This window comes from Sprattus sprattus (assembly GCF_963457725.1).
Source record: "Sprattus sprattus genome assembly, chromosome: 2".
NCBI classification, from domain to species: Eukaryota; Metazoa; Chordata; class Actinopteri; order Clupeiformes; family Clupeidae; genus Sprattus; species Sprattus sprattus.
This window is the reverse complement of record NC_137921.1, coordinates 51774464-51845717: the sequence shown is the minus strand read 5'-3', so window position 1 is coordinate 51845717 and position 71254 is coordinate 51774464. Positions and strand designations below refer to the sequence as shown.

Genomic DNA, 71254 nt, shown 5'->3' with positions numbered 1-71254 from the left:
GAAGTAACTTCTCGCTAGAAGGCTTTTTTACCTGCTGTTGTTGCTTTTTTTCTGAACTTATTTAGCTTTGTAGGAGGTGTGAACTTTTTTGACGGAGGTGTGTGTGTGTGGGAGGGGTGGGGGGTGAGGGTCACTGTGAGAGGAGGCGGCTGGTGGGGTTTTGATGTGCGTGTATGTGTGTGAGGGGAGTCCGCTTGAAAGGAACGAGGAACCAATAATAATTCCATAGGACAGGGTGCAATGATAAGTGTCAGGACCCCGTTTACAAATGCTGTCATTTAATGCCAAACTAAGTTGGAGGGAAAGTTGACACCGAGTACTTGCCATTCGGTTGATTTGGATTATTTTAAAAGAGAGGGGATCTGTCCGGCTGGTGTTGTTTATTTCAGTCTTTCCCAAAAGTCTGTATTTAGGTCAGGAATGCTGAAGTTTTTTTGGTTAAATGCAGAATGGGTCATTGTGTCGCATAATTGTGTTCTATCGTTTGCTTGTGACTCGGGAATCAGTGGTCTGGTGTGGTTTTTTTTCCTGCGGAGCTTGGCCCTGTTTGATGGCTGGTCTGTACTTTTAATACCTGGCATCCTGCTAGCAACACACTGTAGTGTATAATTCAGCCCTGAGTGCTTACGTTGAAGCAGGCTTGGAGATGTGGGGGTGGCAAAGGAGAGAGAGCTGGGACTCGTAGTTTACCCAGGAGGGCTGGCAAGCAGGTCAGATAGTGCTCAAGGACTCCACATCCCAGAGTGCCTTGCCCTTGGCCATGCAGGAACGGGAACAGCCGCCAGCCTATCCCGATGGGGAGGTGTGGTGAGTGAGCAGCTGTCAGGCCAATCACGTGGCAGGAAGCGAAGCCACAGCAGTGGGCTGAAAATAGAGGGGGGTGGTAGGTGTCTGCCTGCCTGTGTGGGATCAGGCAAGGGCTTGCCTGTATAACTAGGGCCACTCGGAAGTTTCCTGTCTGCAATTGCTCTAGCACTGAGGCAGGGCCCTGCCCAGACACGGAGGCAGGCAAAGCAGGCAGGGGAGACCGAGTTGGCTGGAGGAGGGAAGCACACTTCTGGGCAGCTGGTAAGAGAAACTAAACACATACACACACACACACACACACACACACACACACACACTGCACTCTGTTGTACTGACAGCCTGGCATAGGACAGGCTGAGATAGAGAGGAGCTCGCTGGATCTTTGTAAGGGCGGAGGGGGGGGGGGGCAGGGGGAGGACAGGGCTTCATTTGAGTTCCCAGCTCTTGACCCACTTGCAGATGAGGTGGATAGGGGAAAATGGAGAAGTGCTCGGATGTAGCAGGTACTTTTAAAAAACCGACGTTGTCGATGTTGAGTCTGCCTTACTTTTGGGACATGCTCAGGTGTGTGTGTGTGCATGTGTGTGTGTGGGTGCTGAATACAGGCTAAGAAGCAGATGTATCCCAAAAATGCTTAGGCTGTTCCTTTACTTCTTCTCTGTTTGTAAAGTAGAGTTGAGCTAAGTATAATGTCCGTGATCACGACAGCCTCGATGACATCTGGCTCGTGTTATGTGCCGTGTGGGTTTTGCCCAGGGACAGTGCCATAGGTTCTTGTGGTTTTGATACAGAGCTGGTATGAGGCAAGAGAATGTGTGGTACCTCTAGTGAACAGTTTCACTTCCTTTCGCCAGTCTCGGCCGCGGCGCTGATGCCACCTTGGACTTTGAGAGCGTCAGGCGGTTTGTCCTTGCTGTGCCTCATGTCTCTCCCTGACCACTCCTCGCCCCTTCCCCTATTGCTGTCGCCTCCCAAGACTCCCACTTCCCTTCCCTGCCCTTACAAACAGTCCTCATCAGCACTGTCTTATGACTTGTCAAGTGCATATCACAAGTGTGTGTGTGTGTGTGGGTTTGTGAAGACGTGTGTGTTGGGGGGGGGGGACTGTGTACATGTGTGTGTGTTTCTGAAGACGTGTGTGTTTTGGGGGCGACTGTGTACATGTGTGTGTGTGTGTGTGTTTGTGAAGAAGTGTGTGAGTTTTGGGGGGGACTGTGTACGTGTGGCTGTGTGTGTGTGTGTGTGTTTGTGAAGACGTGTCTGTGTTGGGGGGACTGCATACATGTGTGTGTGTGTGTATGTTTGTGTAGACGTGCGGTGTTTGGGGGGATTGTGTACATGTGTGTGTCTGTGTTTGTGAAGACATATGTGTGATGGGGGGACTGTACATGTGTGTGTGTGTTTGTGAAGACGTGTGTGTGTGGAGGGGGACTGTGTACGTGTGTGTGTGTGTGTGTGTGTGTGTGTTTGTGAATACATGTGTGTGTTGGGGGGGACTGTTTACGTGTGTGTGTGTGTGTGTGTGTGTGTGTGTGTGTGTGTGTCTGTGTGTGTTTGTGAGTTTGTGGCATATGTGACAATAGCGTGTCTGTTGCAGCAAGAAACTGGAATGATTTTTTTTTGTACTGTGATTGTAATGTATTTTAAGGACGTATGATTTTTTTTCCTTCTTGCACCTCGTACTTGTAGAACCCGTTTGTTGGGGAGTGCGGGTTCAGAGAAAGTGAGGCAGGGAGCTAGACTGGGGAGTTTCTAAGTTGTTATTGTTATACAGCCTGACGTCTGTGGCCCTGGGTAAATGCATGCACTGCCCTCATGGGCTTGTCAGTGGCGAAGCCTGTCTTTATCTCCAGAATGTAAAGCATAACCACACACACATGGCAAGTTAATGGCAGCATGAGGTCAACTTGGGTCGTGGCACCTACGGAAGAATGCAGTGAGGCAGTTTGAGAAAGTATTCAGCATGGCGAGGTGGAAAGCAGCCTCTTTACTTTTTTTTTAAACACGAAAGCAAGAATCAAAAGTCTCTGAATCTGTCTTTTTCCTCAGTCATTCTGAATTACGAGATATTTGGGGAATTTCATTCATTGCAAGGAAGTGGAATTTGCTGACAGTGTTGTAGTTGGGCGGGTGTTACTCGTTTGTCATACAAAAATATTGAGTTCCCCCTGAAAAAGCACATGAATTTTTGACTTTCCACAAGAAGTCATACATTTAGACCACATGGCCAAACTGCCGAAGTGACTTGGGGAATTTCTGAAGTGGCTGTGACTGGGACTGGCCCAGTGAGGAAGTGGAGTAGTATTCGAAAGGGAGGACATGGCGCTGATGGTTCTGCTGATGGTGGTGGGTGGTGAACTGCTCACACATATAGGATGAGAGGGCAGTGAAGTCGGGATCCGTGCCCCACAGTTACACCGTCAGCTGCCGCAGGCCAGACTGAAGTCCTGCCGGCCAACTAAGAATGGGCTCCACTTGTCAGCAATAAAATAATCTTGTAACTCCCTCACCAGACAGACAGGCAGCTTTTCTGTGTGTTGAGATGTGTGATGGGTTGTTTTTTTTCTCTTTCAGCCATGTTTCATTTTGGGCCAGTGATCTGGGTGGGCTCCCGGACTCTTTAAAAAAAAATAAAAATTTAAGATGCGACTTGATCATATTAGATTTTTCGCGAAGCCCCGCAACGCTCTGTCCTTGTGCGGTTTATCCGCCGGTAATCAGAGAGTGCCCCTTATTATATGCTCCCGTTGCATATTTAAAGGGCTTTCTTGTCGGAGACTCCATTATCTCTGGGGGGGAGACGGCTTCACTCATTATTTTCCCACACCGTGCCCTTGAATCAGATAAATAGTTTGTTTGTTTGTTTGTTTTTGAATGTTGTCAGTGAATGCTGTTTGTCATTCTTGTCCCTCTCAAACCAGGCCATGATTTTTTACATGGTCATGAGTCGAGTGACAGACTGAACGGTGGATATGTGGCAAGTGATATGTGTGCGTGTGTGTGTGTGTGTGTGTGTGTGTGTGTGTGTGTGTGTGTGTGTGTTTGGGCGGGTTAAGAGTGGTAGATTGTGCATGGTGGGGGTGTGTGTCTGTGGGGGGGTGTTGCGTTTGAGCATCCTCAGCAAGTCGTGTGAAGGGGGAAGTGGAAGCTGAGGTGGGTCGGCCGGTCGGTTGCATGGGCTGGGCGGAGGGCAGGGCACTGCAGCGTCTGGGCGAGCTGGTCATCTGATAACAGAGCGGGTTCTGTTACACCACAGGAAGTGCTCTTCGGTTGGGGGTTCTGTGTCTGTGGGTTTGTCTTGTCAATGTGTTTGTGTGTGTGTGTGTGTGTGTAGCGTGGCACTTGCGTTTCAATGGGTAGGGGGCTGATTGGACAGGCCAGCATAGCAGACTTCTCCTTTACTTTTCACACTCATATTCTCAGGGGGGTCAACACTGTGGTGAGATTAATAAAAGGGGGTTAGGGACTGTGTGTGTGAGTGTGAGTTTGAGTGAGTGTGAATGTGACTGTGAGTGTGAGTGTGTGTGTGTGTGTGTGTGTGTGTGTGTGTGTGTGTGTGTGTGTGTGTGTGTGTGTGTGTGTGTGTGTGTGTGTGTGTGTGTGTGTGTGTGTGTGTGTGTGAGTGTGAGAGAGAGTGAGAGAGAGAGAGTGTGTGTATGCATGTGAGTGTGAGTGTGAGTGTGTGTGTGTGTGTGTGTGTGTGTGTGTGTGTGAGAGAGAGTGTGTGTGTGTGATTTGTTGGCCCCCTCAGTTGTCCTTTGCTAGGTGAGGGGACTGTGCGGGTTCTGTACCTGTCCAGACTAAGCCAATCAGGAAGAAGTGTCTCAAGTGCAAAAGGTTTAGAAATTGTATTCAAGAATGTCCTATACTGTATATAATATAACATCAAATATATAAACTGTTGGTTATTGTTAGCAAACATATACATTATTGTATGTTTGGCTTAGTTGGTTTGTCCAGTCTACAATCATCTATTTATATCTTCTGATATGCAATATGTCTGCAGAAAACCATAGATTAAAGCAGTCATAACAGCTCTCAACTTCCACTCTTAACAATTTTGCCACAGAACTTGGAAAAGCTTTGGGAACACGTGTTAAAAGAGTATAATTTGACTTTTGGGATCAGTTCATCAAGTGTTACTTTAAAACAACATTTTATATTGAAATATTCCATAGGGTTGCAAACATGTAATGTGTTTTACAGAGTTAAAGAAACACAGTTTATTAATTGCGAAGATTGTTCCCTGTTTTTCCGATAGCTAGCCTGCTGCTGTTGCCTCTAGGGGCTGTGCCTCTCATTATATCTCCAGTTCTTGGCAAGCAGTGTATCTGGCATGTGTGGTGATCGAACTTTGACCTTTGAATTTCCATAATAAAGGCAACTTCTTCAACTCACTAAACTTTTATTGTCCAGTGTGACATAAGAAATTGAAATTATAAGGATTTTCTTTTCTCGAGTCTGTCCAGGGTTGTGTGGGGTTGAGGGTGGTTTTATTAAGTCTCAGAGCATTTTATTTTTTCGGGCGCCCGCCGTGGAGCGAGGGCTTGGGATGGGCTGAAGTGGTGGTGTGAGTTTGTTTAAAACAGCCTCGCCCACTACCTTTCAGGGCATTGTGCAGAGAAGTCTTGATTTTTGGCAGCCTGCTGACATCCCTCCAGTTTGGCAGCCCAGCCCCACAACTCCAGTTTTATCAGTTGCTCGCCCTACTTCCTGCCTAGGCTCTGTATGGCCAGTCAGGCTTCCTACCAGCGCTGGCAGTAGTGACTCACTCACATCCACACACCCCCTCCCACACACACACACACACACCACACACACACACATGTACACAGGGCCTTGCTTGAAATCCTGTTCTTCTTGGAACTCGCCACACCCCCCTCCTCCCCTCTCCCACCCCCTCCTTCTCCTCCTCCTCCTCCTCCACCCCCTTTTCTCCATAGCGTTTCCGATTATCCTGTAATATCCGCTGGGCCTTGACCTTGAACCCTGCTGACCCCTGGCCAGTGATCCCCCTCCCCCTGGCCCCCACTCTCTCCCTGTGGGCCATGGCGGCTGCTAATCGCAGGCACGCTCTCAGGATTCCCAGCTGGGGAACACCCCCCGCTGCTCACCGTAGCCTCCCGCTGTGGCGCGTTTCAGGGCTTTGCCAAGGCTTGGTGTTCTGAGAGCCACCACCTACAGTAGGCATACAGTGAGCTTTCTAATCCTCCTGCTCTCTCTCTCTCTCTCTCTCTCTCTCTCTCTCTCTCTCTCTCTCTCTGTCTCTCTGTCTGTCTCTGTTCATCATCTCCGCTAGAAACTGTAAAGAAAAAAACTAGACAGCTACGCTAAAACGCAGCAAGAACCACACAAGAGCAAACAAGCAAACAAACAAATAACAGTTCTGACAGAAGCAGGCTCCTCTTACAGTGCTGCTGGCTGTGAGGCACCTTGGGTTGTTTTTGTTGATGTCATGAGCCGGCGCGCTCTAGGAATGCAGCGAGGTCCTGACTGGAATGCTACATTCTTAGATATCCCTTTTTTTTCTCTGTTTGTTTTTATGTAGCGTCTGATAAAACCCAACAGTTGCCTTTCCCAACCAAATCATGTCCAGCTGAACTACACCACCTTATATCACTCTAAAGGAATACATGTTTACATGCTTGGGGTCATGTCTTTGTTTATTTTTTTTATAAAACTCCCTTGCAGTTTTTTTTGTCTGGAGCAGCTTGATGTTCGTTTTGGGTGAACAGAGCAGATCATCCTTGAAATCTAATCTGAGTACCTGCTCTTGACGTTTGCTGGCGGGGTTGGGGGCTGAGGTGGAGGGGGGGGGGGGGGGGGGGGGGGGGTTGTTAGGGGGGCGGGTCGGTGAAGATGGAGGGCTGGGGTAAGATCTGCACCGGCTTGTGGTTTTGACTTGCAAAGCAGTGGCCTGGCCTGCATGAGCGGACAGGCTCAGTGGATAGCAGCCCCAGATAGCGCCGTGCTGTGCTGTATGTGCTGGGCTGGGCTGGGCTGGGCTGTGAGAGTGTGAGTGTGAGTGTGAGAGGCCTTGAAACGAGACGTTGGGGACACGCCATGGCCCCCGTCACCCGCAGCCATGAATAAGTAATAGGGAATGTTGGGAGGCATGAGGAGGTGTTAGGATCAGGTTTGTTTGCGGTGTTTCCTCTTTCTCTCTTGCGCTCGCAGGGGTTATTCTGGGACAGGCTTGCGTGACGCTCTGATCCCACACCCTCACCTGTGACGCTGATGACTGACAGCGATTATTTGTCTGTCTTCCTCAGACTCGAGGAAGAAACAGAAAAAGTAAAAGGTTCAGGTTGGCCAGGTTGGCCTCATCTGGTGGGAATGGAGTGTTTAGGTAAAGCATTCTTACAGCAGGCTGCAGCCATGAGGGAATGCTACACAGATGAGCCTCTCTCGAGATCTTAGTGACTTTGCCCTCAGTGACCTCCTCTCTCTATCTCTATCTCTTTCTCTCTCTCTATCTCTTCTCTCTCTCTCTCTCTCTCTCTCTCTCTCTCTCTCTCTCTCTTTTTTTTTAACACAACAAGGACTTGTCCGTTAGCCCCCTGCCTCATAGATAGTCAAATGAGAATGAATAGTGAAATTAGGCCCTGAGTCTGGTGACTTTATCAGGGCCCCTGTGTGTGTGTGTGTGTGTGTGTGTGTGTGTGTGTGTGTGTGTGTGTGTGTGATAGTAAATCTGCATAGAGATCAGGTGCACATTAAGATGGCACAGGCTTGAGGGACACTGACATGCCTGTTCAACACTAGCAAACAGACGTTTCAGCCCACACATACACATATCCTAATGGCTTGTTCATTCAGGCGAGTACTTGTGAAATAGCCTGATACAGGTGAAGTATAGCCAGAATGTGCTGTCTCAGCCATAACAGCATTCTTTCTTTCGGATACAAAAAATAGAACATATTCAGTTAGATATAATGCTGCTACACTACTAGAACTGGTACAGTTTCTGTTGTGCAGTTAGTTTAGTTGCTACTAAACAGTTGCCTGCAAACTGCAATCACCAGTTAGACAACTACTGTGGTAATGGAGGGCCCAACCTAACCAGTATTCTTTTCATTGTTTTACCTAACCATGACCTCTGGTGTGTGCTGAAACGGTGCCAACTCTGGAGGTGTGGGAAGCTGGTTGACATTTTCCGGCAAAAGGTGTGGGGTTCCTAGGTTCAGCAGGTCTAGCGTACATACCAAGGGGCTTGATCTGAAGGAATGTCATTTGAATGCATTGCTCTTATAGAGCATAATCCCCCAGGCCTCTACCCCCTGCTGGGTCTCCCTGGCAGATGGGAGCCTGGGGGGTGGGGGCGAAGCTGTTTGCCTTCCGTGTTTGAGTGTGTGTGTGCTTGTGTGTGCATGCACGCCTGTGTGTGTGTGTGTGTGTGCATGTGTGTGTGTGACTGAATGGACAAATCGGGGAGGGTTTGCTTCCCAGAGCCCCCCTCCCCCTTGCTCAGGCTGCAGTCGATCATTTTAATCTCCCCCCCACACGTGAGCAAGGGGACAGCCTTTCCTGAAACTTGGCACAGGGCGCAGGGTGGGGTAACCGGCTCAGACCGGATTGACAACCTCCCTTTTAATACTGTTCCCTCGCAGCCTGCGCGTGTCCTCCTCCTCCTCCTCCAGTGGGTTTTTTCCACTATAGTCCCTCGCGCAGGCAGCCCCCCTCGCCCTCAGCCACCCCTCCCCAAACTCCCTCCCCCCCTCCCCCCCTCCCCTCCCCAGCAGTCAACTGACACGACACAGAGTGCACATGCTGCACGGCCCCACACCCAGTGCTCCCTCCACTGCATTTCACTCCAGTCCTCTCCACTCTCCCCCTGGTCTGTTGCGCCGCGCTGCCCCTCCCAGTCAAGGGCTAACGCTAATGCTAACCCTCCTGCAGTTTCCCCTCATTGCCTCCCCTTCCACTCCTCACCAGTGCCCAGCACACACCACACAGTCAGCCAGGTGACAGAAAGTCCTTGTGCTAAAGGAAGGCCCAACCCAAAAAATGTAATATTAAAAAGTTTGAAAATGTCTTGTGCGTATGTTATGAAACATGACATTAGAAAAATAATGTGGTTTAAATAATGTCACTACATAGCAATAATGTCATTACAATGACTCTATGTGAAGTGATTTGCTAAGTCACTGTGAGCCCCAGGGGTTTGCTGAGGAAGACTTTTGTGTTTGGGAATATCCTACTGCTTCTGTAACCCTTCAGGTCCTATCTGTTAGTACAGGCTGGGTCACAGTGAAAGTTTTCTCAGTCCTTTTTGCTATCAGCAGCCATTGACTGGTTTCTATTGACCTGAGACGATAAAATAAACAGTAGTAATATTATTCTTCCTTAACATTATTCAACTTGTCTTCTGATATGATATGTTTCAGTCAGTTTTGCAGACTCTCCCCCCAAGAGATGGACACATAATACAATTCATGCCCTGACCAGAATACTTGCCACAACAAAGAAACCCCAGACTAAACTGAAATACCACAAGTTAGGAGATTAACACACTCTCTCATACTGCACTTGCTGGCCTGACCCAAACCTGAACTTAAAAGCGGCTGCGCCTATAATAGCTTATCCTTCACCATGAATTAGCAGCCCAGCACTCTACTGTCCTACTAGTTTTCCAGTGCATTCACTGGGCAGTTTTGTAATCTAACCAGCCCATGCTGGCATCACCTCCTAAATTTTACTACTACTTCATGCATGTGTGTTAGTGTATGGGTTATATTCATACATACATACAGACACATATACAGTATGTGTGTGTATGTGGTTGTGTGTGTGTGTGTGTATGTGTTTGTGTGTGTGTGTGTGTGTGTGTGTGTGTGTGTGTGTGTGTGTGTGTGTGTGTGTGTGTGTGTGTGGGTATACATCTATACACACATATACCCACACACAAAATGTAGGCCCTGGAAGTAGGAGCTGTTTATCTGTCCAGATTATTTTTACATTCAGTGTAGATACATACAAGGAAGCTGTCATTCATAAGGCCACAACATTTACCGGTGATTGATTGGTTTTTTCCACTGCCAGTGGAATTGGATTTGACAGCCAGCACAGCGGCTCAGGTGAAGCCCATACTGTTAGGATGACATCATGCATCATCTAAATATGAATGTAAAACACATTTTCCTCCTAGCTTCCCGTAGCTTTCTCTCAATGTGAGGATATTTTGTTTTGCTGCTCTGAATGTAATTATCTAACATCATCTTTTCCTCTCTCTCTCTCTCTCTGTAGTAATGTTTTATGTGTATATTTTATTTTACTGTTTAATACGTTTTTGTGAATATGTTGTGTGTGAATATATTTCTCACATGGCGCCTCTTGTCTTCTCTCTCTCTCTCTCTCTTTCTCTCTCTCTCTCTCTCTTTTTCCCCTCCATTCCTCATTCAGTCAGGCAGACGGACAGACGGCAGGACGGACACGCGAGTGGGGCCTGTGATTGGCGGCTCGGCGGCAGGCTGGTGGAAGATGTCGTCGGGGGCCGGCGGACGGGGGGGTCGTCACGTGCGGTCGCGCGTCGGCTGCAGTGTCGGCTCCAGGGACGTGGAGGAGGGGCCGGTGGGCATCCCATTCCCCGAGCATAGCGCCGACGTCCTGGGCAGCCTGAACGAGCAGCGGCTGAGCGGCCTGCTGTGCGACGTGCTGCTGGTCGTGCAGGAGCGCGAGTTCCACGCGCACCGCTCCGTCCTGGCCTCTTGCAGCTCCTACTTCCACAAGCTCTTCACCTCCGGTCTCGCTGCCAACCACCAGAGCGTTTACGCTATCGACTTCGTCCGGGCTGAGGCACTGGCGGCGCTGCTGGACTTTGCCTACACGGCCACGCTGACGGTTAGCCACAGCAGCGTGGCCGACATCCTGAGCGCCGCTCGTCTTCTGGAGATCTCGCCCGTCCAAGATGTCTGCACACACCTGCTGGACACCAAAGTGCTCTCCCCGCCGGTGGGAACAACACTCACAGCTCACACACACACACACAAACATAAACTTACATAGACACACTTACATATACATATACACATACACGCGAACACACACACATGCATGCACACATACACATAGCCACGTAGGCAAATCGACACAGTCACTTGTACACACGTAGAGACATAACCTCTATTTCTCATTCCTCTAAATCATATTACTGAAATTAGTGAGGTTGCACCATTAAAACCCACAATATCCTGTAGTAAAATACCCCAAAACACGCACATACACAGACACACACCACCAACATACAGAGGGATGGTCTTCAACACACTCTTTATAACACAGTGTGGGCAACCATGGTACAGAACAGATGCCTTGACTAAGAGTAGACCAGCTTGACTCATGCTTGACAAGCTTTGCGGTAGTTTAATCATCTAAAACCATCTAAGAGCAGCTTCAACTTCAAGTTGATCAAGATGGTGGATAAGGTCCCTTTTTCTATGTAACTCAGTCTGTCTCTGAATCAGGTGGTTTCCATGAACTATTTTTTCAAAAGTATTCTTGAAGGGTGTTTTCTCACATTTTCTCAAAGGATACTTCATATTATAATATATGACTCATGTTAACTGCTTAATTTTGTCACAGTGTAGTGCTCATTCTGGAAGGAAGGAATTCCAGGTCGACCTTCAGAACATAAAGATCAGTATGAAATACAATATAGTAGATGTGATAAATCTGATTGTCATTGTTGTTGATGTACTGTTGTTTACACAAACCAACAAAACCAAGGAAATGGAGAGAGCTTTTTGCACTATACCACGAGGAGGCTTTTTAAAAAGCAAGGGACTTTTCCTGATGAGAAAAGTGAACATTTTATGAGCTTGTTTAGCCTAAGGAGGGAATAACCAGTGATGTTTTGGTTGAAGGATGACAGCTACATACCTTCAAGCTTAATTCCTAAGTTGTAGTAAAATATGCAATGCAGGTGATGGATATTATGTGAGGGTTAAGGCCATTCAGGAAGTCAGGAGATTTGAGTTCAGATTAAATAATGAAAAAAATACTTCTAGACGGTATTATACAGCAGTTCAGTGGATATGGTTAACTGTGGATCTATGTGATTGGCCAAGCAGTGACAGTAGACAGGATCTCACTATTTTGCTGAGTGTGAGAGGATGACTGTAGAAGAAGAGGGGGCCGAGTACTGGTCCTGCAGGAACGCTTGTAGGCATGGCTGAGTTGGATGTGCAGCATTAAGGGTGGTGTACTGCTTTGTATCAGTGAGTCAGGAAGTTAGCCAGAGGTTAGCCTCATATGTGATGTCAGAGGTCAAAGGATGAAGGTTCCATGAAAGATTCCTAGAGAAATTATGTCAGAATTATGTCAGCTGTTGTTGAGATTGATAAGAGTAAAACCTGTTATCACTGTATGGTCAAAGGGCCATAACTTTCTAACTAATGCAAAGACAAGTAGATCCTCAACATATTTAATACTGTCCAAAATAACATTGACATAAACCATAAGAGCTTAGCTCAGTGGCCAGAGAAAATCATGTCGGTTTGATCTCATGACGGAGTGTTAGGGTTAGGAAAGGTTAGTAAACAATGTTTTTGGCTGACCCAAACTTTTAGTTTGGTTCGAGTAGGAGGATTATGATTTGTCAGTGGAACCAACAACTTTTTATAGGTACATGGAGTTGCCAAAGGAGCAAAGCCGACATGCAATATCTTCACAAGACACACAACCACCATGGGCCACTTGAACTGTTTCAGTATACCTTGGCACAAATTACACAAGTGCCCGATTTGAAAGATATTTCAATATTTGATTTTTTGTTGGAGGTGGTGGTGATGGCGGCATGCATATCAACGCTTATTGTGGAATCCTCTAATGTCCCATTGATCCGTGGTCTCTTAACCCCACTCTAATTAGGATAATGTAAAATGAATCTAATCACTTTGAGTGGCTTGGTACCTCCAGCCTTTATCAGCCGTAACTATCATGATTACTCAAAATGGCCAAGAGATGCCTTATAAATTGCTAGTCTGTAGTATTGTGCAGTATTTGAACAAAACACCACCATACCTTTACTCCCAATAGTTCTAACTCTCTGAGGTCACTGAAGCTCCCTCACTAGGGCAAGGTTCCCTCTTTATATATGTATTAATTGTCATTCATGCTTGTGCAGAAGCCTTTGTCTTCAATACAGTTTGTGTACCCGAATTTTCTCATTTTCTGTGAGACAGTGAGGAGTTCTGTGCTCCTTTAAACCTGAGGGTTAGCAGCAGAGCAGATTCATAGCATAGCATAGCATTGCATGGTATATTCCTGTGAGGTAAAGCATATTTCTGGCATGTAGGCATAACCAACTGTGTGCTGATGCTCATAGATGGACTGACGTAACCTCAATTACTTCCTCCACAGGCGGGCAGTGAGCAAGATGAGGAAGCCGAGAGAGACGACGAGGAGAGGTCCAAGAGTGGCGGTCGAGGAGGAGGAGCAAGGGAGCAGGGGAACCAGCTGCGCGCCCGCGAGTACCTGGAGTTTTTTCAGCAGGGGGCGCACTGGGGCAGCAGCAGCTGCAGCACGCCAGAGCTCAGGGACCCGCTCACACACCAGCACTTTAGCCAGCGCAACGGAGCGGAGCGCAACGGGACCCCCAACACCCCGCACGAGTATGACTCACCCTTGGCCCTCGCCCTGGCACAGCCACCTATGCAGGACCCCGAGGAGGACGAGGAGGACGAGGAAGACCCAGAGGTGCCCTCAGCCTGGGCACGGGGCAACGGGGGGGTCGGCGGCGGTGAGGCCGTATTGCCCCATTACTATGCCCCGGGAGCCCAGAACGGACATTTCTACCTCCAGACGGAGCGCGTGAAACTGGAGCATGAGCAGGAGCAGGAGCGGGCAGAACGGGAACGGGACCAGGATCAGGAGCGAGATCGGAAGCGGGATCGGGATCAAAATCAGGACCGGGAGCGGGATCGGGACCAAAATCAGGACCGGGAGCGCGATCCGGAGCGAGGCTCGGCCAGCGCCCTGCTGCAGCAGATGATGGACTCCATCGAACGGCAGAAAGAGCGGGAAGCGGCGGGCGAGGAGCCGCCCGACGGGGAGGACCCGGACGTGGAGTTTTACTTGAAGTACTTTAACAGCGCGCAGCACGAGGAGGGCTCCGCCGCTGTGGCCACCGCCGCTGCCGTCTCCCAGGGCTTGCTGTGGTCGGTGCGCGGCGGAGCCAGCCAGGCCGGCGCGGTGGCCACAGGCGAGAGGAAGATGCGCTCCAAGGCCTTCCAGAAGTGCCCCATTTGCTCCAAGGTCATCCAGGGCGCAGGCAAGCTGCCCCGGCACATCCGCACGCACACGGGAGAGAAGCCCTACGAATGCGCCATCTGCAAAGTGCGCTTCACCAGGTAGGCTACGGGAAAGCTACCACAGTCAGAACCCACACAGAACCAGTTAGAATCAGTCCAGCACTCCTGTTTCAGCACCTGTTAATCTCTTGTTTTGTGGTGATTAGGTTCAGTAAAACATAAGTCTAGCCCCCCCATTGCCCCACAACTCCCCCCCACACACACACACTTGAACGCTTTACTGGGAACTTTGAACTATTTCATAACTGGATCTTAACACACAGAGCAACAATAGAGTTTTTTCTCTGCTTGCTCTATCCATAGTGTAGTTTCTCTCCCAGTCGAAAGGGCCAGTGAAGAGGTGACAGTGTCAGTGTGTCCCAGGGTGTTGTCACGCCGACGCCGAGCACACTGTGGCTCTGGTGCGGCACTGTCCCCCTGGCAGACGTGCCTCTGCTAATCTGCGCTCATTAAAATGCTGAGAAGAAATGCATGATGTTGTTTTCAGTGTTCAGTTGGGTCGGGGGGCCATAAAAGAAGGCAGGTGTAGAGCAGGACAGGCTCCATGACAAAGTCCTGGAATTTTAACGAGGCGGGGGGTCCTATAAAAGTGGGCTGAGCCGTGTGAGTGTGTCTGTTATCAGGGGATGAGGCCACTATAAAATGCTTGTCGCTCTGATACAGGGGCTGGATGGTTGAGGGGAAGGGTGAAAGGGGAGGGGGAGGGGATTCTGACTGTGCCCTATCTGTGCCAGTGAGTTGCATGAACTTGTGATCCCGAGGTATGTTGATTATTGCCCACGGCGCATACGTCTCTCTCTCTCTTTTTTTTCTCTCTCCCTCCCTCTCCCTCCCTCCCTTTCTCTCTCTCTCTCTCTCTCTCTCTCTCTTAGTAGCTGACTAATGTAGTGTGCCGTTTGGCTCTTCTGTGCCAGCTCGTGTGTGTGTGTATCTGTGTGTGTGTGCACGCAAAATGATTTCCCATGTACACAGGGGTATCACCTTTTCCATGAAACCATCCCCTTAATGAATTAATCAGGGGATGCGCATTGGAAATAGACGTGGGCAGGACGAAAATATCTGCACCCCCTGTTTGCGGGTGATCTAAATGTGCCGTCTAAATGCAGCAGGCAGTGGGAAGGGGCATTGTAATCTTAATCCTGTTTGATCAGGGTTAAGAGTGTGCCTTGCGCTGTAATAAATCACTCCCGTCCTTTAAATAATTCACCTCCGTCAGTGTGCCACTTTGTTCCAAGGCCCAGTGTGTGTGTGTGTGTGTGTGTGTGTGCTTGCATGCACACTTGTTTGTGCGTGTATGTATTTGTGTTTGTTTGTTTGGGTATGTGTATTGGGCACATGTGAGTGTGTTTGTGTTTCCCTGTGTGTGTGGGTGTGTGTGTGTGTGCGTGTGTGTGTGTGTGTGTGTGTATGTATGTGTGTTTTTGTGTGTGTGTGTGTATTATCTAAGCCACCATTCTGCCTGGCTATTCAGTCACCTTAGCCACAGTGGTGAGCGGAGCTGTACTCTGCCCTGCTTAAAGGAGTGGAGGAGACACACACACACACACACACACACACACACACACACACACACACACACACACAAAGAGTTGCATAGAGTGACAGCAGGTTCTCCATCCTCTTTGACAACACACACTTTTATACGGTAAAGATGCAAAGGGTTGTATGGCTTCTCTTCCAGTCCTGCTAATGTGCATGCCACCTGCTTCTTCTTACTATTACAGAGGGTCAGATTTCCTCTTCAAAGGTGTCGGGTTTTCTTGAAGATTTCTTTTATCCCCTCGAAAATTTAGCATCTCAAGGGATCCACGTTATTGTTAAATGTCCAAGGGTTTCACTAATTTAAGAAATTCTGTCCCCTTTTGTTGTATTCCGACATGTCAAAACGACGCGTCAATGTTTCTGTAATCGATTTTCAAGTGAGAATTATTATGATATATCTGCACTTCTCAGGAATGCAATGACATTTATCGCCTTTACACAGATATATACATTTCCATGACTTCGAATCATCGAATGATATAAACTGCCTCCCCTGCCTTAACCTGTCCTGTCTGGCTGAGGCCTTCTGAGTCGCTCTCAGAAGTCAGTAGCCTTGTCCTTATGACCTAAAGAGGCTCTCCGCCACCTCTTACCCATTCAATAACCTGCATTAGACAGGCGTGGCCCATTAGAGCCAGCCTAGATCAAGGGCGGCCGTCTCGGCGCAGCTCTTTGATTATAAACTGCATCTATGGCATGCTTTAACCTACACGGGCTTTCCTTGCTCCCACGGTAACCAAGCGCTGATCTTTAAGCTCTCCGGGAGCTGGGCTACTGCTGCCTGTCTCAAGATGATGCAGATGAAAAAACAGAAAAGGAAAACTGATTTACAGCCCCTTGTCCTGATATGACCCAGCATGGTCATCTTCGGAGCAAACAGTCGTAACTGTTGCAACCAAGTCTACACTAGCAGATAGTAGCAGGATATGCAGGGGAATGTCGAAGGGGTCGCCAAGGGAACGCAGTATTTACAGTAAGGAGTGTAATGTGCGCTCCCCCCCCCCCCCCCACCATAAACACACACACATGACACGCCCAAAAATAAGGAAGAACCACAGGATTGCTTGCTGCTTTTTTTGAGGAGGCAGTGCAAACCCCACAGCCTGTCCTCAGTTTCAACTTTTGAGACCAGGGGATAGAAATTATGCCAGCACGAGAGTCAATCTATATCAGTTTGCCTGGCTTTAAAGATTAAAAATTATTATTAAATAACTGTGTGCAGTATTGACTCTTTCAGTGTGTACATGGATGGAAATTTGGTAATACAGGGATTACTTTGGATGGAATTGTCTTTTTTAAAGAATTAAACATATACATTTTTAATTTGACAATACATATACACGCTATCCATATTTATCCTATCCTTATCTGTGGGGAGAAGGTCTTGATCTATTGTCATAAACAACTAGAACACGTCACACTATATTCCACTATAAACATGTATGCAATTATATAGCTGTATTATTTAGTTTAGTTTAATTAATCTAATAAATAGGCCCTTTCATTGTCCACACACTTGGATTGTATTAGATGGGTGTGCAGTGGATGGATGGTGTGTGACCACCTGCATTATAACCTTTTTCCGCCTTCTTCTCTCTGCAGGCAGGACAAGCTCAAGGTTCACATGCGCAAGCACACAGGGGAGAAGCCTTACCTGTGCACCCAGTGCGGCGCCGCTTTCGCCCACAACTACGACCTGAAGAACCACATGCGCGTCCACACCGGCCTGCGGCCCTACCAGTGCTCCAGCTGCTTCAAGACGTTTGTGCGCTCCGACCATCTCCACCGCCACCTTAAGAAGGACGGCTGCAACGGCATCCCGTCGCGGCGCGGACGCAAGCCCCGGGTGCGGGACCCCGAGCTCCTGGAGGCCTCTGCGGGGCTCCCGGGACCCGTCCCTGGACCCGGTGCTCGCAGCGGCAGGGGCAGAAGGCGCCTGGAGGCGGCTCCTCCAGCTGCCCTCGCTGCCACCCCCACCGACATGGAAGGAGTCCCAGGAAGCCGTGGACGCAGCCCCGCACGCTCAGAGAAGGCTGGGGAGGAGCCGCAGTGAGACGAAAGGGACTCTGGACGTCACAGTGGGACTTGGGAAGGGACGCGCAGAAGGGACGTGGAGACACGCGCAAGATGGAAATTTGAAAAAAAAACAAGAAATTAAAGAAAAAAAACAAAGGCAAACAAACAAAAAAAATTGACAACTACATGCTCCTCTCTAAACCAAAATCAGGGTGTCACAAAAATCAATTTGTTTTCTTGTTTTACCTTTTCCTCCGTGCTTTAGATTTTAAAGCGTAGACTCACGACTTAGTGGTCTGTTAAAAAACAGCAAAGCAAACAAAAGAGCAAAGAGCACTTCACATCACCTCCACCCTGTTTCCATCTTTCTGAGTCGTATCTCTTTTTCTTTTCTATACTGGAGCGAAGGCTTTACCATATGCATTTGTGAAAAACAAAGCAACTATGCAGTAGAGAAGAACGTTTCCAGGCCTGTTTCTCACAGAGCCTTGTCTTAACACACAGGTGGTGTCACCCACCTGTTGGCTGTTGCACGGGTTAACTGAAGTTGGTCCAGGGAGATGGAAAACAAACCAATCAGTCTTTTTTCTACTTTAATGCAGTTATAACTTGTACATATTCCATAAACAAATGATATTGTCTCTTTGATTAATACGGCAATATATGCAATTCTGATGCAGCAACTTTTTTCTGAAATGGTTCAGAAAGAATTGGGCAGGGGTTTGAGTGAAGTGTGACTTTCTCTATAAACTAGGTAGAATTCTATGGTTCGTCTTTCTAAAAGGTAAACACGGAGTCGTATCCACATTGCGGGGGCTCTCTGTAGCCAGGGCCAGGGAATAGAGGGAGGGTATGGTGAGGTTCAGTGTTTCTAAAGCACTACCGTCGTCATCGGCAAAAACTGCATAGAATCTTACCTCTCGCAATCCTGCTTTTTCAGCTTTTCTTTCTTTTCATTTGATTTGTCTTAACCTTTTGGGTTTTTATTTTTTTTTTGGTCATCGTTGTTGTTGTTGTTCTTTTTGATTTGACTGCTTTTGGGTACTTGACACTTTACATTTGTATACATGTGTATATATATATATATTAGATGGTGATAATATTTGGTCCCTTTTTATGCTGAGATATATTGCAAATCGAATGGGGGGGGCGGGGTTCCTTCAGCTTCAGTTCTGATTTCTCACAGAGTGAAGCTCGCATACGGGAGAGAGAATACTGCTTGAATGTTAGAGAATATTTAATTCTGAAACACCCGTTTTGTCCTAAAAACTTTAGCACTTGACCGAACCATTGAGTTCCCGCCCAAAGGTTGAAGGAAGTGATGTACTTCCCTTTGAGAAGTTCTCCAGGGTTTTGTCTGTATGAGCGAATGAGAGCGTGCTGTCTAACAAACAGCTGGTAAAAGACAGGGAAAATGTTTTTGTTTTTTGTTTTTTTACTCAGCGAGAGTGGAGAGATGGCGAGATTGAGCACCTTTTTTGTAAATGCATTTGCACAGCTTAACTAAAGATATCCAACCTGAAAGAGATGTATTTAACAAGGCAGTTAAGGAGGTTTAAAGTGCTTATTCCAATTTCTTGCTCAAGGGACCACGAACCATGAGACAACCTGTGTGATGAGAAGAGCAATAAATACCTGTCCAAGTTAGGAGGCCAAAAAGAGAGAGAACCGGAGAGAAAGAGAGAGAAGGAGAGAAAAGTGAACAGCTGCAGCCAGCCATAGAGGGCGGGGGGCAGGGGGTGGGGGAGGTGTGCGGATTTTGCAATGTCTTTTGCATTCCAAAATATAATCTCCCCCGAAACAGCCGTGTTTCGCTGTACAACGGATCAAATCTGGTCTTTTTATTGTTTTGTCTTAACCCCCCACCTAACCCACCCCTCCCTTCCCCTCCCTTCCCCTCCCTTCGCCTCCCCAATCCCCCAAACCCCTTAAATCCCCCCTCCCTTTGGACTGGAGCAGATCCGTCCCGGGGTCTGACACTCTCTGAGGCCTTAAAACAAGCCCTCAGTGGGCTCTAACACGCCACTAGCCCCCTGGCCTCTGTGCATCAGTTGCTGAGTATGTGTGTGTGTGTGTGTGTGTGTGTGTGTGTGTGTGTGTGTGTGTGTGTGTGTGTGTGTGTGTGTGTGTGTGAGAGAGAGAGAGAGAGCCAGGCGGCGGGGTCGCCTGCTGGCCACATCAGAACCGAGTGACTCACCCGCAGGCTGGGAGTGCCGGCCTGCCAGGCAGCACAGAGTGAGGGAGTGAGATAGAGAGGTGGGGGCGTAACTGGGGGTAGGTTGAGGTGGGGTGGGGGGGGGGGTGTTGGCACGTTTAAACACGCTCCCGAGAATCTGGCAGAGTGCTTCCAAAGCTCCAGCCGACCCGCGAAAGTGGGCATCCTCTGCCGGGAGACAACAGAACCCATTGAATGTTTTTCCAGAGAACCTCTGCGACTGCCTGGTGACCTAGCCTAGCCTAGCACCCATGCCTGGCCTATGCAGCCGATTCTCCCCCTCCGCAGGCTCCGAGGTGCACATGTTGTGTGTGTGTGGTGGGTGGGGGGGAGCTATTCGCTGGTGCATATGTGGTACAGAACTGCAGGAGTGAGTGTAAGAGTGTGTATGTTTTCTGAGTGTGTTTGTGGCTGAGGCCATTGTTCCCTTCCTCGTCATTGCTGCAGGTCTGTGTTGTTGAGAGAGTTGGTCCTTTGCACCTTAATGGGATAGAAGCAGGTTCTGATTGCACTTTGTTACTGAGAAGGGCACTTTTTGTCAAAGAAACGGGTACTTGAAACAAAAGATAGAATGTGTGTGGCACGCGGCCCAATCCAAACATTGACGCTAGGCCCATCCTTTTGTTTTTGTTTATTTTTTGACGACAGGCTGCCAAAAAGACAAGAAAATAAATGTGTACAGAACCTCTCAAAAAAATAAGACCCAGGAGAACAGTTGGTTTTTGGAAATGGACGTGTCAGGATTTGTGACCTTAAAAAACAGACTTTAAAAATATATATTCTTCAAAAGAGAGAGATATCCCCATGAAACTGATTGCACTTGAAGTTAGCTTTTTGATTTAAAAGAGATATTTAGAGTTGTCTTTCTTCGTGTCTTAATGTGGAGCACGGGGATTGAGCATTTGAAGGGGGTGGCAGTAGGAGTGTGAGCATTAGTGTGTGTGTGTGTGCACGCGTGTGCGTATGTATGTGTGTGTGTGTGTGTGTGTGTGTGTGTGTATGTGTGTGTGTGTGTGTGTGTGTGTGTGTGTGTGTGTGTGTGTGTGTGTGTGTGTGTGTGTGTGTATAGCCACAGGGTCTTTGGGCAAGCCTGGATAAACAAACTCCATTTTATACCCATCTGCTCACCAGCTTACCACTCAGAGCTCCAGTTGTTATGCTCAATAAAAAAGAACAATTTTCACCGCAGAGTTCCCCCTAGTCTAGCTTCAGCTATAGACAACCACTGCGTTGGCAGGAGCAGTGTGTGTGTGTGTATGTACATGTGTCTCTGTGTGTGTGTTTGTGTGTGTGTGTGTGTGTGTGTGTGTGTACACTGTCTGTACCTGACACAGACACACCCTGTGTATGTAACAATCGAGGGGAAGATTGCTCTTCGTAATGCATTTAACACTTTGCATGGCCAACTACAAAGTTTGCTAGACTCTTAGCTTGTGTGGTTGTGTGTGTGTGTGTGTGTGTGTGTGTGTGTGTGTGTGTGTGTGTGTGTGTGTGTGTGTGTGTGTGTGTGTGTGTTTCGCACGCCTGTGTGTGTGTATGTGGGGGGGGGGGGGATATCTGGGAGCCTCCACACACAATCACTCTACTGCAGTGCTGTAGAAACACATAGGTTTGATTAAGGTTCATTTAGCTTCAGCACAAACTCAGTAGAATTCTTCTGGACTAGTCCTCGGGCCCTATTCTTGGTGGAGCAGAGTATAGTGGTTCTGAGTCAGACCACAAGGCTGCCCTGTAGTCTTGCCACACCCTGAAAGCCTACCCCCCTCGTTGCAGCAATGTGTGTGGTATCATGCAAAGCATTTTACTTGAGAGTCCTTTTCTCTTCTTCCTCCAATTTGTTATTTTTTTCTTCTGTGAACTTAAGAATCAATCATTTTTTTGTAGATATTAAGAGCTTCTTCTTTTAACTTGTTGGTTTATTTGTTTCTGTTAATTATCCTTCAAAAGGTGTCGCTACAGCTTGTGTGTGTGTGTGTATTTTTTCCTTGTTTTCAAAAAACTGTTAAAGGCTGTTGTTATTGGTGGGGGACTTGGTTTAGGTTGTGGATTGTTTTGTGTGTGTAAGGAGAGTGGGTGGGTATGGGGGTGGGTTCGGGTTGGGCTTTTTGTGGAGGCGGGTTATGGGGGGCTTTTTTCGGGTCCGGTGGGGAATTACAAAGCCTGATAGCACTGGAAGTAGTGCTTTAGCTGAGACAGCAAGAGTTTGCACTAAAAGTCGTGCCCTTGTCCTGAAAGGAGAAGGGCAGAAGAAGTCAGCAAGGCCTTGTCGAGTTCCTCTGAACACAGACTCCTTTCACTCCCCCACCCCTATTAACATTGACCGCTACGGGAAACGCTCACTTTTTTCCAAAGTAGAGCACAGCTCATCTCGGCCGTAACTGTATCATTTAAGCCGTCTGCCAGGACGTGTAGCAAGCCATAGTGCTCAAATGAACACGGATCATTTCACAGGGCTGCAGGGCAGGGCCTGCTTTCAGCACTGATCTCTATGTAGAGCCCCCTCAGTGTCTTTGCCATAAGCATCAGAAACACGTGGGCTTGGAAAGCTGTTTCAGGGAGGTTGGGTAACGCACAGATCTTGAGACTAAATCCGAAGTGTATGTTTTCTGCATATCCTGCCAACATTGTGATTGGAGGGCTGCGTGTGTTTAGAGGGACCAGAGGGCGGTGCTTGTTCGATGGCTACGCTTTAGTCAGTGAGTGTGGTAACAATCTGGGGCTGGGGCTTGATCTCACAACGTGGATGGGATAGCGAGAATGTGCCTTAAAATAGAGAGATACAGGGATGCCTCTTTAAAAAAAGAAAAATCAAAACAAGTAGGTTGTTATTTTCCTTTGAGTCCCTTGCAATCACTTCCTTCACAATCTTGCTTGAAAGAGCCAGCCACCTCCAATCAATCAACAAGCGATTGGGCAAAATCAGAACCAAGCCAAATCAAACCTGAAGGGGTCAAAGTGCTCCACACCACACTCCAGGTCGCCAGGTGTACGTCTTACATTGGTGCCCTGCCCAGCATTGAACGACAAGTCATGTGTAAACAAATGAGACACGGGAATGAGTGGCCTGACTTCACGGAGTCATAGCCACCAGTCCTGAAGGAAAACAGAGAGAGACAGCCTCAGCCCCTACTACTGCCACAGACGCCACTCAGAGAAGGGGTCTCGCAAGTCCTTAAGTAATTGTTGCACGTGTTTATCCAAATCAAGTCTTTTTTTATATTTATTGGAAAACAAAGCATTACCGTTCAAAACGAAAAAGAAAAAAAATGTTGATAACAGTGATAACTATAATAACCATGGAACAGCAAGCTGGAGGGTTGTCGGATGTCGGATGTTATTTTGTTGCTGCACACCCCGTTCGTGGGTCTAAGCTGAGCGAAAGTGGCAACGCGGCACGTCACGCGGGCTGCTGTGCTTTGGCCACTCTTAGTGCACTCTCCCCTCGACCTCTGCTTCCTAGGTAGAGCGCTGTCCGATGCCCCAGCGGCCACTTTGCACTGGGAGTCTATCTCTCTCTTTCTGGCTGTGGGGGATCAATCGTTTGCACAAAAACGGGGGGTCTGGGTGTAGGTGGGAGGGAGAGGTCGACAGGGGTTGTGTATGGAATAGCAGAGTCAGCTCACACTAATGCTGTGGTATTGTGGAACAAATTGAGTTGAAGTTTGGCGCCCCACAAGGCCTCGTTTTTGTCAAGGTCCGTCGCCTGCCCAGGGATGGAACAATGTCTTAGAGAAACGTCTGTTATGAGGAGGGGGGGTCACAAAAGTCTTAGTGTGGGGACTTTTATTTTGTGGGGAAATTATAGATCAATTCATTGTCTTATTCTGAAGTGCTTCTCAGGTGGAAAAAAGGAACACTGCAATCCGTCGTTCAAAGTCCAGTGATTTGCCTTCCATGTGTAACAAACATCTTAATTCAACTACAAAGTCCACAAAACAGGTCTGACCTCGGCCTGAGTGTAAATGCAGTGAGTGAGATGACAGCTATGCGGCATGATTGTAAAGCCCCCCTTGGTTCTCAGCCCAGCGTCTTTGAAATGTCTTGAATATGAAAGAAGGCTTGCTAAAGCGAAAGGCCTTTGTCAGGGTTATTTAAAAACAGAGGAAGATGTTTCTGTGTTGAGACATGCACAGTGGTGTTCTCTCTCTGGACTCTGCCGTTGCCCGCTGCTTGATCTCTGTCGGAGGACAGGGGGCGGTGGGAGGGCGGCAGCTGAGGATGCCAAAAAGAGAGGCTTTTTAGCGTGTGTGTGGTGGTTGTGGGGGAGAGGGGGGATGGGGGGGGGGGGGGTGTCATCAACCAATAGAGGATGCATTCCATAACTTCAGAATTCCCTTTGATCATGCATAGTGGAGAGGACATGAGAGTGGAGACAAAGAAATGGTGGATGTTCTAAGATTGAATGTGTGTGTTTGTGTTCCCTCCACCTCTGCTCCCCATTCTGTCCCGTGTGTGGGGCAAGCAACGTGGCACGCTGTGCTTTTGGAAAAGACCACCTAGCCTGTTGCTGGTCCTTACCTAACAAAGCACTTTGTGAAAGGCCATCCAGGATATTGTGTGCTGTCTCCTTTGGTTATTACTGTTGTTATTATTGTTATGTTCATCTTCATTTGTTTATATTTTGTTATCTCACTTGTGGATATTTGATGATTATTTAAATGCAAAAACTACATGACATGAGAAAAAAAAAACTTGAATACTCGATATTTGGGTTGAAGTCCATTCTATAACTGCCGCCCCCACCACGCTCCACAGTAATGACTTTGAACAGCCAAGCAATGGCCTGACACATCAGCATCCACACTCAAGCATCCGGCAGTGTTTCCTCATTCCACTTCCATACAAGTGTCACAGCAGAAAGAAACCCGGATGGAAACCTTTCAAAGGCTTTTTTTTCCATTTTTCATTTTATTTCTTTGTTTGTTATTCCACTAGTAACAGTTTTTAATCAGTTGGTAATTATAGTGAGTCTTCCAAGATGATGTGGTCTTAATTGAATCATCATCCCTCACTTGTAGAGACAGACAAAGATTTTCTCACCTGGCATGTAGCTTTCATTTGCCTACAGTAGAACAGATTCTGTACACCCTTATACACTACAGACTTCCATGTAACTATTCCTCAGAGATTCATATGTATGCTAGATTTGGATCCAGAGCTTTCTCAGACTGTACCGAAAAAAAGCTTTGACTCAACTTAATATGCAGGGAAAAATCTCGAAAGACTAGACATTGAAAACTTAGTTCAGATATACAGTACATGGTGTGAAAGTGAGAGTAAACACGTGACTCTCAATAGCTTCAGTTTTGGGATGTTTTTGAATGTTTTGTTTATTTCTTTCCGATTTTTTTTCCTGATTCTTACAGATAATTCTTTCCTTTACAATCATTAACACACAGTACAAAAGATTCTGCAGACAGGTTTTTGGGGCGGCAGAGCATCTCCTGTGGCTCAGGCTTGGACGATATTAACCCTCACCTTTTCACAAGTCCTGTTCCTCTCCTTTGTCTGTCATTGTCTGTTGAGCTAGGGAGGGATGGGCAGTTTTTTGGGAGAATTTGCACTTTTGGCGATGAAAAGAATTTGTATTGTATATGAGACCACTAAATTTACATCGTCTAAATCATATAATTCCATTTTGTTTCCAGTTTTGTTCTATTTTTTGTTTATTTTGTTTTCATTTTTTACAAAATATATCCAAAAAATGTCTGGCGTCCTGGTTTAAAAAAATAAGATCTTTCTATTAAACTGGATGTTTGTGACTTTTTTTTTACCATAACATAAACATAAACCCATGATAGTATCTGCACATTCAAGCACTGATATCATATTTAATAAACATCATAATCATATTTACAACCATGAATATAGCTATGATGGATAGTTATATTCTTTACCATATTCTCACATGGTGTATCCCTTCATCAGTAGTGCAGTGCAAAAGTTCTACCTAGCTGTAGGTAGGTACAGTGCTGTAATTCAGCCACAAGGTGGCAGTGTACATTAATTAAAGAACTCCGACAAATGACTACAAGGTAAAAATGTTTTGCTGGTGTAGTATTAACACAGGAATATGTAATACATCACCAAGGAACGCATTCAGGAGTGCGCATGAGAGCATATCTGCCCTCTCTTGTCTGTCTGGGTGTATCGCCGCGTGGCATGAGGCTTAGTCTCGCAGCTGAGTGGATTCCGCTGGGTGGCTAGTGACCCAAGACCAGTGCTGTCAGCCTACCTGTGCTCCTCTAATGCCTGAGGCCCTATGAGCTTTACCGCCAGGGGTTAACGGGGGCATGCTGCACCTTATTGACCTCACCCAAGCCACTCTGCTCAGCCTTTAGTCTGCTCCTCGGGCCAGGGGAAAACCCCACCCAACCCCTCATATAAACACACACACACACGCACACACAGATACACACACACATACACACTTCTAATACCTTGCTAATGCTATCAAAGCAGGCTGGAAGAGGAGAGGCTGAGCAGCATTCAGTGTGAGGCTTTTGATGTTCTCCGCCGCTTACAATCATGCCGAGAGGTCACACGTGACGAGGACGGTGGCTAATGATGAGCCTGGATCTGTTTTTCTATTTTCTTTTCTTTTTTTTTTAAGCTCTCCTCCATTAATGGACACCAGGTACCCTGCAGATGAAACATTTCTATTTCCAGACCCCGGCCACAACATAAAAACCCGCAGCCTTTTGTTTTTATTGCCAGGACCAGTGTGGTTGTACACTGTTGGGAGCAATATTTCATTTCTTCACAAGAGCGGTTAGGGCCGTGAAACACAGACACTAGGGTTTAATTAATAATTGAGCAGCGCGTTCCAGGCGGTGGGGATTTTCATTGTTCATTTTCTCCACTCCTGAGCACGTTTTGTGTGTGTGTGTGTGTGTGTGTGTGTGTGTGTGTGTGTGTGTGTGTGTGTGTGTGTGTGTGTGTGTGTGTGTGTGTGTGTGTGTGTGTGTGTGTGTGTGAGTGTGTGTGTGTGTGATCCCAACAGATTGAATGAGGAGCAAGGCTAGGCTGAGGTTAAGGAAAGCCCTGGAGCTGTTGTAGACAGTCTCTGGTGGCATTGTTCCCCCAGCTTCCAGCCCCACTGTGTGTGTGTGTGTGTGTGTGTGTGTGTGTGTGTGTGTGTGTGTGTGTGTGTGTGTGTGTGTGTGTGTGGTTGGCCCGACTGAACAACTTACAGATATGACTGGAGGTGCTTCAGCTCCTGCTGTGTTTACAACGGCGATCATGAGGAAATATGTCTTAACATTGAAAAGAACAAATCTCCATCGGACGTACTTGTTCCCCATGGACCAGGTAGTAACAGGCTTACACTTGTAACCCATGTAGAACAACTTGCCTTCTGTAGTCTCTTTCGAGTTGTTTTCCCTTTTTTCTAACAACACACACGACAGACTCTGGCGGATTGCAAGTATACACAATTTAATCATAATGACTTTGTCTATTTTTCTCTCCCTCATACTTCCCCATATGACACAAATGTGTAGTCACTCAGGACCATATTTTTCCTCTTTTATGCGATGATGGCGCACCCCCCCCCCCCCCCTCCAACTAGGACCCTGTATCCCTGCACAACGTCTGCTCCTAGTCCCGCACTGCTGGTGGGAAGGCTGGAGATGGGGAGGTGGGAAGCTGCAAGCCTTGCCTCAGGACACCCCCTCACACACACCTCCCTGGAGGACTGGAGGGGGCGAGGTGCCTTTAAAACTACTGCGGCAAAAATCCCCACCAAAAACTCTGCAGTCATTAATATGCAAAAATGCAAATGAGTGGGTAATTAAGAGCCTGAGCTCTCCAAAGGCTCTTTGATTGCTAATGAATTCTAATCTGTAAAGAATGGGGGAGGGTAAGGGTAGAGAAAGAGGGATGAAAGAGAAAGGGTATTTAAAAAAGGGATGGATTAAAAGGATGTTTCAATGCCTCGACATTGGTTTCCAAAATTCTAAACTTTAAGGATCAAATGAATTACCGAAAGGTCACCAATTGAAGCGAGGTTCCAGTGACTTTATCAAAGGTAAAGATGGCACGCTGACAAACAAATCTGTACAAGGGCTCCTCTGGAAGAAATCCAAGCTACATCTTTTTTATCCGATTCCAAGTCAAAAAGGTCATGTATACCAGCAGTGTGCAAAGCACAAGTTGTTCTAATGAGCTTAGTCAGGTATATCACACAATACTGGCACTCGTCTCCCACTGATCTGTGTTTATGCATTTAAACAGAGACAGAGATAGACAGAGAGAGAGAGAGAGAGAGAGAGAGAGACAGAGAGAGAGAAGTCAAGGTATCTTGGCAGAACGACGATGGCAACAGCAGCTGTGCTGTGGAGAAGAGATGTTATTTCATCACTTTTGTAAGCAATCACTCCCCCCCTCCCCCGTTACACACACATTCACTCACACACACACACGCACACACACACACACACACACGCTCACACATACACTGCTGTTATTGTTGTTGAAGCACTCCCACGACACCCACAATCTCCGTCTCCCAGCCCCCCACTCACACGTCCATCTCCCTCTCACTTCTTTCCCTCATTTCCTGGATCTCCTTATCACGACTACTTGAATTGATTGAGTTGGAACTTTGGCTTTCACGCTCTGATATACTTGCATGTGGTCTGATACACTGCATGCATTCATTTAGGGCCTTTCACTCCCATCAAAGACATGACATTGGTTCTCGGTGAGCAGCAAAAAAAATCTATTGCAGCGTGATATTGTCATCGCTGCTGTAAAAAAAAAAGAAAGAATGAAAAAAATTGTTCGCTTTATCTTTTTTTTTTTTTTTTTGCTTTTCCTGTCATGCACCTGGCCCAGGCTCACTGCATTCTCACACTGTTTCACAGTCAGTCGACCGCAGGCTCACACAGCACGGAAGCCCTGGGGTGCTGGGGTTAGTCAACAGGAAGTGAACGCTCCACTTACTGTACCTGATGCGTGGGCGACTGAACAGGGGCTACCCAAATAACTGCGCAATGTGAGCGGGATTCCAAGATGGCGATCTCATCTTAAGAATACACAATAGACAACTGGATATCTACCAGAACAATGTCTTTTTGTGTTGCCTTTTCTCAAAGCTGGTTGACCCGTGTACTGACATACAGGCAACTTTGATTTAAGCCCTGAACAACATTCTAAGCTTTACTGTTAAGAATATGTCGCATACATGATTAGTAACCTATGTTTTAATATTAGAGGAGGTACTAAGTGGCTGGGTAGGCTTGGTGGTTGGCCTCTCAGCCCATGATAAAGGTTATTAAGGTAAGTGTCTGACGTTGGACGCTCTCTTCTGGGCAGGGGATGATAGAGCCAGCTCAGCAGGGGTCAGTTTACCAGGAGCATGGAACGCAAAACAGACATATTCCCTTTCTCCTCCCCTTCTGCAGTCATAAGCCCAGGACATGGGCAGCCAGCCAAGGCCATCAATCTTTCCCTGTTTCCAGCAGCTCCGCCACTAAGCAGAATTTTTTTTCAGGGTTTTGAACTCATTGAATTTTAAATTAAATGTGGCAGTAATGCTCAGAATGTTTTTTTTTTTTAATGGTTAAAATGAATGGGGGCTTCGGAAGTCATTCCTAAATCCAAATAACTATTTCTTGCCAATGTCTGGTTGTCTGCAATGATGGAGAAGGCAATGAAAGTGAGTCTATCTTGTCTTAATTTTATGCCTGATAAGAGCTTAACCTACACATTACATTGTTAAATCTATGAACATAGATTCAAATAAGAGGTTGGTGACTGTGATCCTAAACCCATTGTTGCACAATGGTGACAACACATATTGTTCTCCCCTCACTGGCTCTTTAGAAACCCACTTTGTTCCAGCAAGTCATTTTCAGTTCAATTCGACAGAAGAGAGAGATTATTAAGCAAGCATATTGCAGCCAACAGAACACATTTAGTGCAAGTTTGCCTATCAAAAGTTGATTTTAGCTATTATATTGTTACCACATATCAAGTGGTAATTATATCAAAGGTTGTCATTCTTTTTCCAGTGCTTCACATAATGATAAATAAACAGAATGCTTGTACCAACAATAATCTTCTAAACCTTTTATACACTTATATAAATATTTTATAAATTTGCCCAAATATATGAATGATTACTCAAATGTGTGAAACATATGCTAATTTTCCCTTTACATCTGGCGTTAATTAAGGGTAGAGGGCGGGGCATGGCTTGGAGGGAGTACGGAGGGCATTTAGGCTCATAAAGGCTCCTCCTGACTTAATGTGTTTTGCCATGCAGAGACTTTTTTTTTCAATTGCTCCATTATAATATTTAATTCATTTGAACATCCATTAGAAACAGATTTACTTCTTTCCCTATCACCATTCGCTTCATTCTCTGATATACAATGAGGCAATCCAATTATGCTGGAGCTATTTTCAATTTCATTATCAGAAATATAAACCAACACCTCTTCTTGGACCTCAGCGTGCTAACATGGTGGAATTAAATATGCAGTTGTTACATTGAGAACTTATTTTAAACTACATGTGCTTTACTTTGTCAAGTCATCTTCCTCCAGTGAGGAGGTTACTATTTTTCTTTCTTTTTTTCAGATCCTCCTTCTTCAGTCTTCCTGACCGAGAATAAGCTCTCAATGTCAGACCCAGCTGTTACTACAATCTACTTCAAGGGCTCATACCCTCTGTCACTAACACTGACAACCTCACGATTCTTGCCCAAGACCGACCTTCTTCAGCAATGTATGCATTGCCCCAGTGATTTACTGTTCCGCTGCTATCCAGAGGCTTCTCATTTGATTGTTCATCAAGGCAATTTTACGCAAACAATTACTGGGGAGAGCAGCATAATTGTAGCCTGATGTATATGCAGTGCATATGTGTTAGTTTGTAAAGGTATGCATAGCCATATGTGGTTCCTCTCTGCCCCAAAGCATCATTATAACTCGCAGGACCCAAGGGGCTCATTATTACAATTCACTGTGGTTTTCTGCTCACCCATGAGAGATTCATGTTATTATTTACGATTATCACTTACGAGCTTGCTGGTCTCTTTTCCCTCTTTTGAATCTAGTAGTATTAAGAAACCATCATTTCGTGTATAATGCCATATTAAAAAAAAAAAAAAAAAATAGACTATTATGCAGTATCAGTTGAGATCTTTCATGTCTTAAGAATGCAGTTATTATAATTATTAATTTGAAATATGTTGTTGTAAGCTATTTTTGCAGTTGCTGCCAAGAAAGGGATATAGTTTACAATATGAATACAGGGATCAATCTATAAACGATGATTTTAGTTATGCAGTCTGTTTATATTTCTGTTGCCCACATGACCACCATCTGGGTTGAAGCACGGAGGTCCTAACTAGACATCTCTCTCGCGCTTCTACTGCTGTACCTCTTCTACCCTCCCCCACATTCTGCACTGTTATGATCCCCGGACTCTGTGATCCTATGCACCTCTCCCTCTTCTTCCCCTCCCCAGGTCTATGAATCAGTCACAGAGCCACAAAACGATTCCTTGTCTAGGGTTCGTTTTACTGGTAGAATATGTTTGTGGAAGGGGGTACTTTTTTCCCCTAAAGGTTGACATGTAGCTTTATACACTGACGGCAGTATTTCAATACGAAGAGGTTAATATATATATATATGTGTCAATGGCACACTTCTTCTCTCTTCTGGTACAACAAATGTATTTAAATAATGAATTGAATGAGTTCAAGTAATTGATCAATGAATCAACCCATATGGGAAGATAACTAACATTCCAATTATTTGCGATTGTGAAAGTGACGGCATTTTTCAAGGGTTAGACCAAAGCAGGGCAAACAAAAAGTCCATCAAGTAGGTTACGAGGACTAAGATGCATAAACCATGTTTTCAACTCAAACTCTGTGGATTCTGTTTCGATACTTGCTGAAAGAAAAAACGTTAACCAAAGCATTAAAATGATGTCACAGGCTGTATTCGAGCCTCCTCAGCCAGCCTCACTGGCCGCGCTGCTGAAGCAAGCGTCAAGGCGGGGGCCGTCCTTATGTTCGATCAACTACTGGCTAGTTCAAGTGCTTGTCACATGTATAGCTTTTCGATTGGCCAGACCCCCACAGTTTATCTCTCCATCTCGTGCTGCTCCGGCATTATCAAAGCGCTCTTCTCTAATTTAAACCTCCGCTGAAAGGTATAGGTCTCTTTATGTGTGTAGGTTGTAAGAATACCCCTTAACTAACGTCGAGAATACTGCTATAATTTGATAGCATTTAACAACAAAGAAATATCATATGTTAAAATTTAGCTCATCGTGATGTAACTATTCTTTGCATTTGGGCGTTTGAAATTAGACACCGCTGGCTTTGAGGCCCCTCTTTCCATGCGGAGGGATACGTTGTTGCTACCAACAATGTGGATGGAGGTGGTTAAGATGTCTACTAGAAGAATGAAATCGCTACAATTGTAACAACAAAAAGGAAGTCGTGAGTCTGGCAACTGGAGACTGTTTATAGTCGAACGGGTAACATTGTTTTATCACGCGGATTGCTTATCGAAGCAAGGTCGTGGAGCAATAGAAGACTTCTTGCAGCGCTTCCCAATGCTTTTCGGACGCAGAGCTTGAAATTCTCCCCAAGTTTTATGTGTTTTTCCTGCGAGATTCAGCCTTTCTTTTTCTCTGTTGGATGTCAGACGTTTGAAAAAGAAAGGTAAAACTCTCCTGTTGCTGTCAAATGTTAGTTGATCAATATCATATCGCGTTATATGGTAATGATAAAGTTAAGTATGCGGTCTATTGTTGAACGTTTCACTTATTCTGCCTCAATAACTCAAGTTTGGGGATGCGTGCCTCTGTGAGTGGGGGATGTGAAGTTTTTGTATGGTGGCAGAGAAGGTGGTGAGTCCAGCCTAGTGGTGTTGTTGAGGTGGTCTCTGCGCCAAGCCTACCATGAGGGAAACCACTCCTTTGTTCGCTGTTAAGATATGGATTGGAAATTAAATGTTGGAGTTGTACTTTCTTAGAGATTTGACCTTTGAATAGATTATTGTATTTTCGTACTACTGTTAGAGTGTGACTTTTGAAACAGCCACCAATCGTATCTTTTGGATTATGAATTCGGTCACAGTTTAACGTTAGCTGAAATGTATACTAATGGGCCGTAAAGTCTCAGCCCAAGTTTTGATGTATGTCGAAGTAGGCTAGTCTTATGCACGAGTAAGTGACCGATAGCTCTATTTCACATCAGCATAGCGTTAATTCCTTAGAAGTAGAACCATAATACTGACTTTGTTGCGTATTTGGCAGGAAATTCCTTATGGCCCCAACCCCCACAATCTCCTCCTCTTTCCTCAATTTCAGTCTCTGGAGTGAAAGTTAGATATTTTAACGAGGTTGTGTTTAATACCTAGAAAAGTGTTGTTGTCAACACTGTTTCCGTTTGTACCCAATCTGTGTCACATGTAAAATACAATTTCTTTTAGACCAACAGCTTCACTTTAACTGTTACACATGTAGTCTACTTGGATTCAAAATGTGTTGATGTGGAAATTGTCAGTTGCTATGTTAAGCTATGTACAATAAGAACGTTATGGTAGTATTTTACTTAAAATGTCTTTATAACGTGAGCTGTCCATGTCAGACGTTTGGCTTATTGGCTGAAATGGCAGTGGACAGAATTGAATGACTTTACAACATGGAATAAATATTCAACATCGTTCCAATCGCGAAAGCAGTTCCAGCTCCCTCGCAAAATATTTAATGGAATTATTAGTCCGTAGAAATATCTGTAAGCAATTGTACAATTCCTATTGGGGTTAAAAAGAAATCATCGAGGTCTTAGTAACGACGTTAGGATTAGTTATAGAGCAAACATTCCATGTTACAGCTGTGTTCCATCCTTTTGACGAGGAGCAACAGTTGCGCTTATTCTACTAATAAAATGGGTTGACCGTTCCCTGTAGCCTTCTATTTTATTTGGCCCGTCTTCTGTTGTGCATGGTTTCCACTGATCTACTGAAAATTATCTGAATCCCCAAGATTATTTAGGTCTAAATTTGTAATTTTACATATAGCGTAGTGTAATTTGGCAAATATAGGTTTGGCAGTGTTATTCGATGTATAGGCCTGTGTTAACGCCAGAAAGATAACACATCTCCTGAATAAAATAAAATCGCTGCCAGAACGAACTTAAAATGGACAAATGAGTCTATTTTTTCGTTATGATTTTCACGTATTTTACCGTATAATCTATTGACCTTAGATATTTGTCGCGATAGCCTAGTCGTGGCCTGCACGCAAACCACTAACGTCAAATTATGAGGAAGGCTGTTGTTTTGACAGATTGGAACCTTCCGTGGCCTCGTGTATTGATTCAAACCAATGACTTTAAATAACATTTATTGTTTTGTTATTATCTAAATGCTATTTGCACATCCTAAACACTGTCCACACTTATTTTTAGTCAACCGTTATGGTAAAGGACCGTCTATTGTCATCCAGTTCATCTTTATTGGTAGGATGGCGCACCTTGTGGGTTGTTGTTGTTGTTCGTGAATTACGAAGTGTGTTTTGTCTGAACCTTCACTGGTTATATATCTAAAGAGCTCTTCCGAGATATTCCCGGGCAGCATCTGACCCCACAGTTAACGTTGGCATCTCGAGAACCAGAGGAAGTGCCTCAACATTAACTAAGATAGCAACACAGAAAATGGATTAAATCATTCATACTCAGTCTGAACTCAATGCCTTGTGAGTTTATTCAAGCGTGCAATACTTGAATTGAATTGTGGAAAATAGGAAACCACCTGTTGACATCTGGGCATTTTCTTTGTGGTATCTTTACAACTAATGGGCAAAGTTTTTATAATCCCACATACCTTGTGTTTTGTGGCACATGCCAGTCTAATTAAAATGTCTTATGGTGTGTGGCTGGCAAGATGCCATCTGTTTTATTGAGCCTTGTGAAAATTCTTGTTATTTCTGAACAAATGTGATTGTGTTGCAGCTCTGTCTCTCACAGTCTTTTGGTCTGTTCAGATACTAATCTGTATGACACCATCTGAATGGTAGCATAGATCAGATAAGTTTTCATTATGTGACCAGTGGATGTTACAGAGACGTTGATTAAACACACATTCACCTGTCATTGTTTCGACATTTGACTTCCTCAGTTATATGTTCTCTGATGCCTATGTGTGGTAGTACATCTGAATTTGTATACTCAACAACTTCATTTACAGCAAAGCTAACATATCTGGTACTATTCACTTTACCATGTTGTTTTGGCCTGTGTGGAGGTACGTATAGGCCAGCAAGTGTCACATATGGCATGTTGGAGATAGCTGTGCATTAACAAGGATTCAGACCAGAATTCCTATAAATAAAGATGTCCCCTCTGTTTTGTGGTTGTACAGTAGTATGTGGTGATTTTTGTTTGTTTCCACACAGGTGTACAATAATAGGAAGGGTTAAGCATCAAATATCTTTGTAACCACTTGGTGTGCTTTTGTGACCATGAGGGCCAAGTGCTAGCACTCTCTTTGTTTGACACGGCTGAAACGTAGAAGGTGACTTCTGAGCCCCCTAGAACTTTTCAGAACTACTTAACACTGGTTAGCCATCACTTACTGAAGCCATAATCTACTTCACTTTGTGTACAATGTTGGTTAAGTCAGTCAGTCAGTGCAGTTGTTCTTCTGTGACATGATCACACGGTTGACTGTTGCACAGTTTTCACTCGTCTTTTGTTGAGGCACTGCAGTCTAGGAGAAAAAAAAAGCAACAAATCCCCCTTGGTAAGACGAAAGACCTATCTACCAATGTTTGCTATTCCAGAGTTATGGCCTTGGGCCTCCGCTCCTCTCCTCTGCTCTGCTCTGCTCCGCTCCGTGTAGTCAGTTTACCCCATATGTGAATCTCTCTCTCATAGGGTTTTTTAAGCACAGAGGGGCATGAACGAGCAGCAACAGAGAATGGCTGCAGTGGAAACAGACAAGGAACTCAACGACCTCCTGGATTTCAGTGCGGTAAGAGAGAGTGGGGGAAGGGTGTAGGACCAGGGCTCGAGTGCTGTCGGGAGGTGGGTGGGTTAGGAAGGAGGGAGGGAGTGAGGGAGGGAGGGCCAGCTTTGGGAGAAGAGAAAAGTGAGGCCTCTGAACCGTCCGTAATGATCTTTGCGAAAAAAAAGAGAGGAGGAGAGAGGAGAAAAAAATCAGTCAGATTGCCCCACCCCACCTCACCACCCTTTGCACGGTGCCATTGACAAGTTTTGCTTGCGCAAGCTTTTGAGGAAATCCATGGGGAATAGCCCCTAAACACTTCCCACAAGTTAGCCCGACCTTGTCTGTAGCGAACTCATCAACTCTGTGATTCCACGTCTTGAAAACAATGAGCGTCTTTGGCCCAAAGGTACAGGTCACCCTGTATTGTTCCTGAATGCCACCACATTGCAAATATGGCTGGGTTGGCAGTTGTGCAGGTGGAGAGGGATCGGGGACTGAGGGGGGCAGCTTCTCAGCTGATGCTGATCCTTCCCTGGTCTTGTTCCCCCACCCTCCCCAATGTGGGCACACTGCTCTCTCCTGCAATGATGGTGGCCACGCTGGCTGGGTATCTCTGGCATCGTGGCTTGCAGCAGGAACGAGGAGGCTGCCGCACAGATAGAGTGATAATCTCTGTTTTCACTGAGTGGCCTGCTTTGGCCTAATTGATTGTTATGGAAAATTGCCATCTTCGGCAATGGCAAGGCTATGAATCCTAATTATGAAAATACTTGTAATCAGGCTTGCCAACCCAAATGAATTACAATCTAACAACTAATTACAAGTCGCTGGTATTCAATCTGTCAGCGCGTCTCCTTCGCTCCCGTAATTATTTATGCCTTATGGAACAGGGTGACCAGAGCACCTTGAAGCTTTGCTTGACAGAGAAGTATTCAAAGCACATGATCAGCATTCAAATGGCATGCAAAGGGATTCTTTTTTTTTTTCTAGGACTCAAAACCAGTGGGAAGAACAGAACACGTCCATTGCCCCCAAGAGGGCAAAAACCCTGTGTGTTTTCACTCTGTCTTTCCATGTGCCTAGGAGAACAAGCCTCAGTGTGGGTTTTTAAATCTCTCTGGCAGATTTTAATTCACATGTGCATACATGTCTGTTTGTGTGCCTAAGGACACAGCAGATTGTTAAAACATTTATTCTTCGTTTTCAGTAATATATCAGAGAATTAACAAAACCGTTCAAACCAATTTGGGAAGACTCGAGACTAATGGAATTGGTAGGTTTTTTTTATTTTTATTATTTGGCGTCTATAGTAATGTTTTCCAGAACATAAGATAAAATTGTGGTATTTTCCATTAATCTCTCACAATGTGTGCCAGCATAATGAATATAATTGAAAACTAATTTGTGAACTCCGACATAATTAGCTTTTTAAGGAGAAACGTATAAAAGAATTATCTTAAATGAACATGCTAATTTGCCTGTAAATGAGTCACTTGTTTCACTTTGTCTAGCTATTTTGGCAGATACTATATTATGCAGGCTTTTTATGTCAGTCTTCACTGACAAGGCGCTCAAACACTTCCCAGTACTCCAAGTGGTGCCATGTTGTGAACATTCACAAACTCATAAAGAGACTCCAATTTCTCACTGCATCCTAGGTAGCAGGGCAGTAATCACCAATGTAGGCGTCTGTTTTCACCACAGCTATAGTTCACCATTGCTGCTCTCTGTAACACGAGAAACCACAAATGTAATTAAAAAGAATTAAAATGTTGTGATGTTCCCGCTAACTGTCCCCCCTCCATGTCTTTCTCTCCTCTAGATGTTTGCACCCCCAGTGGCCAACGGAAAGAACAGACCAATCACACTCGCCAGCAGTCAATTTAGTGTCTCAGGTAAGTCCTTAAACGCGCTCACACAAGCATGCCTCAAAAGTAACCGTGGCATCATTCTGGTCACCTGCTTCGCTTGCTGTGATTTGCACTGGTCGGTTTGGGGAAAGTGTTTTGAGCAGAATGCACCTTTGTAGTCCTAGCAGCGGGTTTGAGAAGTCCCATGTCCTTCACGGTTATGTCCATGCGGGTAGTGGGAATACCGCTGGCTCTCGTGAGGGCTTTACTTCCTAGCCCAGGGACTTGTGGGCAGCCCAGCCCCAGCGCTGGTTACTTTGATCTGTCTGCTCTGCAGTCAGAGAAGGACAGGGCAGGCTGTTGCATGTCTCTCCGATTTTTTTTTTTTGTACAGCGCTCTCCCCTCCCTCTTCTTCTGGTCTCTCCTCTTGTTATGCGTCCAAAATGGCACACCAAAGTCAAGGCTCGAGGCCGTTTCGCTTCCTTTGAACATTTTGTGCAGCTGACAACACCTCTCCGTCCACAGCCCTGGAATTTGGTCTATGAACACTGGGTACATGGACAAGGCCTGGATTGAAATATGAGTGGGCGTGAGGTGAACAGACTGCAGTGTGGGATGTCGGCCTGGAGTAGAGTACTGAATGAACATTTATCTAAATGTTTTCTCAAAGAACGGAAGCAGAGCACACGTTGGCATATTACACATTGTTGCAAGCTTTGTTCCCTCGCTGTTTACTGTTTATAATGGTTCAGTCAGAGAAAGCCCATGGGAAAGCTGTGTTCCATGTCTTTTTATGAACTGATCTGTTGTTGACACGGGCCCCAAGAGAAATAATCTTTGAGCGTTCACGTCGGGTTTATTGTTCATATTGTCAGGAGCATGAGTGCAGGTCCTCATGGCCACAGTCTCCCCTATTGCACTTGTGAATGAGGTGTAGGCCAGCACAAGTCACTGTTCGTAGAAGGAGCAATTCAATTAGAAGTACAATTGCTTACCACCTCCTGGAAAGATTTCATTTTGCGCTCTCTTAATCCCATTGTGGTTGACCTGTATTATTTGAAGGTGTGAAATTTACACCCTAATTTCTTGGCATGCTCCCTGGAATACCATTCAGGGCAATCATTTGGGGAGCTGAGACCCCCCCCCCCTCTCCACACACACACACACACACACACACACACACAAAAAGGCTTATGGATTTAAAAAGGGTACCCCCCACCCCATTTGGAGTGTGAAACACTCCGCCCCCAACACAACAGAGCCCCTATTCCCCTACTGACCAGCAGGAAACGGCTCGCCGATGAAACAATGGCCCCCCCATGTCCCCATCCCCTCTGTCGCCGCTCACGGGCCCAGCATGCAGCCAGTGCCGTCGTGTGGGAAGACACTGAGCAGGATCGCTAGCTGCTCCGCCTCAGCTGGGAAAGCTGGGGGAAGGCTCAGTTGAGATCCACAGCCAGGGCAGGTCAAAATAGAGCAGGAGGTGTCTCTTCCAAACATGCCTGTAGGATGTACGACTTGTTGCGGATTGTTTGTTGCTGAAGTGTTGGGTTGTTTGGGACGTATGCATATTGATTTGGAAAAGTGAAGAATTTGGAGATTACATCTTCAAACTCGTTAAAAGGGGAGAAACTTCTCTGAGGTGTCGGCGTAGTATGTACAGTAGATAACACACACACACCGCTTGCCCTGTAATGTTCAAAGCGAGACAAAAAAAAAAGAGTTAGAGCTAAGAAGAGGAGAGCAAAGACAAAGCAAAGTGGGTCACAGGAAAAAAAGTGATGTCAGACAAGGAGGGGGGAAAAAAAGCAAGCAAGTCTGGCCTCTGCCTGTGATGTCACAGCCTATCCATTAGGAGGTGTAACAGTGCGGGAACGGCCCCCGAGATGCCCCAACCTGGGCTGCAGCGGCCTTCCAGTCTGCATCTGTCCCAGACAAAAGTACTCAGAGGGGTGCTAATTGTGTTCGGCGTTGCCTCTCCCCCGCCCCCTGCCTCACTGCGCTCTGGGCCTTGTGGCCTGAAGCGAGCAGTAGAAGCAGAGCAGAGGGAGCGGAGGGAGAGGGAGAGGGAGAGGGAGAGGGAGCGGGAGCTGGGGTTGAGTTAGGGATGTAGCTGTGGCTACGCGGGAGCACTCACACCATGATGGCTTTGCCAGGCGTCCCCTCGCTCACCTCCGCAGCTGCCGTTCCTGTCACCCGCTGAGGACAGGCCCATTTCCCCACCATCACACCTCTCTTTCTCCCTCTCTCTCTCTCGCTCTCGCTCCCTCCCGCTCCCTCTCTCTCTCACATACAGTCACACTCTCGGGCGCACACTCTCTAAAGAGACTCATCACCTTCTGGATGACCTGGCACCCGTTGTCTTGTTTTTAATAAACGCTCCAGCTTGAAGATCTGACATTAGAGTTGTGGCAAAATGAAACTGAGTTTCAGTTGTGTTTTACAGCTTTTAGGAATGACTAATGGCCCCATGATTTTTTTTTTTTTTTTTTTTATACGTATAAAAATATGGTCAAATATAGTTATAGGTGAAGGTTAATAAACTATCCTGAAATGATTCTGGATCCCATGATCTTTTGTCCATTTAAAAAAAAAAAAAATTGCTATCAGTTGCTGTAAACAGCACATGGCTAGCTCCAGATTGTTAGTTGTGTTTTTTTCCCTTCTTAAACCTGAATGCACATATTAGCAATTAATAATGCATGCACTAACACAGGGTCTTGGAGTGTTGTTGACCTGAAAGCGAGGATTAATGCATTAGTGCTGCCAAATAGTGCTTAATTACAAGTCTGTCACCCAAAAAACACATGTTCTCATCATCATACACCACATAGGTCTTCTTTGTAGTTATGGGTACAGCAGAAATACTACCTAGTTCTTACAGTAATTTAACCAACTCCTAGGCCTACCACTAAGCTCCAGGGTAATTTATATTTTGTGAGCATTCAAACAAAGCGGTGTAAAATCCTCATTGACAGATTTCTTGTTTTTCCTGTGCTCTGCCGTAGCTGTCCTGGTTTCTCAACAGAGGAACACATAATGTCAGTCTCTGCCTGTGTGACTCTATACCTGGCTTAAGTGCCTTCTGATGGAGGGGCTGCTCAAAGAGCCAGTGCATCCTTTTTTTTCCCTTTTATCTGCCCCCGTCTCTGGTTTCAAACGCCGAGACAGCCGTCGTCCAACAGCAGGATTAACGTATCGGAACGAGCATCTAGAATTTAAGCAAGGATCGTATTGAATGGCCGTAGCCAGCCAGATAGTCTGATGCCCTGAGGCAAGCCCTGCCGTATTTGTCATAGTCATAGTGTGTGTGTGTTTGTGCATGTGCTTTGTCGCAGAGATGCGGCCTCTCGTTTCTCTGACAATAACTCAGTAAAGCGGAGAGCTTCCTCTCCTTCCCCACCCCCCTCGCCTCCCGCTCGCCGCGTTGCTGGAGGAGGCTCTATAGATCACCGCTGTCAGGGCGCATGTCGCCTGCCTGCATGCTCTGCTCCACTAGCTTCATCACTCTTTCTCTCTCACTCTCTCGCTCACACACACACACACACATGCACGCTTCTCAGCCGCCGTGCATTCTGGAGACCACAACCAACCAACCAACCGACCCCCTCCCTCTCCTCAGCCTTGTCCCCTCACACATTTTTAATTAGTCCCCCCACCAAAAAAAGCGAAAGGATCTATGAATATTCATAGACCGTCCACATTAATATGCACAATTATGCAAATCTGGATGCAATTAAGCTGTGTGTCTCCAGAGAGCTTTGGTAGCATTAACGCGGAAGACAGGAGAGAAGGGAATGGGTTATTAGGAGCTTTCTGCTCCGCCGCTCTTTAAAACGCTTGCGTTCTCTGCCATGGTCTTTTGAAAAACCGGCAAATATAAATAAATAAAGAAGGAAAAGACGGAACATGTTTTGCCAAGTTGATTGACATGATTGCGGCTTGGCAGAAACTGCGCAGCATTTGTCTTGTGTGGGCAACGGGGGCTAAGTGGATGGATGGCGTTCAGTCGGAGCCAATGCTGAATCTCCGCTTGATTTGTGCTTTCTCTGGGATGCCCAGACCCATCCAATGTCCTCTGATAGGCTTGGGATGTTGGTGCCTGCATAAAGACTTGTGTATTGGTTTCAAGCCCCCAGCCTCAGATACATAACAATGACTTGGCTTGGGTTCAGAGAGAGCTTGTGATCTGAACGAGAGAAGTACTGTGTGTGTGTGTGTGTGTGTGTGTGTGTGTGTGTGTGTGTGTGTGTGGTTGTGGGACAGAGGTGGGAGGGGGCAAGCAAAGCATGGCTGTATGTGGTTTATGTATTTCTTCTAACTAACAGTACCATGTACTTGTCATCTTTTTTTTTTAATCCAGAGATCATTTTCCTCCATCCATTCCTCATATTGTGTGTTTGTGTTTGTTCCAGGTTTAGATGAGCGCAGCAGTTCTGGGTCTTGGGGCCCTGGAGAACAGAGCCCCGCCTTCAGTCAGGGACGGGTAAGTGTGACCTCCTCATTCAGAAAAGGTCCAGGTCTCCCACTCCCATAGGGTCTAGTGCTGTTTTTTTTATTTTTTATATGAATGGTGCCACTCGGTGCAGCTTCACTCAGTTTAGCCTGTTGACCAAACACAGCCTGGATTTGCATTTCCATGCATCAGGGTCTACTCGCTTGAGAGGGTGTCTGTAGGGATAACGGCCGCCACGAAGTCCTGACATACAAACATATTTCACTAAGTGGAGGCTAAGAACTCCGTGGCTAATAGCGTGACATTAGTTTTTCCCGTTTATACCCCACTTGACATACTTCTATTTAGGTATGTATGACATTATCACAAAAAGGAAATACCTAGTTTAGTCAAAAAGAAACCAACAATCCCAAGTAATACTTTCTTTAGTCAAAGATAACGGATGTTGCTTGGTTAAAATTGATTCCATTATATCTAAGTTTTAATCCTTGCTGACAGTAATTTTAGCTGTTTCTTATTATATTTGTTAGATGTTTATACCACGTGTCACAATGAGTGAATACGTTTTTATTTTGTTAATTCAGTCATTCCTTTAACACACTCACTGTGGTAGAAATGTCAGTGGGCAGTGGGTTACTATTCAGACTTTCCAGACTCAACTTTTTAACTGGATCTGCTTCATACATGTCTTGATATACATGAATGCAGGCACACTATGGCATGTGCTGAATGATGGTGTCCTCAACATCATTCTGCACATTTGGAGGTGAACCCGGCATGTTATGGCTGCTCAGGAGAAGGTCTAAAATTAGCGCGGTGCAGTTTGGCAACATTCACCTTGTAATGAAAATGCAAATTAGCTTGGCCCGGCTCGGCTCAACAGTGTCAAAATTGCCAGTAGTAAAACGCCAATAGATATGTCCAAAATATATATATATTTGCATAACCTATTCTGCAAGTTATACCTGCAACTGCATACGGTTATAATCGAAGCAATGGCACTACGACACGAGATAAATCCTGTAAGTTGTTTATTTGTAAACATCAACATGGTTTGGACGAACAGAATTTCAACAGTGAAGTGAACTCACTCTGCGTAAGGTTGCTAGAATTTAGAGTCACTTTGTATCAAACAAACCCAAAAAAAGGCTTTGGTCGCTGATTTTTCTGATAGATCACGACCAAATTGGCTGATTACCATGATGTGTCTGACAATCAAAAGTAGATTAGGGGAAGCCTTTGGAGAGCGGAGATCAAACTGAAGCTTTACGGAGACTGAAACGTGATTGGATAAAGTTGGGGCCGTGTCATTCACCGTTACCAAAAGGTTTCACTATGGAACCCATTTTCAGAAGTTTGAAGTCAAAGACCAGTTTTTGCAAAAACTCTTGTTTTTATTTGTGCCTTAGTCTTGTCCTTGAGGGGGAATAAACTGAAGTGTCCTTTAATTTGCGAGCTGTGTAGTTTTTGTTCTCATAAATGAGTATCATGGGTGTTGTATTTTTAGTGCACAGTGCTCACATCTTCTTCTCTCTTCTTTCTCTCTCACTTCTCCTCTTGCTTTCTTGTGGTCCTCTCTCATTTTCAATTTTTCTCTTTCTGTTGTTCTCTCTGTCTTTGTGTGTGTTTCACTCCCACATTCTCACACTTCTTTCTCTGTGTCTCTTTCTCTCCTTCTCCCTGTCCCTCACTCTATCTCTCTCCTTTCTCTCCCTTTCTGTATCTATCACCTCTCTCTCTCCCTCCCTCTCACTCGTTCTCTCTCTCTCTCCCTCTTTTCTCTCCCTTTCTGTCTCTATCTTTATCTCTCCCGCTCTCTGTCTCTCCCCTCCCTCCCTCTCTCTCTCTCCCCCCCCCTTTCTATCTCTCAGGGCTACGGCGATGGCTCCCACTACAGCGAGCATGATGGGCTCTCCTCCCCCTTCCTCAGCTCAGGGATTGCCGGTGGGTTTATCAGCCTGTGAGGTCACACTCAGCTCATCGTGAGAATCTCTGCCTGAGAGATGCCGCAATTCAGCAACTCTTAGGCAGACAGCACTGTAAATACTTACTGGAGGATGCATCTCGAGCAAAGGCTGTGTTTGTGTGTGTTTGCATATAAGGGAAAGAGAGGGTATTTGTGTGCAAAGGAAAGAGAAGGTGTGTTTCTGTGTGTGTGTGTATGTGGGGGGAATTTGTGTGTTAGGGACATAGGGCATGTTAAGGGCATTGAAGCAGAGAGCCTCCCTTGGGTTTGGCCTGGCCAGCAGCTTCTCGGCAGCTGAGCTGAGTGCCTTGAGCTGGGGGAGGTTTACACTTTCATAACCCCGCTCCTGTGCCCGCCCGCCTGTTTCTCACTTTCAGGCCTATTCACACACACATACACATACATACATACATACATACACACACACACACACACACACACGCACACACACGAAAATTCTACTTAGCCATGTAATTGTTTCATCACCTGTAGGGTTTCAGTACTGAGTACACACACTGTGAGTACTAAGCCTTTGTTCTTCTGACCCTAGTCATTCTCACTCTTTGTCTTTTCCCTAAACAGGAAAGAATGAAAGGGTGCCATACAGCTCCTTTGGGGGACAGGTAAGACCATTAAACCTGCTCTACACTTTCAGTAGGAATTATTCATTATCAACATTTTGCCATGTACAATTTGCCCTGTCTTCAAATGCAAAATACATCATCAAGTGTTTTGAGATGTTTCTATTTCCCCAACGTTACATGCTCTATCGTGATTGGTTCTGTTGATGTGATTTTGTGCAGCCGGGATTCCTTCCCAGTGACATAGCGATGCCCAGCCCGGATGCCATGTCTCCCTCTGGCCTGAAGTCTAGCTCCCAGTTTTATCAGTCATATCCCAACAACCTCCGCAGGCGGCCCTCAGATGGAAACCTGGGTAAGACGCAGATATCTGTTCTGGCTTATAATGTATATTTTCATTCAGACAAAATCTGTCCAAAGAGACCTGCATGCATGCATGCATACATTTGACCATGGCTTATTGAGATTCGAACCCATGGCATGGAAGTCCCTCTATTAAACCAGCTACATTGCAGTCGATGTCTAAATTAACAGCCTAAAGAAAGTTGTGTGGAGTGGTTGAATTTCATTTTTTTTAGTTAGTAATTTTTTCTGCCATTGTGCTGGTAGAGTTAACTATGTTTCTTTGCTTTTAAAGCTTCACATTTACTTTAATTTATTTATTTATTTATTTTAAGTAACTCACTTCTTACCAAGCATGTAGCCAGGGCCATTTGAGTTTCATTTCACCAGATGTTTGTAATGCCCCACACCAGCTCCATCCCCCCAGCATGAGCCTTTATTGTTTAGTCGTAACATCGTGTAAATGGTTTTGCTAATGTTCAACGATACGTTTTTGTGTTTGACTCGGAGCGATGTGTAAACTAACGCCAGGATGCCACTGATGATGCAAATGAGGATTCTTTCAGTCAACAGCTTTTGTTATTACCCCTTTTCCCTCCCCTCCACACACAAACCCCACTCCCACCCCCAACCCCTTCTGTACCCCCCCTCCATCCATTCCCCAATCCCCATCTCCAAACAGACACCCAGCCCAAGAAGATGCGGAAACCCCCAGGCCTGCCTTCCTCAGTAAGTACCCTCTCCTCTGCTCTGCTCTTCTCTGCAGTCCACTGGCAGCTAATGCTAACGCGCTCTCCATGTTCAGCATCACAAGTTAGGTGACAAGGGGCCCTCTGCTAACACGCCGCAAGCCCTGACAGATGTAGGTTGAACAGTACGCTAGTGTCTGCTGTGTGTCTGTGTTGGTTTACCAAAAAAGAAAAACAGTAGTGCTACCCTGATGTGTTAACTTCATGAATCACTACATAGAATGGCATCTGGCAGGCAATTATGCCATCCCCCCCCCGTCCCCCCTCCAGGTTTATGTCTTCCAATTAGCCATTGCTGAAAAATGTCCTATTCAGAAAAGGGTCATAAAATCGTCATAAGATATAGTCATGTAAACACAGTTCATATTGTCCATATTTCTCAGCCTATGTAACTGCAAGAGGGAGGGAAAAGGTGGTTTGTGTTGGCGTTGTGGTAAGTCGGTGGTGGTGGTGGTGGTGGTGGGTTGTTCATTGTTTTCGTATTGTTTGGTGTCAGCTGTGGATCAGGCATGTTTGTGTGGAGACGTGGTCTTGTAATGTTGTAATATTTAAAGGCACCCCCCGTCACGCACGGACACACCACCACCCTCGTCTCACCACATGATGCGCCCCCACCCCCCCCCCACTCGGGTGACCCAGTTGTGAATCGGTGTGTTCCTGAGGCCTCTTAGCCTGTCCCTAAGCCCAGATTAATGACTGGCCCTGGTCTTCCAGCCCCCCCCCCCCCCCCCGCTTCTCCTCAGCCCGATCTGCATGGCGACTTCCTCCAGCTGACAATCTCTCTCTCTCTCTCTCTCTCTCTCTCTCTCTCTCTCTCTCTCTCTCTCTCTCTCTCTCTCTCTCTCTCTCTCTCTCTCTCTCTCTCTCTTTATTTCTCTGCCCACCCCCATCCCCCTGCTCTTCTCTCACCCTCCTCCCTCTTTATCTATCTCTTTCTCTTTCCCCTGCCCACCTACCACTTCCCTCCCGCCCTCCTTCCCTCCCTCTCACCCTTCTCCGTGCTGCCTCTCTCTCTCCTCTGCCCACCTACCCCTTCCCTCCCGCCCTCCTTCCCTCCCTCTTACCCTTGTCCATGCTGCCTCTCTCTCTGCCAGCCTGCCCACCCCCTTGGATGGGCAGACCGCTCATTCCCCCTTAGTGTAGATTTCCAAAGCTTATCCTTTATTATGTTTCTTCTCATGGTGGATATATGACTTGATTGGTGTCTTCTGTTCATCCTCAGAATAAAGTTCATCCCTATTTTGGGGTAATTTCTCAAAGATCCCTCTTCCTCTCCAGAAAATTGCTAGTTTCATGCAGTTTCCATTTTTTTTTTTTGTACTGCAGCTTTTCAGCAGAATTGGTGGTGAACTACTCTGTGGAAGGTCGGCCATTGTTGGAGCTTTTTGTACGCTTCCCAAACACAACAATGGTTCCCCCACACTTCTCCAGTCAGATCCATCTCCATTTAAGAAGCGAAATAAAGAAACTCTCGTCTCCACCGCCCCCCTCTTCACAGTTTTCTATCCTCATCCTTTTCTAGTTTCATCTCCCCTAGAATCATCAGCCAGTTTATTTTTTTTTCTCATTCCTCCTTCTTTCCCTTTCCTTCATAGAGAACATCTCACCCCCCCCCCCCCTTCCTCTCCCCTCCCTCCCCCCCTCTCCCAGCCCCTCCACCCCTCCGCTCTCTTCTGCCCAGCTGCCTGTGGAGTTGGACCTGGTCCAGGAACAGGCAGATGGCTCTGTAATTAGAAGTGCATCTCTCCATTCCCTTTCCACTTCTCCCTGTTAAATCAAATTACAGAAAAAAACGCAGTTTGCTGGATTTGCATTCTCTGCTGCTGTAGTCCCCCCCCCCCAACCTTCCTCCCAAAACCATCTCACACACACACAGACACACACACAAACACACACACACTTCCTCACACATGCCAAAATGGTGAGTGATGGGCTCTCGTGTCAGGAAGCTCGGGTCTTTGCATGCCTTCCCCTCAGCCCGACCAGCTTTTTCAGCTCTCTCGGCACAGGCTGAAAGACCCTGTATTCAGCCCCTTTTATGAAGCATTTATTTATTATCCCCCTAATAGCTCGCCACTGAGCAAAATGTTTCGTGTAGTTAATCGGCGAGCCTTGTGCTGAATGAAGTAGACGACCTGGAATCGACCCTGGGACCCTTCTGCGTACTGAAATAGTTTCTTGATGAGCTTCAGGCTCGCCTCTTTGTGGGTTGTACAGAAAAGGGGGGGTGTAGGGAGGGGGGTGTAAGTGGGGAAAGACAAGCTGAAAAGCATGCCTCTTCCACGAGGCTGGGCAGTGGTCAGTTATTTGGCAGAGGCTGTTTCACTAGGGGTGTTAGAAGCTGAAGCTCAGAGCAGCAGGTAACCCAGTGGACCCGTGCCAAATCGGGATCCGATCTGTGCCGGAGCCGGCAGCCCTGTCGGGTAGCGGTGTGTCGCCGCGCTCTCCCTTGGCACCTGGGCGAGGAGAGAGGAAGCGCTTGCTGCGCACTGAGATTTCGGTGGCGCGTTTCCCAGCGTGGCACGGCCATCGCTCACTCCTCTTTTTTTTCTCTCCCTTTTGCATGGATGGATTACGCCGTGCCACTGAAAAGCAGGAGTGGCGGGGCGGCGATGGCACAGACCCCTACCCACCGTACCCACTGGTGTGAACAGGAGGCAGAAATATGGTGCCTGCTACCCAATATAGTTTCATATTGCCCCTCTCACATAGCTTAGATATTGTGATTATCAAGCAGGCTAGGACTGATCCAGTTGTAACCATAACACAGACCAACACAGAGATGCACCATTTTAGAAGTCACCATTTAACACCATAAATATCTTCTATTATTGCTCCTGCTAGGTATATGCCTCTACATCAGGGGAGGAGTACAGTCGAGAGACGGCAGGATACCCCGGCTCCTTCTACATGCAAGGTCAGATGCGCTACTTTCTGTTCGTTTGGAAATTTGAGGTGCTTTTTAAATTGGGGTCACATGTGGCATGCAGCTCCTACAACTACTTAGCCCGTGCTTGAGGAAATGACCTGCCCTCTCGTGTTTGTGTGTGTGTGTGTGTGTGTGTGTGTGTGTGTGTGTGTGTGTGTGTGTGTGTGTGTGTGTGTGTGTGTGTGTCTCCTTTCTGTTGACAGAGGGCCTTCACCCTTCCCCTGACCTGTGGGCTTCCTCTGGAGCCCTGGGCCAACCCGGCTACTCGGCCATGCTGGGGAACTCGTCACACATCAGCCAGTCGGGCTCCTTCTCGGCCCTCAACCCCCAGGACAGAATGGTGAGGACGCAAGGCGACATCCCCCTCGGACTTGATCGCCACGCTTTTTCTTCTCCCCCTCAATCGTGCCACGGTCCGCCCACAGGGTGTTGGTTACCATACAGTCACACAGCTGTGCTAATTATAGGTTGGAGTGGAGATGTGACGCACAGGTTGTGTAATCTGAATCAGGTTGCTGACGTGAAGAGGTCTAACCTGTGTGTGTGTGTATGCGTGTGTGTGCCTCCCTCTCCCCTTCTCTCTCTGACTCTCCTGTACCACCCTCCTCCTCTTCATCATCATCATCATCCTCATCCTCGTGCAGAAGCGGCAGCCACTGCCCCTGTCCCCGCAGAACTACCCTCTCCATGGCACTGACGTAAACGGCAGCCTGCCCTCCGGCTTCCACTCCAGCTCCGGAGGCTTCAGCCACTCGGCCTCCAACAACGGCGGCGACAACGTCATCGGTACGACACTCCTCACTCTCAGCGCCGTCGTAACCTGTGTTTCTGCTCTCAGATGGATGTTAGAATTCAGTGTTTCTGTCTCGAGTTGGTCACTGTGGATGTGTGTGTGGGTGTAAAGCTTGAGTTGATAAAAGTGTGTTGTGTCCTTGACAGCCAATCGAAGCACCACAACAAACAGCTCAGGGGATGAGATCGGGAAGGCTCTTGCCTCGGTGAGTTGCACAGCAGGCCTTTGTCTGTGTTTTTTATTTTTATAAATGTTTTATATCTTTACTCATATTTTTGTTCATGTCGTCCTTCAATGGCATTTTTGTTGTACATTGCAGATTTACCCATCAGACCACAACAGCAACAACTTCCCTTCAACGCCTTCCACTCCTGTTGGCTCTCCGCAAGGCATTGCAGGTACAGCTCCCCTCCCGTTCCTCAGAGACGGCGCCTTTAGCAGCTTACTGCTGTTGCATGGTCACACACATGCCACAATACGTGCTAGATTATTGATGCTAAGTCTGAAAACACAGTGTTATGCTGGAAAGATGGGGCTGCTTCATGTGAAAGCCTAGTTGTGAGTCTTGAGAAAGCAAAAGAAAGCGCTACAGCACCACCTACTGTCCTGGGTGAGGTCTGTAAAAGGCTGTCAAAAGCTCACTCTGTGCATCTCACACTTTTTTTTTTTTTTACTTTCTGTCTTTTGCAGGTGCATCACAGTGGCCAAGACCCAATGGTCCGACCGCCCTGTCGCCAAACTATGAAGGAGGACTGCACGCCCTGGTACCCTTACAGCACGCACTCTCACTTCTCTCTCTTCCCTGGCAGCCTTCCTAAAATGCTGCATCCCCTTGCCTTTCTCACACTTTTCCCTCATAATAATTCATTCCACTTCAAGACTGAAGACTTTTTTTTTCCATGAACCATCACAACTGACATGCCACCCTCCACTTCCCCCTCTGAAGCAGAACAAAATGGAGGACCGTCTGGACGAGGCCATCCACGTGCTGCGCAGCCACGCTGTGGGCCAGGGCCCAGGTCACACGGGGGGTCATTCGGACATCCACAGCCTATCCAGTGCCATCAGCTCGCTACACAACGGAGCTCTGGCGGGGCTCCCGCAGGCCTTCGCCGCCGCTGGCCTGAGTCTCGGCAACCGGCACCCTGCCATGGTGAGTCTTGGAGATCTACATCCTCTGGTGCTGGGGAAGCAGTGGCCAAACGGCCTCATGGAGAGAGTAGCGTTTACGTTAGAGAGGATGGAGAGATCAAGAAGGAAGACCTGAGAATGTAGAGAGCCGAAGTGATGTGTGATGATGTGGTAACTTATATGAATATTTCAAGTTTGTTTGCTTTGACCTTTGAAGAGGGTGCGAGTGCTTAGGCAGCACAATGGAAAGAAAATAAGCTGGCATCACTGGCACAATGACACTGGCACAATCGACATAACGCAGGGTGGATGTTTTAATAGTTTAAATGTGGTTGCGTTTTTGTATCGACAATGAATGAATGTTTTTGCCTAAGACTGTGTATGTTTAGGTATAGTTATGTAACCCCTGTCTGTACACCACAGTTGTAAAACACAGGTTCTGCTTTTAAAAGAAATGTACGGTGTGCTGCTTTAGATTTAGCGCTTATTCGCTCTCCTCTCCTGTCAGGGTGGAGGGCACCGTGAAGAGCCCACAGGCCTGCCTCCCAGCAACTCCTTACTGCACGGCCACCACGCCCCTGGGACCACACAGCCTGGAGGACAGCCAGAGGGCTTCACCAGTGAGTCCTCTCTCCAGTCTACCTTCTGCAGATCTGTGCTGTGTGTGCTGCTGGCAAAAGCCCTAAATAATACACACCATGTCTAATTCTTTGTCATTTTACGTCTTTATATTTGACATCTTATGCATTTAATTCTTTCTGTCTGTCCACTTGTTTTTTTCCTCTTTTTCCCCTTTTCCTCCCTTTCTCTCTTCAGATCTGCCAGGGAGCATAGCCCGCTCCACCCACTCTACCCACTCAACCCACTCCAACCACTCCTCAAACAGCTCTGACATCAAGAGAGAGGACAAGGAGGACGACGAGAACTCTTCCATAGCAGACAAGTCTGAGGACGAGAAGAAAGAGAGCAAAGCAGCCCGCCACCGAGCAAGGTAGAAGGATTTTATTTTCCGACATTTATATGATAACATTTGTCCAAGGGGAGCGCAACCTGTTCCTGGCTACCGTGATTTTGGTGGATGAATTTAAAACATTTCTCAAATGTGGCTAAAAATGTTGCTTGAATTACTGAATGCACCCCCAGCCAATGGAGGGATGGGACTTGTTGTGTTTGGGTGTAGATGAGGTTAGCCAAATACTATCCTGTATCCTGTGATTGTCTGTGAGTTTCGCATGTTTTGAAGCGGCGCTATGTTATGTCAGTGGACAGCCATCACTCATCTGGGCACATCCCAGGCGTCCTTCCCCACAGACTCTCACCATGATGTTGCTCCCCCCCTCCCCAACTGTGATATTATTTTCAGAAAGGATGCGTTAACCCTCCAGCTGTTCTCAGCTGTTTCAGACCTAGCAGACGAGTAAGTTACCCACCTCCCCTGAGAATGTGCTCATGTCCCTGATCCCCCCCCCCCCCCCCCCCCCCCCCCCCCCCCCTCAGGAAGGCTTGCCTCGCACATCATTAACCATCATCATCTTTCCTTTACCTGGGGAGTCTGAAGTAAAAGTAAAGAGGCGCCCTTAAAAGCTGAGCACATAACCACTGATCATAAGAACACATTTTCAAATGTGAGCAAATAATTGTTTCAAGTTCAAAGTGAGGAGGTACTCCTTAGTCAACTGCAAATATACAAATATTTACCAAAAACAAATGTCTACGAGAAGCTTATAGTGTGTCAGGATCTCTCTGCAGTTTTATTTTGGCATGATGTGGTCTCGGTAGTTCTGCAGTGCAAAATGGATGCATTTGGAATTGTTGCATTCACATATAGTCTAGTCACGTTATGTCTCACTGACTATTTTGTGATGGATGAATTCTACAAAGATTTAAGCCAAGCAGTATACATACAGGAGTCAACCTTCCGCTTGTTCACATGCATGTCTCTTTTCTTTGCCCACTACCACCACCACCACCACCACCACCACCACACACAGTCTAGAGAAAGAAGAAGAAGAAGAGGACGATGAGGACCTTCCACCTGAGTTAAAGCTGGAGCGCGAGAAGGAGCGCCGAGTGGCCAACAATGCCCGCGAGCGTCTGCGCGTCCGCGACATCAACGAGGCCTTCAAGGAGCTGGGCCGCATGTGCCAGATGCACCTCAACAATGAGAAACCTCAGACCAAACTGCTCATACTCCATCAGGCTGTCAACGTCATCCTCAACCTGGAGCAGCAAGTGCGAGGTGCAGTAATGCCAATGTCTTAAAAAAATCTCTTCTACAAAAGGCTTATTATATGTTTTTATAGAAAGAAAGATAGAAAGAAAGAAAGAGGTAGCACTTTATTTGGTTAGTCCGCCCACAGACTTTACAGATGGGTGGTTGAAATTCAAGTTCAGTCTTTCTAATTGTTAACCGAATAATATCACCTTAACCAAACCCAACCCCTAACCATAAACTGTAGTTAATGGAGTATAAACCGATACATTTGTTTATAAGCTGAGCATCTGTAGATGGTCTATAGGGGACCATCCAAATAAAGTCTAACCAAGAGAAATGATCTCTCTCATGTATTTAAATAATTTAATTTGGCCAGTGTCATTGCCAGTCCAACATTAGGTGTATGTATATTTCAATAGTCATGGTCCAAAAGTACCTAAAGCCAATATTGGATATGCATCTTGGATACTGTGTTACATGCTTGCATCTCAACATTGTTTGCTATGGTCTACTCTGAAATGACATAACTAGTAGACATGGGTTATTGAATACCATTAAATGATCGAATAGTTTGTTTGCCAACCTGCATTAAAAAACAGAAGAAGAAGAACATGTCACTACCACGAACATGTGTGGCGCTGTGAGATTAGATGCTACTGTACAAACAGAAGAAACATGCAAAGCCAAACACTAAAGCATGAATAGGTATCTGTCTTTTGTGTGTGTGTGAGGTGGAGGGGGGTTGTGAAATGGTTCCCAGGGATTTTCAAACAGTATTTTTCTTTGCTTTAAATGCCCATCCCTACTCTCAACCATTTAATTGTACAGGGAGTAAACACACCAACACATTGTATGCCCAGGCTGTACTGTGGTAGTTACTTTGGATAAAAATAAGCAAATGTGAAGGTCCTCATTGCAATTGCCCCCTTACATTTGTTTCAAATGTGTTAATTTTCGGCTGTATACGAATAAGCTTTCATTGTCAGTGCCGACTTGGTGGTAATCCCTGCTCACTCTCAGAATCCCTCTCACGTTCATTCCAGCAGAGCGCAACCTGAACCCGAAAGCGGCGTGCCTGAAGCGCCGAGAGGAGGAGAAAGTGTCCGGCGTGGTGGGGGACTCTCCCATGCAGCTCTCCGGAGCGCACCCTGGCCTGGGCGGGGACGCCCACAACCCCGTCAGCCACATGTAAAGCCCAGGTGAGTCCCCTGCAGCGACCTTCAATGCCACAGCACAGGATTCATAGGACAACTCTTAGGGATGACAAGTGTGGTTAATTATTATTACATTTTTTGTGTCTCTTCTCTGCAGATCTGATGGAATTTCCTTGGCTCTCAGAAGACGTGGCCTTTCTCTATTCTTCCATCGGCCCCATCATTGTGTGTGTGTGTGCGTGTGTGTATACGTGTGTATGTGTGTGTGTGTACGCGTGTGTGTACAAATACTGGGGTGAATGTGCATTGCCCATGAAATTTACAAGGTGCACGTTCACACACGCCCATTTTGTCTGCACACACGCTTACTGCCAAAACTGACACAGCCTATTTGCCACACTCCTGACCATCAGTACCAGCGCAAATGTGAAGAACATTTCTCTTGTATACTCATTTCTGTTCTTTATTTTGTATGCTTATGTTCTTTGGCTTCCACATTAGGATGGAGCACTGGAGTAGTTGTCCTTTTTCCGCAAAGGACAATATTTTCACTGCCGAGAGGTACTCTGAACGAGAGACACCTAACAAAAAAAGTCAAAATTTAATCAAGGATTTGTGCCTACTTGTTATGTTTTCTATATATATATATACATATATATATGAGACATTGAAGCAAATTGCTTTCATGCGTGGAACAAATTTTGTTTATCAATTGCTTGTGTGATGAGCAAGTTTATGTAGTGCGTCATTCCCAACCTAAAGGTACAGTCTTACTTGTGTTGTGTAACCAAAAGAGTATGACATGAGAGGGACCTCAGCTGTGCTCGAGGCTTTGATTGTCTCGAAGCAGACCCAAGCTACGTGGCTAAGGGGGTCATGCGAAGGTTAGCCAACACTTGGATGAGGGTAAACCTGCTAGCTTGCTCACAAGATGTCTAAGTGGTAGAAGACGGAACTGTCCATCCACAGTGCAACAGTCGTCATTGGTCCAGTTGGATGAGGATCCATCAACCTGAGGTCAATGCACAGTGTTTAGTCTGAGATAGCAGTGCAGAGTTTTTAAAGCACAAACATTGTTCTATCATCCCATCCTGTATACATCCCATCATGTATCTCTCTCCCCCCCCCCCCCCCCCTCGACTTGGATGATTGGTTGATGATATCACACGGCTCTGTGTTTGGCATTTGATCAACTCAAAGTCTGTCAGACTGAATACTGTTTGTCTCCCTGGCTGCCACCTGGTGGAGAAGTTGCCTCTCAGTTGTCTTACTCTTCCTCTCCTCAGTCTCTCTCTCTCTCTCTCTCTCTCTCTCTCTCTCTTACTCTCCCATATGACGATATGTTCATATATGAGTTGTGTCAATTCCTGCCTGATATGGTTGGTTTGTATAACTGCTTGGCTAGTGACGGAGGTTCGGTCCAAACACAAAAGCTGATTTATCAGCATTGCTCTTCGTGGACTGGATTCAGCAGGCTCTTTAGTTGTGTTGATATAAATATTCCAGAAAGTAGGGACAGGTGCAGGACATTTCACCATTACCCTTGCGTTTGCGCAAAATCCTGAATGAATTGGAAGGTTTTTAGGCTTAACATTAGACAGAACAGGAGGTTCCATTGCAAATGTATTGCTTTTTTCTGAGTTTAAAGTCCACATAATGCATACATAAAACTATGGATGTTGGTTTAACATTCAGAAAGCAAAATTGAATATATAGGCCTATATGAATATATAAGAAAAGTATATTTTTGTTAGACTATACATTGTAGATTTTTACAAAAATGTCAAAATATTAGTTTGAAATGAAGAATATATCATAGAGGCAAGGAAGAAGAGTGTATCAAAAATAAAAAATAAATTACATACCTGAAAGGCTGCAAATCAATTCAGTCAGTCCTCTTTATTTGATTAGGGAGAGAGGGAGAGATGTACTTTCAGCAAGCACACTGGCTCAACCACAGAAACAGGGTTTTCCCATTTCAAGGGGATGGGTCACAACTGTCCAAGGGAGCTGGAGAGCCATGCAAAGAACTGAACTGAAAATGTGTTGCCATACATGGCGTTTCAAGTTCTCTTGGTGTGGGAAAAGTTGGGACAAAAGTAATGCCACTGTCTGCAACTAAATTCATTGGAGATCAAAGTGTTCTTATGGAAGGGTGATGTAGCTACAAAAAGGCACTGCTTTCCCTCTGGACTTTGCCTTGCTCATACAATTATGCAACTGGTTTTGAATGTACCATTCAAATATAGATTGCCCTCATTTTGTTTTGTTTTTTATTTATTTCAAGGTTGTAGTTTTGTCTGCAACATTCTTAAGGAGATAACACCGATGTGGAACTTCGGTATCCAGTAAAGTTGATGTTGGTGGAAGATTTTTGCAGAAATTAGGTGATACAACAGTGTTATCTGCGGCAATTGTTATGCTCCTTTAAGAAACATGAAATACCACAGACTTGTGTTGCAGTCATTGTGTTGCAAACAAAACATATCACATCACCATTTTTTGAACTGGGAGGGGAGGGGAAAGGGAAGAAATCTTTCAATATTAAGAGTGGCCTTTTCATTCTCAAGACGAAACTGGTCGTATTTGGAGAGTGAAGACTTACCAGTGCCTAAACTTAAAATGTTCTTTCATTTGTAAAACATTTTCCCTCTGTCTATTTTTTAACAGCATAACATTGTATGTGTTGCTGTGATAAGAGGTACATCCCAATTTTTATTTTATTTTTCCATTTCATGCTTTTGGGGGAAATATGAAATGGAATAATTTACATTTTTCAATGTATCTAATGAAACATTTAACATGTGTAAATGTCTTTTTTTTTTAGTTTGGTATGATCTTTTACCTATGTCAATACCCGTGGGGAAAATTTGTCAGGTTCAGTTTATTTTAGTTTTTAACCCCCACTTCTTTCTTTATCCCCACTTTATGTTTTCCTTCTTTTTCTACTTTTTTCATTTCTATGCCTCTTGACACTACTGGGCTGCGAGACCTGGGCGTCTTTAGCTCTGTGTTCTGCGAAGCACCTCAAAATGTAAAACTTTGATGGTAGAAGGGGCCTCTTTTTTTTATCATCTGAACTGGAGCATCTCTTTGATACTATACTATACTGTCAGCAAAATTCCTCCTTTAAATCTGTAGAATAGTCTGCAATGATGTTTGTTTTTTCTTTCCCCTGAAATATTATGTCTGCTTTGACATTGTCCACATTTTCAGCATCTCTAAGTCAGAGCTTTGAGTGGTGTTAATAGTATCCGATTGTACAAGGCGGTATTTTGCATTTCATTTCAATATTTGTTCTTTTGTAAGGTGAAACTTGCTGAAGGTGATAGCAGATCATTTGTCCTGATAAATGGACGTAATTATATTCACAGAAGTTGAATGATAAAATGTACCATGTGCAAGTATGCTAAGGTCCTGGGCTGGAGAAAGAATGAGTGGTCTAGCCGTCTCCATCGCAGTACAGAGGTACCTTTCAGAACCATGCATCTTACACCTGCAGTACAGACATGAACAATACTGCTGTTGTGTTTTCAGAGTGCCTCCAGTTTAGGTTTTTTCTTTGTTTGTTTTGTTTGTTTTTTGTTATCATTTTGTTTTATATATAAATATATATATAAAGTAGGTATTGAGAACTGTCGTGTATATAACAGTAATGTAGCAATAAATGTGCCATTTTTAATGACAGAAATATACCTTTTTTCAATGTCCGGCTTTGAATCTTGTATACTTCAAAAAAGAATAAAATCAATTGAAACGTTGTAATAAAAGTTTTATCATAGCTTTATAGCATTTTATTGTCTCTGAATACTTGCTTCAAGTGAAAATATGTACAGTTAAAGATGACCCACTTCGTGAAAGCTGATGTTAGGTTGTCAGTATTAAAGCAACATGAAAACCCATCCGTGAAAGTCTATAGGTCTATGTGAAATGAGCCATAGTTTACCACACAAACATAGCCAGCCCACTCTTTTCGATTTATACATAGAACATGGATACAAATGTAATGGGCGGCAACAGTGTAACATTGATATTTTAATCCGACCATAAAACGGGTACCTTCGGGTCCTAAAACTATTTACCATCAGCCATATTAACAGAGCCTTGAGCCTTCGACAAAAAGACAAAATACAAAACATATTGAGCAAACTCATTGGTGCCGAGAGCTTGGCGAGTCAATTTAGTGGGCTATGAAGACGTTTTTAATCCGTAACTGAACCAATTTAGATAAAATTGTCCTCTGTTGCTACTGAACCATATTCCCTTTGGTCAGTCACAGCAAGTCATCTAGCGTAGGCTACAAGTCAAGCTAAAATACAACCTCGATCAGCGTGAACCCAAGAGCACATCTACTATGACTGTTAACTTGGCTCTGATTTCATTTGTCAAGGGTTCCCACGATGGTAGGTTGGGGCACAGTTGGTGGAGTGGCTTTAGTTAACTTCACTGATTGGAGATTGATTCTGGATTTCCCTACATAAATGGCAATTCAATAAGGAAGAATAGCTTTTCCACACATTAAGCATGAGTACGTGAGTGGATTCTTCAATATCCCCCCCTCTGACATCAGTGCCCTTATAAAAGGCTAGAAGTTGTACATAGCAGACAGAAGATGGCGCTGTCAAGCTAAAAAAGCACCGGATGCCAAAAAGAGCCTGGGTGACGTAATGTTGACTTTCGAACGCCTCTTGAGTGACAGTTTCTATGCCAACGTTAGCATTACGTCACCACGTAGGCCGGGCGCTTATTAGCTTTAAGTCTCAGAGTCGTTCGAAAGCCATCAGCTACTTTTTAGTCGCTTAATATTGTGCCTTAACGGACACTACGCACCCGGACACTTTTTAGCTATCAGTCAGAGAGTCTCAAGAGTTGTTCGAAAGCCATCAGGTACTTTTTACACGCTTAATATTGGCTGCCGGTCTTTTGTAAGTAAGCACACATCAACAGGTTTCGCGCGCTAGCATCTATATTGCTAATAGCAATTCCTCCTTTTGTGCGACAATATTAAGCGACTAAAACGTAGCTGATGGCTTTCGAACTACTCTTGAGACTCTCTGACTGATAGCCAAAAAGTGTCGGGGTACATAGTATCCGTTTAGGCACAATATTAAGCGAATAAAAAGTTTTAGCTACACCTGCCTGCTGGTAACCTGTAAGTTAGCAATGTCCGCTAGCATGTCAAAGCTAGCAAGCCCCCGTTGTTCTTTAGTAAAATGTTGTGCAAACAATGCCCTGTTTTGTTCAAATTTAATTGTGGGTGCCGTCAGATATGTCTTTAAATCACAACACATTAAGGACTTTCTTAATTTAAGCACAACAACAGATGAATAGCTTCAAGCTAACAAGATAGCTCGTTACACTAGCACGAGCTAGCTAATGAAATGTGCTTACTTTGATACTATAACCAACTAGCGAATCAACCACTTTCCTACCAAAGTCAAACATCAAGTACATGGTTGTTTTGGTTGGTTTATTGTGGGTCAAATACAAGCAAGCTGGTCTCAGGTAGCAAAGTACAATGCAAGATGCTCTGAAGTAAATCGCGTTAGGGTGACGTATTGGCGTTGGCATAGCAACTGTCACTCAAGAGTCGTTCGAAAGTCACATTACATCACCCGGGCTCTTTTAGGCATCCGGTGCCTTTTTAGCTTGACAGCGCCATATCTACAAAATAGGTTACTTGTGCGAAGAGAATACTTGTATAGAGTATGCAAGTGGACCGGAAATTAGCATTTTAACGCGTATTTGGCAGTAGGCGAGGTGCTGTCTGATAGTCCATCCTATTTTCTTTTCCTAACCACTTTTCCTTGACCTCGTGGAAAACTTCATGAGGTCAAGGAAAGACGGGAAGTAGAATTCGTAAGGACTCAGGAAAAGACATCCATGGTGCTATGAGAAACCAAGAGCCCTGCTCGGAGAGTCTTTTGCGTCAGAAGGTTCCACGGAATGATCTAAGTGGCATCCATGAGGAGAGCTGGTTGAATTATCTGTGAAAGGAAGGAATAACAGATTAGGAAATACAGATTAGGAGAGGAGCTTCAATGCTTTCTTTCGTATCTTCATTAGCATAGGGAACACTGGAGCATCCTTTATGGAGCTTCTGCCCCCCAATTCCTTTGCAACAGCAGCAAACAACCCTATCCACATGACCCACGTCAATCAGATCTGTCTAAGAAAATTAAAAGGTAACACAGTTGCTGACCTCTGTGAAGCTGGTCCCCCATGTGATGTGGAAATGTATAAAAGTGTTGCTATTCGTTTGCTGATTCGTTATTGTTTTTAAGTAACTAAAAGAAGTGTCAGTAACTTAACATTTTCTGTCCAGTGACTAAAAAAATATTTAAAAGCCTATCAGTACAAATCTTTTATTTTTTTATTTTTAAGGACAGGCAATACTTGCTGCACAAGTCAATTAGTTTGAATGTAGTGTATTCATTTAACATTTAAACCACACTTTTTTTTTAATAGTGCAGGTGGGAAAGTGGTGGAATGTTATCTTTATTTTTAAAATGGTGGGAAAGTGGTGGAATGTTATCTTTATTTAAAAAATGGTAACGTTTGATTAGGTAGTCATCAAGCAATGATGGCAAATCTGTTCTAGGTCTCAAAATCCTCTTTCATAGTGATTCATTGCAAACTCACAAGGCTTCAACATCGATGGATAAACGAGTAAAGGACACCCCATGTCCAATAGCTGCTCAGCAGGAGATAGGAAGAAACTCAGGTTTGTTAAAGAAAACCTGACAACGAACAGGTTAGGTTTAATAGTAGGCCTAACTGAACCAGAGTTGGAGTTACCTCTCTTTCTGGAATAGGGTTAACAGGGTTAACAAAAAAGAGTTTTAACAAAACCTGCTAAGCCTTATAAAAAAAATCCTATTCCTATAGGCTACTCTCAGGATTTGATTTTTTTCAATTCGGGATATTGTAGCAATTTCACAGTCAGACATATTCTTGGCTTTCTTGCTTTAAAAAAAGAAAATACAGGCACAAGTATTCAGTAAATGGTACAGAATGGCAACTGGAGAGGACTTATATAAGCAGACATGTCAGACTGACTTGGGGTGGACAGAAACGCTAAATCACAAGGAAAATCACACTAGGGCATTTACAAATTACACTGACTCCACATCGCTAACTGAAAATACACATAGACATAAACATAAGAGGGGAAACGCCAAACACTCAAAATTAGATCACTTAACCTGAATTTGCAGATGTAAACATTCTACACTACAAAGACTGGGAGTACGTCACATAAGAAGCACAACATAGAAGTACGGGCGATCACTCCCACTATATGCCACGGCGTTCCCCATCGACCATTGCCTGCAGCACAAGGTCTGTAAGGTCTGCCAGGAGTTTATGCTGCCGCTGTGGCCTTGTAGACTCCTGTATTGCCGTCTGATAAGCCCATAGGACCTGGGGCAGATGTTGGTCCCAGTCTTGGTACTGGCGGCTGATCTGGATCACTATTGAGGTGATCGACTAGTCTGTCACTCAGGGGACGCCACGGGGTAGTCAGAGACTTTTTGATGCCCAGCTGCCATCAAACCTCGCTAAACCCGCCAGTCCGGGAGTTCTACCCCAGGTCGCTCTGCAGCTCTTCAGGCGCACTGAAATGGCAAAACATTACATTGATCAGGCATTCAGCAGTGTTGTGCTCTCCCACTCGGAATTCACCACCACGTCTGGTCTCATAGCAGTCACGACATTACACTTGAACTTGAAGTTGCCTTCCAACATCAGCCAGAAATTTCCAATTCCGTTCTTTGCCCCATTTGCCAGTACTTTTTGTACATGCCTGGTGTCCACTTTGATGCACCTCTCGCTCAAAATAAATTATACACTTCAACAGCTTCAACAAATGTATCTTCAAGCAAATGGAAATAATTTTAAAACCTGATTATGTCTCCATGTGTAGTGACCCTGAGTCAAAGTTGCCATCCATTGCCCTTGCTTTGTCTGTGAAGTCGTAGCTGTTCGTCTAGATGTAATATTAGCACGGAAAAAACATTCCTAACTGATAATATTTAAACTATTTGGAAATAATTCCTTACCTGTAGAAGGTGCATTTCAAAAAATAAAGTGTGAGTGAAACAACGCCAGTAGAAAACCAAGGAAAACCAAAGAAGGAAATATTTTCCCAGTTTTTATCTCTCATTGCCTAACTATACTGTCATTGCTCTCATGCATCGTCCTCATAAGGCCAGGGCCTTGATGTCCACAGGCCACTGACGGCCCATGATGCAACAAACAGAACCTTGTCTCTGATGGGTCCGACACTACAGTGCTGCATTTCTTCTCAGTTTATCACAGGATCAAAGGATCGAGGCCTTTTCTTCCCCTCAACACCTTTCGACTTTCCCCTTCAAAATGTCAACTCTCAAAGCCATCCTTCAGTCTCTGCAAGCAGGTTCACTACAATAGGTCTAAAAGATGCAAATTTCCACATTCCTCTTGCCTCTCGTACTTTTACTAAATGCATGAGAGCTGAATTGGCACCCCTTCAGGAATCCAAATCCTGAGTTATTTGGATTGGCTGATTGGCATCAGAAAACGAATCATTTGTCCACACAGGAATTATCTCAAATCATCTTTCAGGGCTGGGGCTGGCAATAAAAGGAGAAAAGAGCTGCCTAGTTCCAAGCAGGTCTACCCATTTCCTGGGTCTAGTAATAGATTTCACCTTGATGAAGAGAGTGTGACATCCCTTCTACACACAATTTCATTTTTCAAGCAAGCGAAAACGAGTGTCAGTGGCCTCTCAACTGCAGCAGCTCATGTCATCCCTCTGGGACTACTACACATGAGGCAAATTCAACATTGGTAGATCCAACACATAACTCTGTGCCAAACGAGACAAGAACAGGTAGATAACTGTCTCCGGGGGTGTTGTAAAGCAGTCCAGTGGTGGCACACGAAATTACAGGGCACAGCAGTAGTGTCATAGGGCATGATCCATCGCCTGATGACTGACAACAGATACCTCCTTAACTGGCTGGGGAGAAGTCCTCAACCGGCAAGGAGTTCATGGAGTGTGGACCTCACCATGGACAACAGCGCATATAAACACATAAGTTAGCTCTTCAACATTTCCTTCCAGTCCTGAAAGGACAGGGTGTTCTTTTATAAGGACCAACAACACAAGTGGTTGCACAGATAAACCGACAAAGACCGCTGAGGTCATTAGCCTTTCACCAGATTGCCATAGTGCTGCTGATCTAGGCACACAGCCACTTCTCATCCCTCAGGACGATGTACCTGTCTGGGATCGCCTTTGTGCACATACCATTAGGTCTCCTCTATGTGTTTCCACCAATACCGCTACTCCATCTGGTTTTGAACAAGGTTCACCAAGAGAAGGCAAGTGTGTTCTTAATAGCACCCAGGTGGCCTCACAGTCACTGGTTTGCAGACCTGATAAAGAGTTGTTGACAGATCAACCACTGGAACTCCCACAATGGCCCCAACTTTTGCCCCAAGCAGACAGCAAACCTGGGCACCACAGCCCTGGCCTGCTGAAGTTGTGGGTGTGGCCCCAGAGTGCAACTGCCTTGTAGCATCAGGGGGGTTTTCAGCTTCTGGACTCCTTAGGTGTGTTGGAATGGTTACCGAAGACAGCATTTCTTTTTGCTATGGTTTCGACCAAGACAGTTTGGTAGTTGCATTTATTTAGTACAAACCCATCTTTGAAAGTCAGGGCAGTGTGCAAGCTGCTTTACTCAACAATCGCACATGATTGGATCTAAAGCAGGTTATTGCCTACACCCGTTTTTTTCTTGCCTAAAGTTGTGCCGTGGACACATACTGTTCAGCTGTTACCATATCGGCCTTTTATCCAGCAACACGTTCTTTTCTTGAAGCTCAGAGGTTTCACACCCTATGGCCAATTTGGGATCTGAGAGCCTACATCTCCCAACACACAGCCTTCGACAAGCTGAGCAGCTCCTTGTCTATCATTGTGAAAGAGCTAGGGCCAGCCTCTCGCTAAACAAAGATTGGCTCACTGGATTGTAAAGACCGCTTCCAGGGCCTATGAAAAAGCCTGTAACAGGAGTTGAAGCTAACTCTACCCAGCACGTGGGCCATGTTTTGAGGAGTCAGCCTCAACAACATATATGAGGCTGTCAGTTGGGCTGTGCCCACTACTTTCATTAGGTATTACAGGCTCAATGTCCTGTCCGACCTGTTCTGTATTAGAAACCGCACGATGAGTTAATCCAGACACTTGACCATGCCTTGTATGTTTATAGTTTGAATTGGGAAATAGGTTGTTGCTGTTGCGCCTTTACTGCATCATTTGTGATTCTACAGGTCACTGATTCAGTTGAATGGGAGAATTGGCTCATGTGAAGCAAGGTAAGTACAACCTCAAGGTCACCTTCACAAAATCTCAATTATTGGGTGAAACAAAAGCAGAAGGTTACGTCACAGGTAGTTAGGGGCAGGTCTGACTTGACCCTGATATTACATTGACATAATCATCTATGTCACATCATGTGATCAGTGTGGGAATCCGTAAGGTCTTGGTGACCTGTTACTCAGCTCACAGAACCAAGGTTAAATCTGTCAGTGGAGGATGGGTAGTAACCAGAGAAGGGTGATAGGTCAGAAAGTAAAGAAGTAATTCTGGTCTCTGATTGTTTAAGACCTGTCACCTGACCGTATTTAACCAATCAGAGACCAGAATAACTTCCGATTACCTCTGATCGTCGGCTTACAAGTCAATTGAGTATTAAGCCAAATAACTTTATAGAATAAAAAAAGATTGTTTAAAAGTCAGGCAATCGACCCTGTTACTCAACAAACACATAAAGGTCCTGATTCAGTACTAAGCCAAGCAAACTTATAGTGTTTTCAATTCTGGTCAGGTCACAGGTCTTAACCAATCAGAGACCAGAATTACTTCTTCACTTCCTGCCTTACCACCCATTCTCTGGTTACCACCCATCTATTACCGACAACATTCTCAACCCACAGCTTCTGCTCACCATGCGAAATTGGTGACGCATTAGCTAAGTGACAAAGCTCTGAATTTTTTTTGCTGTTAGCATAGGGATAGTACCAGACAGATTAAGTGGGTCTATAGTCTATACGGAGATGACATTCACATGTATTTTATTAACAGAATTGATTCCTAAAACAGTCCTAAAACAGTTATTACCATGAGTGCTATTTTGTCGATTTTCCAAAACCCCTTTCACTCTTCATAGGGTTTTTAAAAAACTAAAAGGAAATTCATAAAATGCTCATCTGCAGCATACAAAATGACAAAATGTTTTGCAGAGTCTATAAGTTTATTCACATAGTTGTATATCTTTGGTGAAACCCAAAGAGTTTTAATATCTGGCACTAATAGGCAATTAATCATCTGTTTGCAGGAGCAGGACCAAAGCTTGACTGAAGACTTTATTCTGATTGGGATGGAAGAGATGGATGTATTGTTAAGCCAGTGGTGTGCCTACAGAGATTGCAGTTTGTTGTCTGCAATTCCTTAATTGTCAATAAATAAAATAAATTATGTGTTTTAAAGTATGGGCATACACATAAATACATCACATGGGTGATGCTGACCCACTTTGTATCATCGTTCTTGTAAAATGTATAGAATATTCAGTATTGAATTATTTCATAGTTTGTATTAACTATGACTGATTCATCATTTTACTTGGAACCCCATGCCTATGTATCCAGCTTGAAGATTTCCGATTTGGACTATGGATGATGGCCGGTTTTGGAGCCTAGATAAAGCCCAGTCGTTGTAGTAGGTTATATATATTTTACTTCTTTGACATGTTTGTTGTTGCCCAGAACTTTAGTCAGTTATGTTGGGGAAATATCGCCACCGCTTTTTCAGTCATATCGTGCCCACCAGTTAGAATCTAAAATCTCAGTACAATGAGCTTCTCAGAGGGCTTAACCAGCAGTAGCCTATATGGGTGAAGTAAACATCAGAGATGCTTTGCTACAAGCAGAAAACTGCAGGAGCTACGATACGGTGTTACAAGTTCCTCCTTACGGCGTAATCCTTGGTGGAGGAGTGGTCAGAGCATTCGCATTGTTGGAAACCCTTCTGCATCCTCAGCAGGTATCTCAGGGTCACCAGCGTTTCGCCCCTAAGCCTGTACGCCTCGCCTGAGTGGGGCAGTGAAGATTAACCTTCACCAGCAGAAGGGTTCCATTTGAGATCTCTGGTCAGCCACATCCATCTTGAGCTGGTTTCAGCTGCTATGGAAATCTCCCTAGTGGCTTTCTTCAGCTGCTTGGGTTCCAAGCCAACCCTCTGTAAGAAATAGTGCACTGATGTTGCTGGGAAACCACGGCAGCCAACCTCGATTGGAAACAAGGTTGCGTGCCATCCTTTAAGGAGAGCCTCGTCGATCAGGTCTTGATACTTTGCTTTCTTCAGTTGATGAGAGATGGCTAGCCTGACCTCCCAGGGCACTGTGAGTTCGGCTGGACAGAAGAATCATGTCTGGTCGAAGTGAGGTTACCGCCACCTCCTCCGGAAAGATAAGTCTTCTCTTCAAATCCACTTGGATCTCCCAGTCTGAAGCTCGATGCAAAATGGAGGGTAGGTTCTTGGCAGTTGTTCTAGCCCTGGGAATCATATTCCCTTCTCTTTGGAAATTAACAGCCTGGGATGGTGTTAGCTGATGTTTGTTTGCTTTGAGCCTATGTTGTTCCACCCAGTTGGTGAATTCCATAAGAACCTTGTCGTGCCTTCACCTGTATCGGCCTTCTCCAAGTGATATGGGACACCCAGTCAAGATGTGATTCAGTGTGGAAAGGGTTGCGCCACACTGCTTGCAGGATGCATCTTCTTCCTTTCCCAAGATCTTTAGGTTGGTTGGAGTAGGTAAGAGGTCGGCTAGCATGCAGGAGGAAGCTCAGCTTGCCCTGGTCAGTTCCCCAGAGCTCCTTCCAGGACCGTGGCCGCTCGAGCGCGTGGTCCCATTGCATCCACTGTCCCTGGCAGCCCTACCGCTTTCACACGGCGGTCTTCTTCCACAGTCTCTCGGACTAGCTGCACTACTAGCTCTCTTCTACCTTTGGTGCTGGCCTTACTCCATCTCTTGGCGTTGTAATTTCCAAGTCCCCGTCTATATAGTTTGAATTCGAAATGATATACGAAAATGAAAGTATGGGCCCTTATTTAAACAGGTTTCGCTCCTACACATTTGCTAATTTCATTGACACAAAGCAGGGCGCAATCAAACAGAAATGGGTTGAGTATAGTGGATGTGGCACCTTTCATAGTCTACAAAATAGCTTACATTATTCTTCATGAAATAATACTTGAATAACTTTCAGTGGACTATAAGACTATAGGATGGTTAATTACCATTAAGCTTTGCTGTGTTTTGGTCGATCACAAGTTATAGCTATGCTGAATATATGCACCAGTTGTCTAGGTGCATAGATGTCTGTATGTGGCTAACATGGTGAAATAGTAGTGTTGCAGTGCGCAGGAGGTTACTGTTTGGCAGAGTAGGCTATGCATAGGTGGGTTTCAATTAGGGATGCACCGAGCCGCTTTTTTCACCTCCGATACCGATACCGATATCTGAGGTTTAGTATCGGCCGATACCGATCCGATACCGATATAAAAAAAACAGCGCGAAACTATGGTAACTGTGTGTATGTGTGTGACCACACGTGCGAGGGAGAAATGAGGAGTGCATGACATGAGATCTTGTAGCATTTTTTGCTCATTTGCTACTTAACATCATGTCTAGTCATCACTATCAATTCATAACATAGGCTAAAAATAATCACAAATAATGTACGTTCTAACTAGCGCTAGTGTTCATATTAGTTAACAATCATATATCCACTAGCGTCAACTTTAACGTTACATTGTAGAGGCTCAGCATGGTGACCTGTTAATGTATTTGCTGGTTCTAGGCTGTTAAAAGACCCACGATTACCAAAGCAGTATTCTTTATCTCCCTTTAATGTGCATTCATCAATTTCCATTACATGACAATGCATGTGTGTCTGCAATGAGAATGGGGACTAATTAGCACTGCACTGAATTACTTTAACATGAGTTATTGCTACACGATAACAATTACACAACTAATATTACTCGATACATATAATTGTGGACATTACACAAGGCAACATACAGTATATCTCATTCATAGCTCATCCAGTCGAAATCTTAACAGGATGAACCCATATTACAGCCAATCAACATTAGGACATAACTAAATCTCCGCTTAGCATGCTAATCGCTACTAATAGCAACGTGCACTCATAATACACTACCTTTAAACATAAACAAATAAGTCACCGATACCCGATCTAGAAATGTCTTCAATATCGGTACCGATACCGATACAAATATCGGATCGGTGCATCCCTAGTTTCAATGTGTACCCTGAACTTGCACCCTCGGACACCGCAGTCATTTTTGGGATTCTCTGTTAACATCAGCACGACTCCACGAGAAATAAGTTGTTTTCACTGCATAATTCACTATCTGCTGGGTCCTTATTGACAGAAATATTTAATATTTTAGTTTTAAAGCACTTCAAAATTCAAGTAATTTCATGTGTATTCGGGCTTCGCTTATTGTAATAGCAGAGGGAGAACGCAATAGGCCCGTGACAGGTAGGATGGCCTATGTAAAAAAAAAAAAAACATCTGTGTCCCCAGCACTTTTTAAACCAAACGTTTCACAGTGACAGTGCAGAACAGCAAGCAATATTTGAGAAAGGTTTGTACATTTTGCATTTCGAAAGTCTAATTTCAGATTATCGGCTATAACCAATCTCTTACTAATAGACTTGGCTCTAATCTATTATGGGTTCCCTGGTTTCGCGGATAATGTCTTTCATTTGTCTCGTTGAAGGGGGAGGGGAATGAAAGAGGAGCGGAGAGAGGGGATTTAACCAACACCAAAACGGGAGAAATCAAGATAGAATGCGAGATGGAGAAAAACGAGTAAGTGGTCAGCATTTTCAATTGGGTATTCACGAGCTATTATTATTTCCATTGCTTTCTTTGTGAATGCATTTGAGCTTCGCTTTTTCCAGCTAATCAATCTAATAGTGTCAATAACCTGTTTATATATGCAACTGTTCGCATGCACAAACTGCGGTGGCATAGTCACAGAAACATTGTTAAACCTAACGTCTGGTGTCTTGCGAACGCCTAGAACAAATGAGATGATGTTTTGGATTTGTTGTGGATCACTGATTTTAAGCTTCGTCAAAAATGTTTCAGACAGGAATGGTCACATGTAAACAGAGATTCATTTAGTTATTATGTTCGAATAAATTAAATAGGGTTAGGCTACGGATCCACGGCGAATTGAATATCCCGCTGGCAAGTAAATATCTTCACCGATGTCAAACTTTCCTTACCATGACGTTCCGTTTTGCTATCATAACAAGCGAAAGATGAACAGTTTTTCAACACTTGAGTTAAAGACTTTACAACCTCATGACTTTGACAGTTTAGCTAGCCTACATTAGAATAGGATATGTTTTAAATAGAAATGCATCAACGTCACTATCACTTTATGTTCGGTCGCGGCCATTGTGAGAAGCAGCCAATGCAGAATCCAATGCATGGCACAAACGTCTGTATCAGTATGGAAAGGTTGGGCCGGAACACCACTAAACTTACTTTAGCGTACAGTAGACCAGCCTATATTTCCTATGCGGACGTATCTTTCATTGCCCTCGCGAGACAAGCGAGGGGTGATGAGGCTATGAGTTACGGCGGAGCGATATCAGTGACAAAGAGATGCAGTTATTGTTGGAGACTGTTGCAGCAATGGAAAATGGCCGTGTAGTAGTTGACAGAAGCATTTAATGCGAATGATTTGCATTCCGTACCACAAACGTTAAGACACCTAGCCCTGCTTGTTTACCATCACCATCGGAATTAAGCCGGGAGAAACATGGAAAGGAAAAGGTGGGAGTGCTCGGCTCTCCCAAAGGGCTGGAAAAGGGAAGAAGTGACCAGAAAGTCGGGTTTGTCTTCGGGAAAAAGCGATGTCTATTACTTTAGGTACTGAGAGAGGAGGACATGGTGCATCATGCCGAAGTACGGGTGCTCCTGCGAAGGGTTGGGGGTATGGTTGTGGTTTAGGATGCATTTGCAAGGGTGACTCAGAGAAAGTTGGGGCGGGGATGAAGCCTTAATGCGGCATCAAAACAACGAGGCCAGCCGCCCACCATGTTAATTGCAAGACAAAGCTAGCCTACAAGACTTTCAAAGTCAATTACAAAGCCGATGTGTTGCCTAAACGATCTAATGACCTGACGACCGTTGAATTACTTGTAACAGAGATTGGAATAGTGTCTGAAATGTCATCAACTTTGCAGATATATCATTAGATTACCATGCTCAGAAAAGATGGTTGTTCTTTTTTTAGCAGAGGTGAGGAAGAGGAGGAGGAACAGAGGCGAGAAAGGGGGGAGGCGGGTCGTTTGTATAGTTTGTGGTACCGTATAATTTTACTTCTTAAACATCATCCTGTAATATGGTGCACGTACGCGAAACTGTTGTTGCTTTCTCACCATCGCCGGTTTCAGTGGCTGGAATTTGCATGGATTACCGGCGGAAAGCACGAATCATGTTTTATGCATTAAATCTGTTTCTTGAAATCTTCATTGCATCACATTAACAGCAAATGCACTAACGGCAAGCTCATATACGTGCTTTTATCAGCTACTCTAATTGGGTGAAGGAATAAGGAGACCCGTCGTACGCTGCTCGCAGGTTCTTTGTGAATCAAGATATTCATTAAAGAGGGGGGTTAGCAAATCCGACTGCTCGCCATCGCAACCCAGGTTATGACGCACGTTGCTAGTTCCGTTTTGTGGACGGCGACAGCTGCATAATTCGAAACAATGTTGCCTTTGTGGGGGTTCGAATTTGACCACACTGGCACGCATTTTATGAATTGGCCCCATTCATACAAATCTGCTCCAATGGCTTGTTGATTACCCCTAAGAAAAGTGAATAGACATTTTGCGTCCTAAACGTGGGCCTGTAACTAAACATTATGGACATCTTGACCTAGAATTTGGAGTTACAGGCCTATTCGAAATTCAGCAAAACTAGAAAGGTCCTGCCAGTTCATTCATTTACCATAACATTACCATAAGTGGCTGTGCTCTCATTATGTGTTAAATGCGTGCTACTGCTCTGCTGACTAACTCTAGTTTTGTGCATGCAGCGTTTTGTATCTGT

At 45.3% G+C, this 71254-nt stretch overlaps 3 protein-coding genes across 10 annotated transcripts in view; all 3 read left to right on the top strand.

The window, feature by feature from the left end:
- Positions 1–933: 933 nt before the first annotated feature.
- Positions 934–17712, top strand: zbtb7a (zinc finger and BTB domain containing 7a; the record flags this gene model as incomplete). The annotated part of the gene is made up of 4 exons (XM_080832100.1): positions 934–1068; positions 10210–10758; positions 13168–14156; positions 17262–17712. Exons 2-4 carry the CDS (start codon positions 10288–10290, stop codon positions 17710–17712), a joined length of 1911 nt encoding a protein of 636 aa, XP_080688226.1. The 5' UTR covers positions 934–1068; positions 10210–10287.
- Positions 17713–32290: 14578 nt separating this feature from the next.
- tcf3b (transcription factor 3b) lies at positions 32291–57789 on the top strand. Of its 5 annotated transcripts, none has more exons than XM_080832099.1 (21): positions 32291–32578; positions 35798–35894; positions 37693–37765; positions 42137–42207; positions 44049–44121; positions 44726–44766; positions 44947–45079; positions 45749–45795; positions 48660–48732; positions 48948–49084; positions 49389–49530; positions 49684–49742; positions 49857–49935; positions 50228–50301; positions 50487–50690; positions 51177–51288; positions 51485–51659; positions 52032–52085; positions 52660–52907; positions 53930–54082; positions 54195–57789. In XM_080832099.1, the coding sequence occupies exons 2-20, from the start codon at positions 35820–35822 to the stop codon at positions 54073–54075; spliced, it is 2016 nt and encodes a 671-aa protein (XP_080688225.1). In that variant the 5' UTR covers positions 32291–32578; positions 35798–35819; the 3' UTR covers positions 54076–54082; positions 54195–57789. The 5 variants fall into 5 exon arrangements, with proteins under 5 accessions (XP_080688225.1, XP_080688223.1, XP_080688222.1 ...); XM_080832097.1 differs by having other exon boundaries at positions 53927–54082; XM_080832096.1 differs by having other exon boundaries at positions 50484–50690.
- Positions 57790–68904: 11115 nt separating this feature from the next.
- mbd3b (methyl-CpG binding domain protein 3b) overlaps positions 68905–71254 on the top strand; it is a 7419-nt gene continuing 5069 nt past the window's right edge. For 2 of the 4 annotated variants that reach the window (XM_080832106.1, XM_080832105.1), the window contains exons 1-2: positions 69815–70066; positions 70434–70502. In XM_080832106.1, coding sequence (XP_080688232.1) covers positions 69957–70066; positions 70434–70502 — 179 coding nt within the window. In that variant the 5' untranslated portion in view covers positions 69815–69956. Of the gene's footprint in view, positions 68993–69814; positions 70067–70433; positions 70503–71254 lie in introns of those variants that run through there. The other 2 variants (XM_080832108.1, XM_080832107.1) reach the window with 1 other exon arrangement.

What these genes read in the sequence shown, in the direction of transcription:
- tcf3b (XM_080832095.1), top strand. Translation starts at nt 35,820, where the DNA reads ATGAACGAGCAGCAACAGAGAATGGCTGCAGTGGAAACAGACAAGGAA. An exon ending in CCTCAGCTCAGGGATTGCCG is followed by an intron (nt 44,122 to 44,725) that starts GTGGGTTTATCA and finishes TTCCCTAAACAG; the next exon opens with GAAAGAATGAAAGGGTGCCA. An exon ending in TCAACCCCCAGGACAGAATG is followed by an intron (nt 49,085 to 49,388) that starts GTGAGGACGCAA and finishes ATCCTCGTGCAG; the next exon opens with AAGCGGCAGCCACTGCCCCT.